Source organism: Ipomoea triloba, chromosome 5, assembly GCF_003576645.1.
Source record: "Ipomoea triloba cultivar NCNSP0323 chromosome 5, ASM357664v1".
Lineage (NCBI taxonomy): Eukaryota > Viridiplantae > Streptophyta > Magnoliopsida > Solanales > Convolvulaceae > Ipomoea > Ipomoea triloba.
The window spans coordinates 22,622,571-22,680,230 of record NC_044920.1 but is presented as its reverse complement, the minus strand read 5'-3'; the positions used below and the strand labels follow the sequence as shown (position 1 = coordinate 22,680,230).

Genomic DNA, 57,660 nt, shown 5'->3' with positions numbered 1-57,660 from the left:
AAAAAAAAAAAAAAAAAAAAAAAAAAACAATAGCTCACCCAAAATATTAGTGAAACAGGTTTATATTTTGTTAATGGATTCACCCAGAGGCTTCTAAAAAGTCAAATTTTTAGACAAAAACATTTAATTTGTTCTTCCTGATTTATTCGTTTATAGTTGAGCTCTATTAGTTTGTCCCAAAGTTTCTTAGCAGTTGTTGTGTGACCGTTCACCTTGCTAAAGATAACCTTGTTAAAGTTCTATATTTATCTCATTATTGGCGTCGTTGCCAAGCTTCGCTAAAATGTGATATTCTTTAGTCTACTCATTATATGGTTTTGGAAACCTAGTAGGTCTTGGAGGTAGAGGTGGTGTTTCTTCATCACTTTGTTGAGTTGTTCCTCATCTTCTCTTTCCTCATGTGACCTTTCACTCGATGGTTGGGCACGTGGTGCTAAAGGCGCTGTATTGGCCTTTTATATTTTGATTGGCTTGTTATCTACTATGTCCACATCGGTAGTGTATTGCTAAAAGATGAATCTGGAGTGTTGTTCTCCATTCTTCAAAGTCTTAGGAATAATTTGAAATAAGATCCATACTCTTATGCATTTTTTTTTTGAAAATAATACTCTTATGCATTTTGTAAGATCTTTAGCTACAAAGAAAATTTTTGAAAATTTTTTTATGGGATCTTGCTCAGAGTGACCAAATCAGTTGATTGATTTGAACAACTGCTCTAATACCACTTGTTGGTCCTGTGTAAGTTAAAAGATTTTGGTGGGGGGGGGGGTGTTTGAATACACTTTAAAACTTTTTTGAAAATAATTTTAGTGAGCTTGAATTTCGAAAGATAGAGTAACGAAATAAAATTTCCTTGCAACGGAAGTCTTGAACTTGCAAAGTAAATTGTAGAAGTGCAAGAGGGGGGGGGGGGGGAGAGAGAGAGAGAGAGATAGAGATTTTTATAGTGGTTTAAAAACTTTCATACTCCACTCTTCTCGTTAAACTCTTAAGAGGATTTCACTATGTATCAGATATACACAATACAAAGTGAAACAAAGCTCTTCGCATGCAATGCTACTGGCTTTTTTTGGTGGCAATCCAGATATACACAATACAAAGTGAAACAAAGCTCTTCGCATGCAANGGGGGGGGGGGGGGGGGGAGAGAGAGAGAGAGAGATAGAGATTTTTATAGTGGTTTAAAAACTTTCATACTCCACTCTTCTCGTTAAACTCTTAAGAGGATTTCACTATGTATCAGATATACACAATACAAAGTGAAACAAAGCTCTTCGCATGCAATGCTACTGGCTTTTTTTGGTGGCAATCCAGATATACACAATACAAAGTGAAACAAAGCTCTTCGCATGCAATGCTACTGGCTTTTTTTGGTGGCAATCCTTGAGATAGGTCACGAGCTGCTTGCCAACTTCTCCTTCAATAACTGATCAAGAACTAGCCAATGGTCAATCACCAAGTCGCCTTGCTAGGATGATCTTCCAACTTTTTATTTTTTTATTTTTTTTTTTTACATAAAGATGGTTGTTGTTGTTGAGTGATGGACTTATTATAAGAATCAGAATGCTTTTTCTTTAGCTTAGAAAACTTGATATAACACTTTTCAATTTCTCTCTCAATAACTTTCAGTAATGTGATCACAACACTTTTAGCATAATGAGTAACTTCTTCTAAGCAAGGGTCTTCCTTTTATAAGTGAGGAGGGGTGAGCAAAAAATTGAAATTTGAATTTGTTCGTTGTCACTCAGCAAGCGGTAGCCATCCAAAAGATACCACAATCCCTGAAAATCTGCTGCCAAATCCTTTACTTATGAACCATAAGGTAAAGACTGTTTCTCTATTAGGGTGTGTTTGGAAACCCGGAAAATGATTTTCGGAAATCATTTTCCGGGTTTTCTGTGTTTGGCAAGCAAAGGAAAATTTAAGTCAATGGAAAATGAGGCTTGGTGAAAGGAAAATGAGCCTATTTTGATGGAAAACAACTTCCCCCTTATTTTGGGGGAAGTCATTTTCCGCCTCCTTCAACAGCACAGGGACAAAGCCTTCAGCAGTCACGAACTTCTTCTCTCTTCATCTTCAGAACAAACATTCTTCGTCTTCAGAACAACATGCTCCGCCGTCCATCTGTTCGGAAACCAGATAGTTTCTAGCGCGAAAACGGAGACCAGACATCTGGTTTCCGCATAGAGACTAGACATGGTTTTCGCCGGAAACCAATGAATTTTCCTTCTTTTAAATTTTTTTTTTATAATATTGCTTAACCCTTCTTGCGTGCATAATTTGGTCAAATGAAAGACAAAAAGATTGTTAAAATTGTTTTATCATTAATATAAATATTGTTATATTATAAATAAAATAAACAAAATATTTAATTATACAATTCTGCTTATTTTCCAGAAAATGAACCAAACACATCAACACAGTTTTTCATAATGTAACCAAACACAGGAAAATAAAATGTTTTCCGGAAAATGACTCATTTTCCAGAAGTCATTTTCCTGCATTCCAAATGCACCCTTAGTGTATAAACACACTTTGATTCAAAGAGACTATGCTACTTATCACCAATTTATCTTGTGGATAGACTAGTAGGTGTTAGACAAGTTGCAATGTGTGTCTAACAACTTTTTCCATCCTTCCCCGTATAAACTCCTTCTGCGGATGATCTTCTTCCTTTCTATCATGGTTGTCTTGGATGTGTCCTCGTATAATGTGTGTCTAACTCCTTACTTTGATCTTTTATCTTATGCTTGTTAGGGATTACTTGTTTAATCTTGAATCTATCTCTAATTTATATTATGTGTGATTAGTTCTCCTTGAGGGAGATTATATTCATGGAGATGTGATTTTGAATTGGTTGATTATGAGTGGTAGACTTGACTTTGATGATGTTAATCAACCTTTGAAAGAAGGGATGTATTTGGATTAACTTTACTTCACCTTCGAGAAAAAGGGAGTTTGGGATATCAAGACCAATGTGTTTGATGAAATGCCTCTTAGGCACTCATGAATCATGAGAATGTCCGTGTGTGTTCTAAGAGTGTAGAATGACCTTGAGAAAGGCTTCTTCCCAGTTATATGTCATCCATCATCAAGTCAATTGAATCACACTCTTGATCTCGATTTTGTTAGACTTCCTAGACTTAATCCAAGTTCCTATTCCCCTATGCATTTCCTTTACTTGTTTTTCGCATTTCATTTGTTAGATTTCCATAAGAAGACATATTCCCTTGTGCTTGAGAACTCATAAGTTTGACTCTTATTGCCAATCCTTTAAGAACAATATTCAGTGTGAAGATACTCTCTCACACAAAACTCACCACACAAAAATACTCTTTGTTAGTGTTTTAAAGTCTAAACCCCAACTTGTAATTGGCTGACTTATTATGGCAAAATTAGATAGGTTTTAATTTTGTGTCTATCAGAGATTAAAGTGAAGACCTGCTTGAGCAGACACTATGCCAGAGTGTTCAAAATCTATCTGTTGGACTTCACTGACTTATTCGCACTGATCTGGTAGAGCAGTTACTACACAAGAGGTGACATTACAGGAAAACCTTTACTCTCTGGGACACCTCAAAGGGTAAGACAATAATCTCTTACATGGATATACAATTAAGATTACTGGTCTACCTATTCAATCAGAGTAGTATATATAAGGGAGTTGATTCAAGATTGAAGATAACACTGCTACGAAGAATTCTTGACTTGAATCACAGACATTCTATCCCATACTTTATAAAGATATACTCTGATATAATCTTCTTCTGAAGATATATGTTCTGATGCTTTACGAAGAAGAACTTGAGAAGAAAAATGCTAATGCTTAATTTGTGGACATGAAGACCATGCAGCTGTGGTGCAGTGTAGAGTGAGTCAGCGAATTGGAAAACAACAGAGCGGCTCTCCAAGACGGGACGTCTTGGACTTCTGGTTGCACAGATCTCCAACTTCGACAATCTGCTATAGCCTTTGTAGTCGGGTACTTACCGTGTGTGTTGGATGAGATTGTATCATCTCTTACCGTCTGTATAATTGGTGTTAGAAATAGTGGATTGGACGCACTGATGGTCGTCCCCTAGACGTAGATACAAGTTGTATTGAACTGGGTAACCAATATCTGTCCCATTTACTTTATACCAGCTATATTTCCGCACTTTACTATATTCTGTTGCATTATCTGATAGATCAATCGGTTAGGGTTCTTATGATATCAACATGTTAGCTAAGGTAGAATGTTTATCAGTCATTAGAGAGTATCAAAATACTTAAAATCACACTCTTCATCAATTGCTTTCTTATGAGATGTCTCCTTCTGGTTCTTTTCCTTTCGGCGAGACTTCTTCCAACATGGCTTCTTTCAGTAGAGATGTAAATTAAAAATGATTTATAATTAAGTTTGAGGGGTCTACATTGACTATATATTTTACTTAGCACCATCAAAATCTATAAACAATTATTCCTAACAACTATCCAATAGTCTGTTCGGTGGATTATGCTATATATATGCTAACTAGGAATAGAATTGGATTTTAAAATGATTTTCCCTTCTTACTCAAACCTGCCATACCTCAAACTAACAACTTTAAACCATCAAAATGGATCATTTATCCACTATAACCTATTTGCCACCTAAGGTCTTTTCGGTGGATTGCGCTATATACTTTAGCCAAGAATAGAATTCAATTAGAAAATGGCTTCCCCTTCAAACTCAAAACATACACAGCTAATCGAAACAACTTTAAACTGTCAAAAAAATAATTTATCTATGGTAATCCATTGTCCACCTATGGTCTTTCGAATCAGTTGTGATATATACGCTAGCTAGGTATGTAATTCAATTTGGAAATGGTTTCCCCTTCTTACTCAAATCTGCCACGCCTAAACCAAATCAATTGAACCCGCCCTTAAAAATCATCATTTATATACAATAACTATACTCCATCTAGTCTTTCCGGTGGATTGTGCTATACACGCTACACTGGTATAGAATTCAATTTGAAAATGTCTACGTTCTCATAGCTGTATTTCTTGTCAGTTTCCAAAATTTAGAATTGCTTTTCTGAGTTTTCTTTTGATTCCCTTTTTTTATGCCAGAAAGTTCGTTGCCATTTTTTGTCATGCTTAAACCTAGTAGCTATAAATAGGTGCAAAAGCAAATAGTGTGAGGCAAACAAAAAAAAAAACAATCACTAAGATCTGAGGAAGGAGGGAGGGAAGGAGGGAGAGAGAGAGAGAGAGAGAGAGAGAGAGAGAGAGAGAGAGAGAGAGAGAGAGAGAGAGAGAGAGAGAGAGAGAGAGAGAGAGAGAGAGAGAGAGAGAGAGAGAGAGAGAGAGAGAGAGAGAGAGAGAGAGAGAGAGAGAGAGAGAGAGAGAGAGAGAGAGAGAGAGAGAGAGAGAGAGAGAGAGAGAGAGAGAGAGAGAGAGAGAGAGAGAGAGAGAGAGAGAGAGAGAGAGAGAGAGAGAGAGAGAGAGAGAGAGAGAGAGAGAGAGAGAGAGAGAGAGAGAGAGAGAGAGAGAGAGAGAGAGAGAGAGAGAGAGAGAGAGAGAGAGAGAGAGAGAGAGAGAGAGAGAGAGAGAGAGAGAGAGAGAGAGAGAGAGAGAGAGAGAGAGAGAGAGAGAGAGAGAGAGAGAGAGAGAGAGAGAGAGAGAGAGAGAGAGAGAGAGAGAGAGAGAGAGAGAGAGAGAGAGAGAGAGAGAGAGAGAGAGAGAGAGAGAGAGAGAGAGAGAGAGAGAGAGAGAGAGAGAGAGAGAGAGAGAGAGAGAGAGAGAGAGAGAGAGAGAGAGAGAGAGAGAGAGAGAGAGAGAGAGAGAGAGAGAGAGAGAGAGAGAGAGAGAGAGAGAGAGAGAGAGAGAGAGAGAGAGAGAGAGAGAGAGAGAGAGAGAGAGAGAGAGAGAGAGAGAGAGAGAGAGAGAGAGAGAGAGAGAGAGAGAGAGAGAGAGAGAGAGAGAGAGAGAGAGAGAGAGAGAGAGAGAGAGAGAGAGAGAGAGAGAGAGAGAGAGAGAGAGAGAGAGAGAGAGAGAGAGAGAGAGAGAGAGAGAGAGAGAGAGAGAGAGAGAGAGAGAGAGAGAGAGAGAGAGAGAGAGAGAGAGAGAGAGAGAGAGAGAGAGAGAGAGAGAGAGAGAGAGAGAGAGAGAGAGAGAGAGAGAGAGAGAGAGAGAGAGAGAGAGAGAGAGAGAGAGAGAGAGAGAGAGAGAGAGAGAGAGAGAGAGAGAGAGAGAGAAGAAGTAAGAATAATAACTAAGATCCGAGGAGAGAGAGAGAGGGCGCAAAATGAGTAGAAACATCGCATACGATTTGAAGCATATACTCTCCGGTTTCCTGACGGCTTCCATGCTCCTCATGTTATGCAATATGATCAAGACAGATCATATCGACCCACTTTTGGTATTTTATTCTTTCACTCAATTTGTTTTACATTAGTTTTCATCTATACAATAGTGGTATAATATTTTGTTACCATATTAACTTTATTTTAATACAAACATACATATGTATTTCAATATACACATTTATCAACTTTGTGTAACTTATTGTTTTTGACTTATACCTGGCTAGTTGATTTGATCGCTCGAAAGTATTGTCTGTTAAATTTGTCCTTAAAAAGTGTCAATTTTGTACAATTTATTTTGGGCTCTTGTCATAATAGTTTTAATTAGTCTTCATCAATCGTTATTCCATAGACTCTGTGTGAACCATAAATAAAAAGTACATTTTTAATATAGTAAAAGTATATTATTTGAAAATACATAATTTTTTATATATTATCAAATAATGTACATTTAGTATACAAATAATGTACTTTTAATATATTAAAAATGTATATTGCATTTTATACTCCATCAACTATGTGGACCATGATCCACACAATAATTTGCCAGCCTTCATTCACTTATTCTTTTTCTGTTTGTGGTATAAACCAAAATGATAAATAGTATTTTAGAAAAAAAATATTCTAATAAATTTCTTTTTCCAAATTTGATTAATTAGTTAAAGTTTTTTGTAACTGTTCATGGTAATATTTTTCTTTTATAAAAATAACTTTTTCATAATACCTTTAATCTTAACCCCGTCCAAAATGACAAGAGATCTATATTTGTAACCACGAGATCACGAGTTCAAATCTTTGCCCCTTGGTTTGAGCTGGTCTGAGTAACCTAGGTTGATATATTTCCTTGTAGTGCTATTCTCTAATTAAAGAACATATAATGTAAAAATTGAAATATGACTAAAATAAGAAAAAAAAGAAAAAAGAAAAAGTTGAGCTACAATATCTTAAATGCTGTTCGAATTTTCTTGTTTCGTTATTTTCATTTCCATTTTTTAGTTAAAATACCTATAAATATTTGTTCTTCGTATATTTAATGACAGGGCAATTTCTCAGCAATACAACCCATCACTCCGAACAATGGGACAAAATCTGCTTCGCGAGTCCTTATCTCATCCGATCCTTGGGGACTAAACAAGACTAAAGAAGTATTAAATCCTTGTTGGAGAAAATCAACAAATTGTAAGTACTTGGAAATACTTGAGTATTTTAACTATATATTTAATTACTACTCTCAAAGCAAGTCGGTCCGCTCCACCGCAGGCTTAATTTCTGACGGTTTTTTCTTACCAGCCTGTGTGCTATAGTTCATGTAACTCTAGCCCGCCCACACAGGCTTTTGTTTTGTTTTGTTTTTTTTTTTTTCATTTTTTTTGGATATATATAGGGCATGGCCCGCAGCCCACACCGGTTGCAGGCCTTAGTGGGCCAGGCCCGTTAGGCGGGATGGTTGCGGGCCAACTTGTGAGCTTCGGCACACTTTGATCGCCTATATTTAATCCTCGATTAACTTTTACTTTAATTTTTTAATTATAATTGTATTTTATTTTCTTCATTTCTTTTCAGCAAAACCACAAGAATCAAGAGGTTTAATATGTGTCACATTGGCTCAAGACCCTGAGTACCATGTCTCACAGGTTTTGTCTTTTTATTTTTTTTCTTAAAACATATATATAATCAATTAGAGATTGAACATGAAACTTTTATTAAACTAGTAGACTAATTAACAAACTTTTTAATGCAAATATTTTATATTTAATTATGAGGTATGCACACTATAATTTATTGTTTAATTCCCCCATGGATTAGATTGCTACAGCCGTTGTTGTTGCTAAATACCTTGGAGCTACTCTAGTCATTCCAAACATAAGACAATCTGCATCCGGGCAAAAAAGGTTAGTCACATTTGTACAAATTTTGTTTTAAACTTAGTAATAATGAATTCATTTATATATTTTGGTGACAAATTTTCTTTATCATTCTAGTGCCTCTTTACCTGTTTCGGTTCAGATCAATCGTCTTTTTTACGATCTCCGAGGTTTTGCTACTTGAGTGTTTAATTCTCAATACCTAAAACCAATTTCAGGCCGTTTGGTGAAATCTATGATTTGGAGAAATTCAGGGCAACGCTAGACGAGAAAGTGCCTACATTACAAGCTATGGATGCACAATTTGCAGAGATATCTAATCAAAAGGTCACGACAGTGAGGGTGCCAAACATGGTCTCCAAAGAATTCGTGAAGTCCAAAATTGAGCCAATTTTCAAAACATCAAAAAACCTAAGGCTTTCCATTTTCTTCCCATCATCTATGAAGCACAAAAGAATGAACCCATATGGATGTTTGGCTACATTTGACAATTCCCTCATGTTGAAACCACAATTGCAAGCATCCATAGACTCAATGGTGGGAACACTGAGAAGCCTAAACCCCCGTTCACACGGACGATTCGTTGCGGTTCAAACCATGCCAGGAAGTGGATTTGATGCAAAAGAGATAGCTTCTTTTATGAAGAAGATTGGGTTTGTGAATGAAACCACTGTTTATCTGACTCTGAATGACTGGGACACAAGCATTATTGAGCATTTCAGGAACATATTCCCCAACACCTTCACAAAGGTATGCGAAATTCAATTCATGGTTTTCATTTTACTCCAAAAATAAACCCTAATTCGATTACGTTGTTTTGTTGCAATAGGATGTGATTATTCCAGCTGATGAGAAGTCAAAGTTTCTGGATCCTGGAAGGCCAGAATTGAAGCAAATTATAGACTTTTATATCTCTTCTGCTGCTGATGTTTACATACCAACATCGTCGAATTTGTTTTCTGATAATGTGATTGCAAGCAGAATCGGCACTACAAAACAGCAAGTAGCTCTTGTGCCCATCAACAGATCGTCGCTTTCTGCAGAAGACTATATTCCTCCTTACATTTCGCAGAAGGGACATTGGGCTTACTCTTGCTTTTGTCTTGGGGGAATGAATTGAATAAATCAAGATTGGTTGAAAGTTTCGCATACCTATGCTATCGTGCCTTGTAGGCCAATAAAAAGTGTAAGAGTCTAAGTGTATTGCTTGGTGAAGTGTTTATACCAAAGTTTGCTTCTTCTTCTTTTTTGAATGGATGTGTTATTCAGAATAAATATGTAATGTAATAAACTTTTATATTGAGTAATGATTTGAAAGTATAATTTACTTGTCGTGCATACTTACATTATCAAACTTGTAAAGTTTAAAATACTCTGTACTAAAAAGAATAGTTATTACTCAAAAAAAAAAAAAAAAGAGGATAGTTATCAAACGGGGTTTGAACATATATGAAACTTGGCCCAAGCCCATATCCCATTATAAATGTTTTAAAATCATTAGTTTTTGTTAGCGCGAAAGTGCAAATTAGATTAAGATAGATGGTGCAAAGTTAAAGATCTGTTCATTTTGGCGTGAATTAGCTAGGGGTATAAATATCTCTAGGCAGATATTTTCTGATCACTATTCATTATTCCTTCTCTCTCTCAAGGATTTCCTTGGGGAGAAACTTCTTAAACATTAGTGCTCCTTGTAATTGCTCTAGATCGATTTGAAGATTTACAGTGATTTCCAGCTTGTAACTCCGTATTACTTTCCTTTCAATTTTGTATTCTCAATTCACGAGTGATCAAAGCTAAGTTCTTTTTTACTTACTCTTCATTTACTTCAATTCAATTGTGCTTGTGATGCCTTCAATTTCGTTTTGTTTTTGCTTTTCAATTCACAACACGATTAGGTAAACCTCATTAAGAATTTGGATTGAGTTATCTCTTGTATGTTATGAATGATTGAGTGAATTCAATTGAAAAAGGGATGATGTAATGAATTAGTTAGAGTTCTTGTTGTGATCAGTAAGTGTTTTGTATGGACTCTTGTATAATTACTACTTGATTATACAAGAAGATCATGGATGTGTGTTGTTGCTTATGAGAGTAAGACAACACTATAGCCACACTATTCACATTTCCAATCTTGCTTTGAGAAAAAGATGTGGGAAGAAGATGTGAACATTATGTGTTTGATAAATTATCCCAATTAGATTGAATTGCAATGAGAATGAGATTCAATGCTAATTGGTAGTTCAAAATAGTCATGAGAATGACATTGACACTTAGTACCATCTTCCTTGATCCTTGATTAAATCCTTACATGATCCCTATCATAGGCAACTCTATGGCATCTAGGCAAATCATTTCAGCTTGTTATTGTTTTGCTTATTACTTTGTATTTCATTGAATTGATCTGGTATGACTCACAAACCTACTACTCGAGCTAGATTCCAAGCACTGACACTTTTGTGATTAACCACCCACTATTCAACACTCTTGATCCACTCCTCGAGATAATATCCGTTGTGATGATACCCTCACACATACCAAACCTACATACCACTAAAACCAACTTATCGCTACTATTTGGGGATATCTAGTAGTTTACCAAGAACATCAAATATTAAAATCAAAACATTTCCAAAATAATTAATCTTCTAAAGTATGAATCAAAACACATAAGATTAGTTCTTCTCAATAAACTACCAAATAATAACAAACATTCTTCATAAAAGATAACAACAATAACAATAATAACAAAAATCCTGCGAAGTATATATTCCAAAATATTATTTATGCTTGCAGTAGGCATGTCTAAGCATATAAATAAATCATTTGCTACATAATTATTTCAACAATATTTCCGGTGGATTGGCTGCTAGCTAGGAATAGAATTTCATTTTAAAATGGCTTTCCCTTCTTACTCACAGCTACCACACCTAAACCTAACAACTTTAAACCATCAAAATGGATCATTTATCCAAGATAACCAATCTGCCACCAAACGCCTTTCGATGGCTTGTGCTATATACGCTAGCTAGGTATTGAATTCAATTTCAAAATGATTTTCTCTTCTAACTCTAAACCGTAAAAAGAAAATTCATTTATATATTAACCCATTTGCCACCTATGGTCTTTCCGATGGATTGTGTTATATACACTACTACAAGGTATAGATTTCAATTTGGAAATGGTTTCCCCTTCTTACTCAAAACTACCACACCTAAACCATACTAATTAAAGCCATCAAAACAAATCATCATTGATGAATGATAACCCATACTCCATCTATTCTTTCTGGTGGGTTGTGCTGTATACGCTAAGCAGGTATAGAATTTGATTTGAAAATGTCTAACTACTCAAAGCTGTATTATTTTGTAACATTCTAAAATTTAGAATTGCTTGTTGTCTTTGCTAGCCCTTTTTATGCCAGAAAGTTCATTGTCATTTTTTGTCATGTTTGAACCTAGTAATGATAAATAGTTGCAAGAATAACAAGATAACAACAACAACAACAACAACAACAACAAAATTCCCGCGAAGTATATATTCCAAAATATTATTTATGCTTGATGTAGGCATGTCTAAGCATATAAATTCAATCATTTGCTACATAATTATTTCAACAGTATTTCCAGTGGATTGGCTGCTAGCTAGGAATAGAATTTCATTTTAAAATGGCTTTACCTTCTTACTCACAGCTACCACACCTAAACCTAACAACTTTAAACCATCAAAATGGATCATTTATCTAAGATAACCAATCTGCCACCAAACGCCTTTCGGTGGATTGTACGCTAGCTAGGTATTGAATTCCATTGCAAAATGATTTTCTCTTCTAACTAAAAACTGGCACACCTAATCCAAAAAAACTTTAAACCTTAAAAAGAAAAATCATTTATATATTAATCCATTTGCCACCTATGGTCTTTCCAATGGATTGTGTTATATACACTAGCAAGGTATAGATTTCAATTTGGAAATGGTTTCCCCTTCTTACTCAAAACTACCACACCTAAACTATATTAATTGAAGCCATCAAAACAAATCATCATTGATGTGTGATAACACATACTCCATCTATTCTTTCTGGTGGGTTGTGCTTTATACGCTAGGTAGGTATATAATTTGATTTGAAAATGTCTAAATACTCAAAGCTCGTTGTATTATTTTGTAACTTTCTAAAAATTTAGAATTGCTTTTCTGAGTTGTCTTTGCTTCGCCTTTTTATGCCAGAAAGTTCATTGCCATTTTTTGTCATGCCTGAACCTAGTAATGGTAAATAGCTGCAAGAATAACAAGATAACAACAACAACAACAACAACAAAATTCCTGCAAAGTATATATTCCAAAATATTATTTATGCTTGCAGTAGGCATGTCTAAGCATATAAATTCAATCATTTGCTACATAATTATTTGAACAGTATTTCAATTCCGGTGGATTGGCCGCTAGCTAGGAATAGAATTTCATTTTAAAATGGTTTTCCCTTCTTACTCACGGCTACCACACCTAAACCTAACAACTTTAAACCATCAAAATGGATCATTTATCTAAGATAACCAATCTGCCACCAAACATCTTTCGGTGGATTGTACGCTAGCTAGGTATTGAATTCCATTTCAAAATGATTTCCTCTTCTAACTCAAAATTGGCACACCTAATCCAAAAAACTTTAAACCGTAAAAAGAAAAATAATTTATCTATTAACACATTTGCCACCTATGGTCTTTCCAATGGATTGTGTTATATACACTTGCAAGGTATAGATTTCAATTTGGAAATGGTTTCCCCTTCTTACTCAAAACTACCACACCTAAACCGCACTAATTGAAGCTAAGCCATCAAAACAAATCATCATTAATGTATGATAACCCATACTCCATCTATTCTTGCTGGTGGGTTGTGTTGTATACGCTAGGTAGGTATAGAATTTGATTTGAAAATGTCTAACTACTCAAAGCTGTATTATTTTGTAACTTTCTAAAATTTAGAATTGCTTTTCTGAGTTGTCTTTGCTTCCCCTTTTTATGCCAGAAAGTTCATTGCCATTTTTTGTCATGCCTGAACCTAGTAATGATAAATAGCTGCAAGAATAAATGATGTGAGATAAACAAAAAGAAAGAATAATCACTAAGATCTGAGAAGAGAGAAGGAGAAAGTCTGAGTAGAAATATGGCATTTGATTTGAGACACATACTCTCCGGTTGTCTAACAGCTTCAATGCTTCTTATGTTATGTAATATGATCAAGAAAGATCATATTGATCCACTTTTGGTATTTTAATTTTTCACTCAATTTATTATTCATTAATATTCTTCTATACAATAGTTGTATAATGTATATATCAAGTTTTTTTTTTACCATATCATTTTTATTTTATTACATTCATACATATGCATTTCGATATCCACATTTATCAACATTGTGCAACATTTTGTTTTTGACTTATACATGGCTAGTTGATTTGATCTCTCAAAAGTAATGTCTATTAAAATGGTCCTTAGAGCTGTAAATTTTGTACAATTTATTATGGACTCTTATCATAATTATAGGAAAATATATTCTAATTAATAAGTTTTCAAAAAAAATATTCTAATTAATAAAAGGAATTTTTTTCATCTTTCAATTTTTTATTAATTAGTTGAATTTTTCAATAACTGGTCGCCGGTTACAAATGTGTGCATAACTAAGCAACTAAAAGGTATTATTTTTACCCTTCCCTTTATACGGGAGGTGGTGGGTTCGAGCCTCAGTGGAGGCAATACTAACTCTTGTGCTTCAATAAGTTGAGAAAGTAGTTATGAACAGATACTGCAGTCTAATAGAGTTAGTAGTATTAAAAAAAAAAGGTATTATTTTTCTTTTATAAAAAAAATCGTTTTTTTCATATAATTTAGAAATTGAAATGTGACTAAAATAAGAAATTTTTTTGAGATACAATATATTAAACGCTGTTTGAATTTTCTTGTTTCATTATTAATTTTTCATTTCCATTTTTGTGGTTAAAATACCTACATTTTTTCTTTATTTATATATATATATATATATATAGAATACAACTGACTCTATTAAATTGTAGTATCTGTTCGTCTATACTTTTTCAACCTGATCAACCATGTATATTTATTGGTAGGGTGATTTATCAATACAACCCATTATCACTCCAAACAATGGGACAAAATCTTCTTCTGATAATGGACGACACCTGACCTCATCCGACCCTTGGGGAGTAAACAATACTCGTAATAAAGAAGTATTAAACCCTTGCTGGAGAAAATTAACAAATTGTAAGTACTTGGAAATAATTATATATTTAATCCTCGATAGATCAACTTATAAGAAAATCAAAAATTAATAATTGTATTTTGATTTTCTTATTTATTTTCTTCATTTCTTTTCAGCAAAACCACAAGAATCAGAAGGTTTTGTATTTGTCACATTGGCTCAGGACCCTGAGTATCACATCTCACAGGTTTGTCTTTTTTTATTTTTAAAAATATATTTAATGATATAGGAATTGAATGTGAAACTTTTATTTAAGTAGTAGATCAGACTAAGAAACTTCAATATGATTTATTGCTTAATTTCTCCATGTATTAGATTGCTACTGCCATTGTTGTTGCTAAATACCTTGGAGCTGCTCTAGTCATTCCAAACCTAAGACAATCTGATCAATCTGGGCAAAAAAGGTTAGTCACATTATACAATTTGAGTAAAGTATTATGATTTAATTTGTTCATGTTGTGTTATATATATCAATTCATTAATAATACTTTAAACCCAATTTCAGGACGTTTGGAGAAATCTATGATTTGGAAAAATTCACTGAAAGCCTAGATGAGAAAGTGATGGCACAGGCTATGGATTCACAAATTGCAAAAATATATAATCAAAGGGTTACTACAGTGAAGGTGCCAAACATGGTTTCCCTAGAGTTCATCAAGTCAAACATTGAGCCAATATTCAAAAGCACAAGAAATCTAAGGCTCTCTATTTACTTCCCATCAACTAAGGAGCAAACGAGAATGAGTCCATATGGATGTTTGGGTACTTTTGACACCCTAATGTTGAGACCAGAGTTGCAAAAATCCATAGACTCCATGATTAGAACACTAAGAAGTCTCAACCCCAATAATTCAGAAGGGCGATTTGTTGCGGTGGACTATAAGGTTGTTGAAACCATGCCACAAAGTAGCGATTCATCATGTCCTCTTGACAACACAACTGGAATCAAACATTGCTTTGATGCAAAGGAGATAGCCCATTTTCTGAAGAAGATTGGTTTTGAAAATGGAACAACTATTTACTTGACTATAAATGGCTGGCATACAAGTATTGAGCATCTTAGAAAGGTTTTTCCTAACACCTTTACCAAGGTACGCACGTAAATTTTATATATGTTGTTTATTTTACTCCAAAAATGATCCTTCATTCATTCGATTATATTATTGGACGGAGGCCAGTGAATGGTCAAATATCAAACACCAGGTGACTAGATCCCATACCAGGTAGCTAGATATATGATTATTGGGCGGAGGCCTAAAGGGTTAAGTCCAACACTCTGCCTCTCGAAAATGTGGCAATATATAAGGAAATAATGTTGAACCTTCAATTCGCTGCTAGTTATAACTTTAAAAAGTAAAAATTGTACAGTTTGGGCAAAAACCTGAAAGGCTAAGTCCAGCACCCTACCTCTTGGAAATGTGGCAGAAATATAATAGTTGTGCCTTCGCTACAAGCTATATATATATATATATATATATATATAGGCTGATAGGTGCTGGGGGAATTTTCACTAGGTGGCTAGCTAAGGGGATTATTGGCGTAGTTGTAAGTGTTTGATCCTAACAAATATATTATTTTGTTGCAATAGGATGCAATCATTCCAGCAGACGAGAACTCCAAGTTCCTGGATCCTGAAAGGCCTGAACTCAGACAGATTGTAGATTTCTATGTATCTTCTGCAGCAGATGTTTATGTGCCAACATCTTCAAGTTTGTTTTCTGACAATGTTGTTGCAAGGAGAATGGCTACTGGAAAAGGACAAGTTCTTGTGCCGGCCAACAGATCTTCACTTTCAGCAGAGGACTATGTTCCTCCCTACGACATATCAGAGAAGGAACATTGGGCATACTCATGCTTTTGTTGAGAAATCACAAATCAAATAATGGATGGCAGATCAGAATGGATAAATCCAGATTGATTCGAAGTTTCAGAAACTATCACACTTGTAAACCAACAAAAATTCTAAGATTATAAGTGTACTGTTTTATTTGGGGAATTGTTTATACCAAAGTTTAAATTTTGTGATTAGACATGTTATTCAGAATAAATATATAATAAATAAACATTTATATTCACTAATAAATTAAAATTTTAATTTTAATTTACTTGTAATGCATATTTAACATTATCAAACTTGTAAAGCTTGAAATGCTGTATACTAAAAAAAGATAGTCATTAGGTTGGATTTGAACATGCTCAAAACTAGAGATGTCAACCTTAGTCCTAAATCAACGGGCTGACCTAATAAGCCCCGAAAATTATAAGGTTATAATAAATATATAAAAAAAAAACTCCAATAAAAAATCGAGCTAATTGAGCTAGTCCTATAAGGTTATCAAGTTGAGTCGGGCTAACTTGACGGACTGTTAAGCCAAACCATTATTGAATTATGTGTGTGTGTACACACACACACTATACATACTATATATAATACGTACTATATGTAGATACTCTATATATATATATATATATATATATCTACACTTATAATAAGAGACAATAATGTTAGACCCGTAACTAGAACTAAAAAAATGTTGGTGTAATAGTTTGCTATAACATATTGTACTTTGTGTTCTTCTTATTGTGCAACCTCCAATTAAATTCCCAAATTCTTTTCGTTAAATATAACAGAAGTTTAACATCAAATTCTTTAGGCAATTTGTTTCTTTATTGCAGTTTTCAAACAAATTGGCAATATTCTATAATATAATTCTATGTAGATTCCTAACTTAAAATTAGAATATTGAAGTCGATTCTATAATACAATTTTGTATAGATTTCTAACTAAACCATTATTCTATCCAAAACAACGCTATATAAATCCCTCCCCTTCTCACTCGTATTCACCCAAAACTAAACCTAACATATTCTGCAACACATCATCTACTTGACATTCTATAGGTATATGTATGATTGTCAAAATATTATCATGCTAATTCTATTATTTGTATTTGTACTCATAATGATTACATTTTAAAACTAAACCTAACATATTCTGCAACACACCATCTACTTGACATTCTATAGGTATGATTGTCAAAATATTATCATGCTAATTCTATTATTTGTATTTGTACTCATAATGATTACAGTTTTTTTTTTTTTAAATCAATGATGGTATACTCATTAATTAGTATAACTTCAGTATCGTTATGTAAATATATCTATTGTATAATCTGTTCATCTATACTTGTATCCTTGTATGTAATGTTGTGGTACGGTTCTCATTATATATTCATCTATAATCTACACATTTTAATTACTCCTAACTCCCTAATCTATTGTTTCTCTCTCATTAGTCATTATTATATGACTACTATAACCAATTAAGGACACTAATTCAAAAATACGCATTGGACATTGGTTTAATCGCGCAACGCGCGTGTGATAACTAGTATATATATATACACGCACACACTATACATTGTATATAATACGTACTATATGTAGATACTCTATATATAGTATATAAATACTCTTTCTCTCTCTCTCTCTCTCTCTATATATATATATATATATATATATATATATATATATATATAACATATTTTTATCTATATTATATCATTCTAACTCATTTTTAAAATTCATCCCGCTCCATCGAATGTGGATACCCACTCTTATTTTTTATTTTTTGTTTAGTGGTTCAGCCCGTTGAATCAACATAACAGCCCGTAGTTTAGAGTTAGAGACAACCCAATCCAAAAACAAAAAAAAGAAACAAAAAAAAAAAAAAAGATTATTTAGTCCAAGCCGATAAGCTCAACAGCCCTACAAATTAGTCCCAAATATAGCAGGCTGGTCCAATTGACATCCTTACTCAAACTTAGGTATAGTCTGGGCGAAGGCTCAACCATGTCCGACCTTCTGTAAACGTATTATCAAATTGTCCATAATAGCAAAGGATCAAGGACAATAAAGGATGAGAAGTGAATGATGTTGACAAATAATGACAGTAAGATAAGTTTGAAAGGCAGTCAGTGCCGGATTTTAGGGCGTGCAAGATGTGCGACCGCACAGGGCCCCAAAAATTTTGGGGGCCCCTAGTCCAGCACTGGCCTAATATTTAGTATATGTATTTGTGATTATATTGGCCAAAAATTAGGTTTTTTACATTTTTCTCTTTGCAATTTTTTTTCAATTCACAATTTATTTATAATTTGATAGGACCTCACTTAGTTATCAGCACAGGGCCCCGCATATCAAAAAATCGGCCTGGGAGCAGTAAAACATCCTTACAGCAAGACTTTCTCATAAAGTAGTAAAACATCTTCACAGTAATGCATACATAAAATGATTGACATTATTAGTATATGTTCTTAATTTCTGATGGATTTATGTGTATATATTTATTTGAGTTTATGTGGCCTTCTTTTTTTTTCTTAACTAATGTCGTCCATCCTTATAGATGGAAAACATTATTTTATGAGTTTATCTAGACATCCTCCAATCTCAACGAAGGAACATGATGTGGAAGCTCAAGGTACTAAATTAAATACTCAGCAGCTTATGCATCCTCTTCCAATTTTCTTGCAAAGAAAATGAAAGAAGTTGAGTCTCGATCTAAAGTTTGAGATCACTTTACAAATATCCTAAATGTTAAGAGTGGAGTTATTATTAAAGAGAAGTGTCTGTATTGTGCAAAACTCTTTACATGTGAGAGTAAAAAATATGATACTTCTTCTTTGAGAAATCATATGTTAGGCTACCTTAAAATTCCTCATTCTAAGGATATAAGGCAGTCACTAACAATGGTGGGGGAGAGGGGATGAGCAAGGTGAGGATTAGTAAGCTTTAATTGTCCATTTCAAAGATAAAATGTTTGATTCCACGTCTAAAACTTTAATCCAACTAGGAAAACTTTGTTTAATGTTTGGCTTCATTGTCGGATTCAATATATTACGGAACCTTAGATTATACATACATAAATGAGGATTATAATTGTGTGTTGGTTTGGATTTAATTTTAACTTTCTGTGCATAAACTGTGCAATCTTTAGACAATTTACAACCAACATTCTACTATAATTTTCAATCCTAAATCATGCATTAATTATAACTTCCTAAGCTTTAATTGTCTTAAAAATCATAAATACTGATCAAATAGTTCCACTACAATCACAAAAACAACTAGCTAGATACATACATACATACATACAATTTAAAGCCCCTAATGCAAGTTAATATATACTTACATATAATTAGGAATTACTACAGGAAAAGAAATTCAGGCATTTCCCCTGAAACCATAAGATCTTCGACGGCTGGCGGTCTGATGGAGGAGTGAGATGAAGAGGACCATTGCCTTTAACCTCATTCCTTGCAGCTGAGGAAGATGGGTCACACTTGTGTGAGACCGTCTCACGGACCTTTATTCGTGAGACGAGTCGGGTCGGGTCGACAAGTGCCCCATACTTATAAGGAAAATATAATACTTTTTAGGAAAAATGCAATACTTTTAAGTCGAAATGTAAAAGTATTGTATTTTACATTAAAAGTATTACATTTACCCGTAACAAAAATTTTATTCCTGATTGGTATTACATTTGAGCATATAAGTATGACATTTATGCATATAAGTATTACATTTGCATCTTGACCCGACCCGACCGACTCGTCTGACAGTGAGACGGTCTTACAGTGAGACGGTCTCACACAAGTTTTTGCCGAGGAAGATGGCCCTGGTCGGGTTTTCATCACTAGACATCATCAAATTATCTGGTGCGTCATTATTCTTCCCCTCAACACCAATCTGTTCAAGAAATGTAAATCAAGAATGCGTTAGTTAGTCATGAATACAAGAAAGTAAACCAAAAAAAAATTAGTTTTTGTTCATTAAAATAGTTTAATAGTGAATTGGTTGCATTGTTATCGACCGGCATCGATCTGCTCTTAGGAAATAACTTCTTGAAGACGATGGTGTTGGGCACCGAGGCCTGTTGCTCCTGATCCAAACACTGGGTGCGGTACGATGGATCTTGGTACCACAAATTCAATATATAGATTTATTAATTTATTTCAAAATAAATAAATTCCATGTTGTGTTTAGAGGTAGAAATAAGGGTTTCTTCCTGACCTGAAAGTGGTTCCTAACTTGATTTAATGTTAGGTCCTTTTCATTCATCAGTTCCAGAATGGCTTTTGGAGTTGCACCTGCAATGATGAATCAAAAAAGAAAACAGTTAAGATCTAATATAATTTACAGAGTTAATTTCACTTTTGGTTTATTATTGGGTCATGTTAATTTCAATTCATGACTTTCAAAACTGTCAATTTAGTACCTTAATTATTCAATTTTTATCAATTTTGGTCACTCTGGTCAAACTGCCAACCAAAACTCACCGAAAAATGTTAATCGGTAAAATAATGATCATATTTTAGTCTCTGAAGAAGGTGATGGTAAATCTAAAAATCTTACCTCATTATTTTATATATTAATATTTTTTGGTGAGTTTTGAACCAATTGAAGCACAAGAGCCACTACATGCCATTTGAGCAAAAGGCTAATGACACTAATAATTTTTTAAAATAAAATAACATAGCAAGATGTTGGAATATTTATCATAAAAACATTGAAAGGATTATCCTATTTATATGACAACAACATAGGAAACTAGCTTACCAAATAAAAATATATGTATTTATTTGTATCTAGAAAACATATACTCCGTAATTACTAATAACAGTAATAATTGTGTTAACATTAATATTCAAAGATTCATAAAATCAATAATTATTTTACTCGGTTCATTGCAACCATTCATCTTAATATGAAATGGTTCCTTCAATTAGTTAACTAGTATATATATATATATATATATATATATATATATATATATATATATATAGGCACACACCAAACACACATACATCTTCAAAAATTATTTTAATATTTACTATTCTCACTGTCCATTTTATCTGCCACACTTACTATTCATTGGTCAAACCAACTCTTTATTCTTTTGTTTATTTTCTTTATTATTTTTCATTTATTTTTAAATTTAATTTTTTGTGTTTAATAGTACTATTAGTGTAGTTTCTATATATATATATATATAGTAAATTAATACTAAACTTAATATTATATAAAAATTTGAATTAAAAATAACATCCAGTCAAGTCTCGTTAACCGAATCAGACACATAAAATGGGACAGATGGAATATTTTTTAAAAATTTGAATTAAAAATAACATCCAGTCAAGTCTCGTTAACCGAATCAGACACATAAAATGGGACAGATGGAATATTTTTTAAGAGCATCCTATCTATTTTAATTACTTGTCACCCTAATAAATGTCTTTAATTCTTTCCGTTATTGGTTTGACTGATTATATATATATATATATATATATATATATATATATATATATATATATAAAGGAACTCAGTCAATTGAAAAAAAAATTCATGTAGAGGTGATAATAACAAAAACTAGTATACATTCTCCTCCTCAATTTATCATTAAACTTTGTTACGTTGTTTCCTTAAAATCAAGAATCCAATCTATGAAACAATTGAAGATCGATAAATAAATTTATACGCATGAAATTTAGTACCTTTCTTTCCTCCAAGTCTTTCAACTACATTGAGGAAGCGGTGATGAAAACAGACACTCCACTCGGATTGAGGTTGTTTCCATTTATCACAAAGCGTAACACCATAAGCTTGATTTTCATCTAACAACATCACAAAGATGAGTTCAATGGATGAAGATTGATTTGATTGATTATAATGTCAAATAGAAACTAAGCCCATTGAAAAAACTTTCCCTCTAAACTAAGGGTGATATTAGCAAACGATCGATATGTTACATTCTCCTAAATTTATGAAGCAATTGAAGATCGATAAATAAATTTATGTGCATGAAATTAGTTACCTTTTTGCCCTCCAAGTCTTTCAACTACATTGGAGAAGCGATGATGAAGACAGGCACTCCACTCAGACAAAGGGTCTTTTGATTTCTCACAAAGCTTAAAACCATAAGCTTGATTTTCATCTAAGAACATCACAAAGATGAGTTCAATGGATTAAGATTGATTTGATTGATTATAATGTCAAATAGAAACTAAGTCAGTGAAAAAAACATTCCCTCTAAGCTAAGGGTGACATTAGCAAAAGATATGTTACATTCTCCTAAATTTATGAAACAACTGAATCTGAGAGATAAATTTATGTGCATGAAATTGATTAACTTTGTTTCCTCCAAATCTTTCAACTACATTGAAGAAGCGGTGATGAAGACTGTCACTCCATTTAGAGTGATAGTGTTTCGATTTCTCACAAAGTCCATTCTCATAAGATCTATTATGGTGTTCATCTAAGGATGTCACAAAGATGAGTTCAATGGATGATGATTGGTCATCCACCATGGAATGTCTATACTGGATGCATTCCATGAAGACTTAAAAACATTAGACGTATTGAAGTAAAAGACAAGAGAAGAGGTTTTTTGTCAAGATGTTAACTCATTGAAGTGGAGATGGCTAACTAAACTACTGATGGAGTTGAGAAGGGAGAGGTTTAAGACTTGAAGACCTTTGTGGCCAATTCACAACAAGTGAAGAGTTTAAATAGGACAACATAGATGTAGAATGAGTGAGGAATGCATGTAAGCATGTTGGTCTGCATACAATGCATTTGCCGTAAACGTCAAATAAGTTCTACCAATTGCTGTAATAAGGTCTTCAACGTGTCCTTAATTATTACATTATTATAACAATATTAATCATTACAATGCAAATTCACGTTCATTTCAAATTGAAACGGCATGCCCCACTTGTTATTATCATAATTACAATACTAATCACACTAAATTCAAGCACATTTCAAATTTACGCAAAAGAAACGTGTTTCCGTTATCCATGTTGTGATGGTGTGGGAACACAATAAGAGGGAGTAATATTATATAATAAAATGACCAATTTGACTATTATTATGTTCTCGAATTTAACGTTTTCAAAATTTTGGAAAGAATGAAAATCTTTCTAAAAAAATGATAAAAATTAATTTTGAATATAATTTTTGAAAATTTAAAATTAATTTTAAAAAATGTCACATCTTTTGATATCGAACAAAGACATGTAATATTGTAATGTAAACATCACCATGATTATGTAATATAACATGAATCATGTATGCAGTGTCTAAGTATTTTGATCTGATTATGTAATAATGTAATATAACATGAACCATGTCTAATAATTAATAACATTCATTTCATAATGTATCACATTAAAAATAAATTTATTGGGAAAATAAATTTTATTACTTTCTGACAAAGGCAACTTATCGTATTTTTATTATTACTTCTTATTTTGCCTACTTCTATGGTCATAATGTGGCTTGCCCGACTTATTATTATCATAATTACATAACTAATTACAATACTAATCACACAAAATTCAAGCCCATTTGAAATTGATGCAAGAGAAATGTATTCCCATATATATATATATATATATATAAACAGAAGTGTTAACTTTCCCGCTCATTTTAGTCTAAAAATTTTGAAATCGGTCAACATAATATTATATAATAATTCCTTATCAGAAATTCTAGTTTTCCTTATCATTCCTTATTTATTGCTAAAATTGACAAAATATTAAAAATATGATTCCATTCCGTATTATACACGAAAATTAATGAAATATTTTATTAAATTCCATTCCTGTATGAATTCCTTATTTATGTACATATATTAACAAAATAGTAATAATTATTAAGCAAAATTATAGTTATTATACCATGCAATTCAATTATGGTTCAAAATATTTTAATCTTGCGTATTTTTAATATATATATATATATATATATATATATATATATATATATATATATTACTATATGATGTATATTATAGTATTAAAAAATATTACTATATTATGTTGTACGTAATTAAATTCCCCTCATGATGATATACCATGCAATTCAATTATGGTCCAAAATATTTTAATTTTACGTATTTTTTATATTTTATATTCGTAACAATCAAATTATTATATGATGTATATTATATTATTCAAAAAAATTACTATATTATGTTAATGTACATAATTAAACTCCTCTCATGATAATATTAAAAAAAAATCAACAATCAAATTACTATATGATGTATATTATAGTATTCAAAAAAAATATTACTATATTATGTTAATGTACATAATTAAATTCCTCTCATGATAATATTCAAAAAAAATATAAATTCCAACAATCAAATTACTATATGATGTATATTATAGTATTTAAAAAAATATTACTATATTATGTTAATGTACGTAATTAAATTTCTCTCATGATAATATTCAAAAAAAATATAAATTCCAACAATCAAATTACTATATGATGTATATTATAGTATTAAAAAAATATTACTATATTATGTTAATGTACGTAATTAAATTCATCTCATGATAATATACCATGCAATTCAATTATGGTTCAAAATATTTAAATCTTGCGTATTTTTTTATTTTATATTCGTAAACAATCAAATTACTATAATTATGTATATTATAGTATTCAAAAATACGTGCAAGCAAACCAAAAACAACTAAGGTGTGATATGTATAAAGGATTATCCGATGTTTTGGTTCGTGGTGAAACAAATCCGAGTTCTCAAGGAAAACGTGTCATATTGCCTTCAACGTTCACTAGAGGAGCTAGATACATGATCCAAAATTATCAAGATGCAATGGCTATATGCAGATGGACAGACTATCCTAATTTGTTTATAGCATTCACAAGTAATCCAAAATGGCCTGAGATTATGAGATTTGTTGGGAAAAGGAATCTGAAACCAGAAGATCGTCCAGATATTGTGTGTTGAGTATTTAAAATGAAGTTGGATGCATTGGTTAATGATCTAAGGCGTAATGGAGTATTTGGGACCGTAAGAGCAAGTAAGTTATGTAGTAAGAAGTCGTCTCATTGTTTTTTGTTAAATTGTTATAATACATTACGAAATTTCAGAATTATCATTTACTTTACTAATATTTTTCAACACTTCTGCAGTTGTATACACTATAGAATTTCAAAAGCGTGAATTGTCGCATGCTCATATTTTGCTCTTTTTGTACTCAAAGGACAAAAATTTCGCCGGTGATGACATTAATAATATCATCTCTGCTGAAATACCAAATCAACAAACAGATCCTAAATACTATGATGCAGTATCTGACTTTATGAATCATGGACCATGTGGTATTGTGGGACCTAACTCTCTGTGCATGTCTAACGGACATTTCTCTAAGAGTTTTCCAAAGAAGTTTGTAGATGGTACATATGTTGGTGAAGATGGGTATCCGATATATAGGCGTAGAGACAACGGTAGGACAGTCACGAAGGCTGGTGTTGAACTTGACAACAGATATGTGGTTCCACACAACCGTTACCTCTTGCTTAAGTACGGTGCTCATATAAATGTTGAGTGGTGTAACCAATCTCGATCTATCAAATATCTATTCAAGCACGTAAAGAAAGGCAACGATCGAGTTATAACTTCTTTTTATCAAAGTGCTACAGATAAGCAATCTGGGACAATTATTGATGAGGTCAAAATGTATTACGATTGTTGATATGTATCGCCTTGCGAAGCTGCTTGGAGGATATTAAGTTTTGAAATACAATACAGATATCCTTCTATAGAGGGCTTGAATTTTCATCTGTCAAATGAACAAAGCATTTATTTTGATGAGGATGCTCCAATCGATGTCATTGTAGCACGACATACGGTAAAACATAGCATGTTTCTGGCTTGGCTAGAGGCAAACAAAAAATACTCAGAGGCAAAGCAACTAACTTATGCGGAGATGCCAACAAAGTTCGTTTGGAAACAAGCAACAAGGGAATTTGTTCCAAGACAACGAGGATTCTCAATTGGTCGAGTTTTTTTTTTGTTTCTCCTGGAAGTGGTGAGATGTACTATTTGAGATGTCTTTTGAATGTAATCTGAGGGCCTACGTGTTATGAAGACTTAAGAACAATAAATGGGGTGTTGTATGACAATTACCGTGATGCATGTTATGCACTTGGGCTATTGGAAGACGACAAAGAATATATTGATGGAATTGTTTAAGCAAGTCAGTGGGCAACTGCAGGAGAGTTAAGAAATTTATTCACAACATTGTTATTCTCAAATTGTTTAAGCTGTCCGGAAGTGGTTTGGGACAAATGTTGGACATATATGTCCGATGATATTATGTACAAACAACGTAACATATTGAACTTCCAAGGTATGTATTTATCTCTTTGCTTTAATATTTTATTTAATGTCTAATATTATTAGTTCCAAGATGGTGATACTTTTCTAACATATATTGTTTAATATTTTTTAGATTTAATCCTCAGTGTGGATGAAATAAAAAATCAAGCATTAGTTGAGATTGATAAATTGTTGAAAAGATGTGGGAAGAGCCTACATGATTACCAACAAATGTCAATTCCAGATCTTTGACCGTTCGGCCAATTTGATGAATAGGTTGGTGTATGATGAGATATGTTATGACAAAGTAGAACTTAAAGAAGAGCACAAAGAGTTGGTATCAAATCTAACACCTGAGCAACATGATATCTACAACACAATAATGAATGATGTAAATTCAAATCAAGGAGGAGTTTTTTTTTTTTGTCTACGGTTATGGAGGAACTGGAAAGCCATTTGTTTGGAGAACTCTTTCGACAGCATTGAGATCAAAGGGAGAAATAGTTCTTAATGTTGCTTCAAGTGGTATAGCTTCTCTATTATTACCCGGCGGAAGGACTACGCATTCAACTGATTCAAGGTTTGCAATTCTCCTAACCCCAAATGAGGATTCAACATATAATATCAAAGAGTCATTTTCATTTTTGGTCCTACTGTTATTGGGGCATTGCCAATTTTAGTCCACTTCATTAATTTTTGCCACATTGCGGCCAGTCTTATTTAGTCCTTGCCACTTTTAGTCCACCGTTAAAATTTTTGTCAAATAACCGTCCAAAACAAGGGTATTTTTGTCTTTTCATGCTTTGATAACCTCTTCTACCCTTTGTAGTGGTTTTCCTTACACATTTTCATTCAATGAAGAGGTCCGGCGAAAGCCATGGGTTTGTAATGTGGCTCACATGGCTTTCGTCGGACCTCTTCATTGGATGAAAATGTGTAAGGAAAACCACTGCAAAGGGTCAAAGAGATTACCAAAGCATGAAAAGACCAAAGATACCCCTGTTTTGGATGGCTATTTGACGAAAATTTTAATGGTGGACTAAAAGTGGCAAGAACTAAATAAGATTGGCCACACTGTGGAAAAAATTAATGAAGTGGACTAAATTTGGCAATGCCCCAATAACAGTAGGACCAAAAATGAAAATGACTCAATATCAAACAAGGTAGCCATCTTACATAACTCATTATTAAGTGCAAACTTATAATTTGGGATGAAGCACAAATGATGCATAAGCATTGCTTTGAAGCACTTGATAGAAGTATGGGTGATGTATTGAGTTTTTGCAATCCAAAAAGTTTAGAGATGTCTTTTGGAGAAAAAACTATTGTATTTTGGGGAGACTTTCGACAAGTTTTGCCAGTTATACCAAAAAGAAGTAGACATGATATTGTTAATGCGACAATAAATGCATCTTACTTGTGGTCATACTGTAAAGTGTTACGTCTGACAAAAAATATGCGACTTCAAAGCCCATCCTCAAATAGTGACTATGAAAAGCTAAAACAATTCTCAGAATGGATTGCGAACATAGGAGATGGAGAAATTCAAGGGCAAACAATTGGATGTGAAAACATTACTATTCTAGAAGAGAATTTGTTGAAATGTTCTTGAGATCCCATTGCAACTATTGTGGAAAGTACATATCCATCATACTCCAATATTTTTTATGATCCAACATACTTGGAAAAGAAGGCAATATTGGCTCCAACACTTGATGTGGTTGACTCTATCAATGAATATATGACTTCTTTAAACACATATAAAGGAAATACATATTTCAGCTTTGACAGTGCTTGCAAATCAGATTCAAATGTTGATCTATTAGTTGATGTGCACACGCCTGGATTTTTGAACGGGATCAAGTGTTCTAGTGTGCCTAATCATGAACTCAGGCTGAAAGTAGGTACTCCAGTTATGCTCTTGAAAAATATTGACTACTCAATTGGTTTGTGTAATGGGACAATGATGGTTATTACTAAACTTGGAAATCATGTTTTAGAAGCAAAGGTATTATCTAGAAGTAGTGCAGGTTATAAAATCTTGATTCCAAGAATGCCATTAACTCCTTCAGATTTGAGACTGCCTTTTAAATTTCAAAGGAGACAATTCCCTTTAATCGTCTCTTATGTAATGACGATTAACAAGAATCAAGGTCAATCACTTTCTCACGTAGGCATCTTTTTGAAAAGACCAGTATTTAGTCATGGACAATTATATGTTGTTGCTTAAGAGTCACCAACCCAAATGGATTGAAGATTTTGATTTGTGATAAGGAGAACACCCAAAGTAATTCCACAAGAAACATTGTATACAAGAGGTTTTCCAAAATTTGTAAAATGTTATTATAATATTTCATCATAGTTTCATTTATACAATTCTACAATGATTTTCCATTTTGTAAATTTCTTCCTTAGTTCATCATATCATAATTGTTTTCGTGCATCGCACGGGTAAAACACTAGTATTATATAATAAAGTGACCAGTTTGACTATTATGTTTTCGAATTTAACATTTTCAAAATTTGGAAAGAATGAAATTTTTTTAAAAATGATAAAAATTAATTTTAAGACAATTTTTGAAAATTTAAAATTAATTTTAAAAAAAATGTCACATGCATCTTTTGAAATCGAACAAAGACATGTAATATTGTGATGTAAATACCATAATTATGTAATACGGAGTAATAATAACATGCATGAATCATATATGCAGTATCTAATTATTAACATTCATTTCGTAATGTGTCACATTATAAAAAAAAAAAAATTATGGTCAAAATTTATTTTATTATTTTCCTACAAAGACAACTAATAAAATATCATATATTATTATTACTTCTAATGTTCATCACTTATGAAAATCGAACCCAAGTTGTCTTGAAATTCTTCTCCACAAAGAGAACTCACTTGCCACTTGATCTACCCCATTGGGTTAAGAGGAATCAGAGTAATATTATAATATAATAAAGTGACCAATTTGACTGCTGTATATTTTTTTTTTGAAGGTAAACGTAGTTATTCCATTACTTCATAACATAAAACGTTTACATCAACGATCAATGAAATGGTAAACCCCTTACAGTCAGACATAGAAACAACTTTTCTAACTATGTTATAGAAAACTTGAATCGCAGACTGTTTCATAACTAGGAAGCTATGTTCCTTCAAGGAGCTTAAACCTTCATCAAAGATCTGGGTCTTCGTCATTATTCTTTTTTGCTCGCCCAGGATAAGATCAACACTTTCCGAAACCAAACTAAACGATTTATGCTAATGATAATGAAAAGCTCGTGAAAGTAACGAGAGGAAAAAAGCCCGTGAAAGTAACGAGAGGAAAACACAATAATAGAGAAAATAAAAAGTGGTAAAGCCAAAGTAGGGTTGGGAGTTCAAGACTACCAACACAAACCCCAATACCTACCTACTATTAATTTATTCAAGGGGAAAGAAAACGGAAGAAGAAGATGTGTGCGCGGCGGTGGACGGAGGCGGACGGAGCTGCGACGGTGGTCGAGGCGAAAGAAGAACGAGAGCAAACGTAGAAGGTGACCAAAACCGCCGGCTCAAAGCTCCATTAGAGCTCCGGCCGGAGGCCGGCGGTGGAAGCCGAAGTTGAGCAGTAGAGAAAGGCTTTTTGTTTTAGAGAGAAAAGGGAGGCAGCATTAGGGTTTCCTAATTTGACTGCTGTATATGTTCTCGAATTTAACATTTTCAAAATTTTGGAAAGAATGAAATCTTTCTAAAAAAAAATGATAAAAATTAAGTTTGAAGACAATTTTTGAAAATTTAAAATTAATTTTAAAAAATGTCACATCTTTTGAAATCGAACAAAGACACATGTAGTATTGTAATGTAACCATTACCATTATAATGTAATATAATATGAATCGTGCAGTATCTGAATATTATGATGTGATTATGTGATATAACATGAACCATGTCTAATAATTAACATTCATTTCATAATGTGTCACATTAGAAAAAAAAATTATAGTCAAAACTAATTTTATTACTTTCCGACAAAGACAACTAATAAAGTATCGTATTGTTATTATTACTTTTAATTTTGCCTAGTTTTCAAAATAATTAATTAATGATTTAGTATCTTTATAATTTGCATTTTATATTAAATAAAATAATTAATGCATTCTTGGAACTAAAAATTGAGTCTACCCGTTAAAACATGTCAATAAGCGAACCCACTAATAATTGAAAAAATAGAATGAAGTTAAATAGTACAATGGGTCGTGGTGGGTTAGGGGTGTCTACATCCACGTCTCAATCCACCCTTACACTTTCTCCCCCACCCCACCCCTGATCCATAGTGGGTGAATTTCTTCAAAAATCACCCCCGCCCACTGGTTGTAGATACGATACTCGTCACTAATTATCTTACTAAAAAATTCAAGAAATAATAATAATATTTAAATTATTTACACATTAAAATTTATTGGTTATATTAAAACATAAAATAATAAAAATATTCAAATATAATAACTAGTTTGTTAATTTTTTTCAAATAAACTTATTATTTTGTAATTAAAATTAGTAAAAAGTTAAAGTTATACAAACTTTTATAATTATATGAGTATATATATATAGTCCTTAATCAGGTGAGAACCATGTCCCAAATGAGAACGTGCGAATAAATCTAAACCATTAATCTAGTAGATCTAACGGTTGAAAATAAACAAAACTTTGTAATATTTATAAAAATGACTCCGCTCATTTTTTACTTGATTTTCTCATCCATCAAATTTTGCAAATCAATGATTTGGATTTGTCCACAAGTTCTCACCTAGGGAGTGATTCTTATATGATTAGGATTCTATATATATATATATATTGACGGTAAAAATGGTTACCGGATAATATTGATAAGTACAATAATTGAGTAAAATAGTGTTTGTGTGTAAGAAAACCAGAGACCCCCCCCCCCCCCACCACTCTCCATTACAAGGTTCATTCTTTATATTGAAGGAGCAACGGCCCTTCTTCTGGTGAGTGTAACGGACTCGGGTAATAAGGGTGGGAAGAGTAATGATGGGGAGCCGCTGAATAATTCTCCTCTTCAATGTGTTAGAGTAATGCACTGTTATGTGGTTGTTTGACTTCCTCTTGATAGCCTACTTTGCCTCTAGCGGTTACGGGTCGTATACTTGCGCAATTATCCTGTCACCAGCCCCCTTACTCCAAGTTGAGAGCGTAGCAGAGTCAACTAGGAAGTAATAATAATGCAAATTTGTCATTTATCGAGTATCATATACTCCAAACATGGCCGAGGCGGTGCCTCGGCCGCTGACCATGAAAAATCAAGTCATTTTCCGGAGCAGTCACCAAAATATTGGAAAATGACCAACACTCTCATTTCTGGCAGACTGGTTTCCAGTGGAGACCAGGAGACCAGTACATACTGGTCTCCACCGAAACCAGAGCAGATATGGACTGCTCTGCTAGTTTCTTTCTCTCTTTTTTTTCTTTTTTAATAAATAACATTATTTGTAATATTATTATAAATATTTTTATATTTTAAATAAAATAATTAAAATATTTAACTATACAATTCTACACATTTTCCAGAAAATGAACTAAACACATCAAGACAGTTTTCTAGAATGCAACCAAACACTAAAAAATAAAATGTTTTCTGAAAAATGACTCATTTTCCAGTTAACATTTTCTAAAAGTCATTTTCTTGGTTTCCAAACTGAGCCTTAGTGGAAAGTTGATTCTTGAATTCCTGCCAACTCAAAAGATGATGAATATTGGTTGGTGTAAAAGATTAGGTCATAAATGTAGTATGAAAATATGTTCAACCGTGTAATATTTGTGATCTAGTGGGGTTAAATTTCACTTTTGAGTGACCCCGCAGACATAGGGCAAGTTCTCCGAACTTGGTAAACATATCCTGGTTTATTTATTTTTCTGCATTTATTTTATTTTTTATTCAGTATCTAACACATACTTAACACAAATAATTAATTTGATTAAAATCTAGTATGAACCAGTTAGAATTTTTCTTGCATTAAAGACTCACAAATTAACAAGAATAATTAACAATAGATCATTGCTTTGAGATTTACAAGATGCACATCACTCAAAATACTTCACACTCTAAAAACTCCCCCTATAAGTGATTGAAAATTGTTTGGAAATCAGTCTTCACAATTTATAGTTCAAGCTAACTTTAAGTTAGCTGATCATCATCAGTAGTGGATTGTAGACTTTCACCAAGCTTTAGCAAACCTTAAAAAATTAATTCACTAATTATCACCAAGCTTGTATGTATCAAATTAAATTACTAATGTCATCAACAGACTTAAAACCAGTACTTGAAACCAACAGTAAATGGCAGTAGAAGTGTTAAACGGACAAACTTGAGTTCGACTCGTCATTGGACCATTTAGTTTTTGGATCGGACCAGACCAATTAAATTTCATATTGGACTTAGTCTAATATGGAAATAAAAATTAATGTTTGGTCCGGTCTAGAGCCCCAAAAAAATTAGAAAAATGATCTTGCTAATAATTAACTTAAGTGATTTGCTTTAATACCAATTATAAGATTTTTATTTAACCTAATTTATTAGATAAGAAAAATGGGCTTTGGCCACAGTAAACTTTAGGGTGTTCTTGTTCCAACACTCGAAAGAAACGAATAGAGTACCAAGAAATCAAATCGTAGAAAATAAAAGCATAGTAAATGAACATCACATTTTAATGCAATTCATAAACTTCTACTTTGCGAGCAAACACTCTGAGGTTATATAGCCCAATTCATTATAACAAGTTTAAGATATAAGATCTAAAATTACTAGTTTACACAATTGTAAAAATCCACCTTACCTTTCTTTATTCGTTATCGAAAACTTTTGTTTTTCAAAACATCCACATGAAGCATTGCTACTTTTACCGGGAGTTGACAACAATTCAAATTCGTATTTTGATAAATTTTTTGTCAAAATATATAATTAGTTCAATAATACCAACACTACATAAACTTTCAATTTTGTTTCCATTATTGAGATGTTGATGTCGCATTGATGAAAGTCATTGATCACATTTTGGATAATACAAATAATTGTTTTTCCGCAACTGAAGAGGGTGTACCAGAAATTGAACAGAAGGTACCTCCGATCCATGTGGTTGTACAGTGTGCAAAGCATATGCAATGGTCATATACACTGTATGTATATGTGTTGTTTAGCGTGTGGACCTATCATCTTTCTTATGGCCTTATCACCAAACTCTTATTAGCAATACTATTAACAAATTTTGAAAAAGAATAAAAAACAATTTTGCAAATGATATGGTATATATATATTATTTGATGGTGAGCTGGAGAACTTTGATTGTTCTTATATTTTATTCAAACCATGTATGGAGTGAGATTAGAAACTATGCCATTATTTCAATTTATTTTTTATTTTTCAATTTTCATTCTCTATATTTTTTTGTTTTCAGTTTAAAAACACATTTAATTTGTTATTGTTTTTATTTTTCTGTTGACTATTTATATTGGCAAACTAGTTTTCATGTTTATTAGAATTGGAATTCCTATCAAAGTCTTGAAAGATCTTTTAACGAACTTACAATGATAGGGAGTTTGCAAGAGAAGCTTTGAAAGAAAATAAAAAATAATAAATAAAGTCAAGGATTCTTTAGGTTACAATGTAATAATTAAATTATATATATTGTGGGCAAAGAACCCGCTTGTATAAAGGATCTTGGTTCAAAATGGCGTCATTTTATATTAAGTCACTAACAAAGGCAAATTATACCATGAACAAAGGTATATCTTGCATTGTAGACTGTTGTACAAAAATAACCTTCAAATTATGTATCTGTAATTGATACATTTTGTACCTGTAGTTGATACTTTCTGTACTTGTAACTATCATATTATGTATCAGCAATTATCATGTTAATTGTTTACATGTAAAGAAATTGTTAACGGTAAGTACAGAATGTGTTAACTGAAGGTACAAAATTTTTGTATCATGATCCACACAATGCAATATAAACCGTGCTCCATGATATAACAATTGGCTAATAACGTCAACAAATGAATTATTTTTAATAACATTCATTATTTATTATATTTATAATATTTGTCTTATATGTTCATAAATTTAAACATTAATGTACATAAATACTAAATTGCAAGTACATCTTATACATTTTCATTCACTTTGTAGTAGGTTCATAATGTTCCTTCTATCTACATCTACAAATTTAAATCTAATAAGAGTCAATACAGTTAGGCCCCTAACGGACTAAAAATGTTGGTGTAATTGTTTGTTGAAATGAATGGTTCATATTATCTTGATTTTAGTTTTTTTTTTCCTATTTTATCCTCTATTATAACAATTATTTTTCTTAAATACTCATGCATTCCGTCAGTGTAAACTTTAATAGTAACGGAATATTCCGTTAACTATTTATTATTATTAATTTACTCATTGATTTTCATAAAGAAGGTCTTAGGTTTGAACCCATCACAATCAAAATTGACATAATTATTAAACGAAGGTGTGATCGACATGTTGAATATTGACACTAAAATAATAGTTGTGGATGAAAATTGGTAGGAATTAAACATGTGGATCAAAACTGTCATTTTGCTAATACTCATGGACCAAAATTAGTATTTGCTCTATTTAATTTTTTTTTTTTTTGAGAATGCTCTATTTAAAATTATTAAAATATAATTTTGAGTGAGTTTACCTTGGATTTAAGTCGAGCCAAAATAAATTCAATCTTTTCTTAAATGAGAGCTTTAATTTAATAAAATGAAAAAAGAATACAATTTAATTTTTTAAGTTTTTATAAAAATACAATATATATATAGATTGTGAATTACCGTTAGTGAAATTTAACCACCGTCACAACTGAAGATAATAAGAACCTTCCGGCATCATTTTGGGGTGTAGTTTTTCTTTTTTAAACTTCAATAATTCTTCACAGGAGAATGTACAGACTACAGATAATTAATTCCAGGATTTCATTATGAAATTTTAACATTAAACCTGGACGTACAGCCATTAAAAGAATAAAAATTATAAACAATTGATATGAACAAGACAGCCAATTACAAGAAGGCAGAATCCTTAATCCAAACCCAGCTAGCTCTGTAACCTGTAAGCTGCACGCATGAAGCAAGCAAGCAGCAAAAACTCCTTCCCAGAAGTAGGCAACAGAGCAATCAATGCCAAAAAACCCAAAAATAAAAAAATAAAGTCCACCATATGTCGATTCTCAATCCTGTCAGACCGAAATGTGAGGCCTCGGATGAGGAATTTCGCCTTTTTATGGACTAATAAAAGGCACGGATCCCAAAAACAGACGTCCAAGCAATCACTATTAACAGAAGATTTGGCAGACCAGATAAGACCCCCAGATCAAGAAAAAAATTGAATGAATATATAATTAAGCCGGCTTTGCCATATAGGGCTTGAATATTCATCTCATTCAGCAATAGTCTCCAACAAAGGCTTCTTCGATCTGCACATTGAAAGCCTGCGCTTGAAATCCGGGGCCGAGAAATCCTCAATGTCATCCAATTCCAACTTCGGCAAGCTCCCCACTAAACCCTCATCCGCGCAATCAGCCGGCAAAACCTTGGCGCTCGCCCTGCCCGCCCTTTTATTTTTAGCCGTAGCCGCCAGAAACAGCGCGCCCATATCGGCCGCGGTCACCGAGGAACCGACCCGTTTCATCGCGAACGCGGCGTACACGTTGCCCATCTCGAGTTCCTCGTCCGCCCCCAGCGCGGAAAACCTCTGCCCCACGTGCAGGGACTTGGTGTTTACGAGAAAATGGTTGGGGCAGTGGTTCAGCATCATCTCTGCTGCGTTGACCGCTTCGTAAAAGTGTCGAGTCTCGCCCGTCGGGAGAATCACCGTGGCGCATCTACCTCGCCCGCGGATCGGCCCTAACATGGTGCAAGAAATGTGATTGCCCATTTCTAGAAAAGCTATGTATGGATTGAATTCTTAGAAGATTAGTGATGAATGGTGATGATTTTCTGGATTTAGTGTGTGTGTATATATAATACGGAGTAACATATATAGAATGAAGAAGCACTGCACATTCCATCGGGAATGTATGGGAAAAAAAACAAAGCCAGTTGTCAATGTGATGTGAGTTGACACTTGAGTCCTACTTTGTAACTAACTTTAGTCCTATGGTTATTAGTGAAATAAATATTCTCTACAGATAAAAGATAGTGTATACTAGCTCCAGCCACGTTAGTCGTAATATTGACATGTTAATTACAATGTTACAAGTTTTTTTTTTATGTTACAAGTTTGACTCTCAACTAGAGTGGTTTATTGACCTTCTTGGTTTGAGTTGGTTAGCTATGAACAGCTTAGACTAGTTTATCTCCTTGTGTTCAGTGGTTTATTGATCTTTTTGGTTTGAGTTGGTCAGCTATAAGCAGCCTAGACTAGTTTATCTCCTTGTGGTCGTTTGCCGACTAGGATCACAAGACGAGGTTTAATTAGTGTACACCTTCAGGTAGTGACTGCAGATTTTTCTCTGTCACTCAAAAAAAAATAGTGTATATGTAGTTATGTTAAATGAAATTTCATTTTTACTTTCTATTTTTGATGTCTTGATGTTTAATCAATAAAAGTCTGGATAAACCATTCTCAAAAAAAAAAAAAAAAGTCCGGATAAACCCAATGGGGTAGCCCTAATGGCAAGTGAATTCTCTTTATGGGGAAGAATTTTGGGAGAACTCGAATTTGATTCTCACAAGTGGTGGTTCCCCTTATGGGCCAATTCCCGTGCCTCCCGGAGCGAATGCAGGTGGACCCAAATGAGAGATAAAAGTGTGGATATATATTATTTCAGTCAGGGCCGATTTTTTTATTTGCGTAGCCCTGTGCTGGTAAATAAGTGAGGCTCTATCAAAGTATAAATAAACTGCGAATTGAAGAAAAATTACAAAGAGAAAAATGCAAAAAAATTTAATTTTGGGTCAATATAATCACAAATACATATACTAATTAGGCCAGGCTGAACTTGAGGCCCCCAAAATTTTGGGGTCCTGTGCGGTTGCACATCTTGCACGCCCTAAAATCCGGCCCTGATTTCAGTAGTTGATATAGTACTTCAGTGACTAAACTAAATCTGTTAATATTACTACTTAGTACTTACACTTCACTTCGAGGAAAAAATGGGAAGTTGAGAAAGTACAAAAATTACTCTAGACCTAGAACTTTGAGAAGTAAACATTTATATATTTAATAGACTTTGTTATTGAGGGACTATAATATATGTTAGTGAAATTAAAATTGAGAAACTATGTGTAGCGATCTCAATAATTAAAAAAGTAAGTCAACTATTTATTTATAACTAAGTACCTAAAACATAATTGTTCTTATATACTGTAATATTTTTAATGGTACAAACAATATATATTTTTCTTCACCCTATGAAGGTGTACCAGAAATTGAACAAAAGGTACCTTCAGCTAGTGGGACGAATGGACAGTTTGCAAAGCATAGTCATATTCATATACATTGAATTCTGTTAAGCGTGTGGACCCATCATCAAACTCTTATCAGCAATTCAGGATTTCTATTAAAAAAAAAACAAAATTCTTTTTTGAAAGTATATATTATATGGTATATTTAATTTGATGGTGAGCTGGAGATTTTGATTGTTTATATATTTTGATTCGTGATTTTGGTTTAATTATTAGTGATATTAAAGAATTAGCATCGTCCATTATTGATGTTGAATTTCGTTTTGTTAAGCGATCTGCGAACCGTGCCGCTCACATTGTTGCTAGAGAGGCCGTTTCTATGTCAGGTTGCGATGAGTGGTTGGATACCCCTCCTCTTTTTCTCGGAGATTGTATTGCTGATGATTTAATGAATTAAGTTTTTATTCTATATATATATATATATATATATTTTTTTTTTTTTTGATTCGAAGAATATATGGAGTCGATTTAGAAACTAGTGTTTTGCATAAAAAGTAGTAACCTACTTGGTGTGCTTACCCTAGGAATTTTTAAAATATTATTTATATAAATTTATTAATTTTATTTTATGTTTATTTATTGGCCAATTATTGTGTTACATATTATTTATTAAAAGTTTGTGTCATAAATAAATTTAGTAGTGTTTTTTTGAATTAATTCTATTTTTTGTCTTAAATTTATATGTATCTATCATTTTACTTTTAGACTCTGTTTGATAGGATTTTAATTTTTTATTTAAGATTTATATTTTATTTTAAGTTATAAATAAGTTATATAACTCTATTTGGTAAAACCTGAAAAGTTTAAAATAATAGCTTATTTTGAAACGTTTATCCAAATAGTGTTTTAAAATAAACTATAGGTTTTAACATTTTTGTTTCTTTTTCTCTTTATTAATTTACAAAAATGACACTATTTACTCTTCTTTAATAAAAACCCTAATATCTAATTTTTCATAATATCTTTTTTTTTTTTCTAAAAATCATATCCTCTAAGTTCTTTACCGTGTATTTTTCCTAAACATTCTTTTCTTGGCAGTTCTTTACCGTACATGTTCATCAATGTGAGAGACAAACAACATTCGTCACCCTTGTATAGTTGTATTGTAACCATCCAAGGTAATCAATCTCTCTTATTTTATTATTTAATCAGAGTAATATATATGTTTGTGGATGGTGTTGAACAATTAGAGTATATGAATACATATATGTTACATTAAATGATACAGAGTATATGAATACATATATGTGCATTGAATGATCACATTATATGAATACATATATGTCTAAACTGAATTTATAAATTTATAAAAAAAATTCTTTTATATCTTTTTACACTTATTCTCTTATTCAACAACTAATTTTACCTAAGACTTTAATTTCAATCATTTAGTTTATTAGCCAAACAAAGCCTTACTCTCTCTTTTTTTTTTTTTTTTTTTTTTTTTTTTTTTTTTNCCAAACATTGGTTCAAATATTTTTGTAGCATTACCATTTTTTGTCTTCCATAAACAAACATGTTTAAATGACGTTAATTAAATACGATGACATTTTGGAGTGTTAAATGACAAAAATAATAGTTTGAGACTAAGGCCCTGTTTGGTATATGACTGTTAGCTGATTGGGTTAGAGGATATAACTAGTTGATGAAATTAGCTGATTGTAGAAAAATGTTTGTTAAATTAGTTGTTAGTTGATAGTTGTTTGGTATAATTTCTTTTCTCAGAAAGCAAATTGAAAAAAGTTATTTTGAGCAACTTTTTGAACTTTAGCATTTTGGAATTAAAAAAGTTGATTAACCAAACACTTATATTAATTTTTTTATCAAATCAAATACCAAATAGTGGTCAAATAAGTCAAAATTAGCTGATAGGCTAACTATTTTACCAATAAAGGCCTAAATTTGAAATTTCCACCAAAGACAAGGGGCATTCACTAGAATTAACTCTTTTTTTTTTTTTTTTTGTCAAAACATCCCCATCCTGTTGATTTTATAATTATTGTGGCATGACTATTTTAGTTCCTCTATCAACAAATCTATTTCAATGACATTAAAAATGACGTTAAAGCATCTTCTTTTATAAATCGCACTCAAAATCTTTTTTTTTTTTCTTCTTTGTAATAGAAACTCTTTTTCTTCTACATCTTCAAACCATATAAACTGATCATACATGCATTTATTGTGGATATGCAAAAATTTCATTTAATTGAAGAAGATAGAGGATTCTAATTAACTCATGAATTAGATTTTTTTTAAAAAAATATATAAATATAAATATAAAGTGTGAGTACAGAGTATCATTATTGCAAAATACATTACAATTTATGAAATATACACACGCACACAACACAACACATTAAAACCAATGGGCTTTCTATGAAGTCTTCTATTAAACATGCACTTTCAACCATATAATTAACCCAACAATTTTCTTCTTCTTCTAAGAATCATCAATTCTTCTTCTTTTTCTTTCTTCCATTTTCTACCACCTTCTCTTCTATTATATTAGAGCATCATTCTTAGCATTGATTGTAAAAATATATTTTGATATGTACTTTTCGTTTACTTAGTAGACCTACAAGTGGCCAAGGTAAAAAGTGGAAGACCTCAATTCTGAAAACCCTACAAAACAAGAGCGCAGCTTTCAAGAAGCTAATTAAGATTCTAGCTTTGAAAGAGCTAATGGGAAAAGAAAACAATAGAGCTCACAATAAAGACCTCATAATCTCATAAAATTAAAGGCTTGTTCTAGAAGAACTCATATCAGTAGAATTGAAAGAACAAGTAGAAAATTCTTTATTAGAGCTTAAAGAACCAGTAAAATTAAAATCAGGTTTGGACTAATACCAAATAAAGCCAAAGTCCCCACAAGCTAGCCACCAGCAAAATATTGTAGTGAGGAATCTTACCCTATTAGGATTTATTTGGTGTACACCTCATTCTTGATTGAGAGGAGAGGGATGGAATCATATTTAGCCTCTGACTTTCATTTTTGACAATAAATAGTCTTCCGTTAAGATTTCTGTTAAATAGGTGTTAAATCTAGGGGTAATATCGTCAAATTGATTAATATTATTATGATTACTTCTTTTTGAGAATTATATGACACCATAATAAATTTCAAACATTAAGTTAATAAATATAATAACAAAATGGACGTGACAAATCACATAAATGAACAAATTAAAAAAAAATTCCATGATTAATGTTCGCAATTTGTACTTGATTAATTATATTAATTCAACGGTGGCGATCTTCAGTTATGTCCCAAACAAAATGTTTGATCGATTAATGACGAGTGAAAACTATTAATCATCCATGTATGAACAACCATGAAAATTATGGAAACAAGGTTTAAAAAAAATTCATCCATTTTAATATGTTGGTTAAATTAAAAACAGATAGCTCGAATATTAAATTTTCATTTTGTACGCATAATTGCAAGAATAATGTGTATTGTCTTTTTATTTAGGAGTATTTATATTTGTTAATTTTTTCAATTATGTTTGTTGGTGAAAAATTGTATACATTTTTTTTATGACAATTATATATATCAATTTGACGATAATACCCCTAGATTTAACACTATTTAACAGAATTTTTAATGGAGGACTATTTGTGGTCAAAAATGAAAGTCAGGGGACCATTTGTGGTCGAATTGAAAGTCGAGGACTAAAAGGAGTACTAGCCCAATAGTCAGAGGACCATTTGTGGTATTAACTCTTAGCATTAGTATACTCCAGGCTGTAGAATGGTAGTGGATGTCCCCATGACCCTCGGTACAAGGTTCAAGTGCATGCTACAACTTCGTTACGTACATTCTCGTATAAAACCCCAACACTCTTCACTCTTCAGTACGCATTGAACTCCGCAATGGAGTGCAACGGCGCCGTGGTTTTCATTTGCATGCAGCCGTCACGATTATATATAATTGATGATTTTGCTGTTTTCTTTGAGGAAAGAAATTGATAATTCCATTCATATTCTAAACCTGCCGGGATACAAACCAGACCTTCAAGAGATATAGTAGTTGCGCTTGCAATTAGCATGTGTGCGGTTTGCAGGTGGAGATCTTTAAGAGAGGACATGCATGAGAGATTAAGGTTGAATACATGCAAATTGATCCCAGGGTCAAACATCATCTTCTTTTGCTGCTTAATTAATCAGGTTCATCTCAATTTCCCCTCTTTTAAGGGGTGTTTTGTTGGGTGTAATGGAATTGTAATTTAATGAATTATCCAATTACGCCGTTTGGTTGGAGGGAATTGCGATAATTGCAATTCATGGTGGCATTGGCATTATTGACTTAATTTCCTCACTTTATTGTTTAGCATTGTTTAGCCTAAAACCTTAGAATATTATACAAGTATTTGTGCATTGCTATTTGATTTAAATCCTCCTCTTTATCATTATATTGTTTATTACTCAAATCAATTACTTATTTTGTCATTGTCTCATGCAATCAAATACATCATTTTGGTTAGCTTTCAAACACTTGATGAACTCGTGTTTAATCTCTTGCTACTCGAATCCTTCCTAGCCATTTCTAAAGGACAATACTCACTAATTCAACCACTAAAAATACAACTTTCAAATGGCGCCACCATTAATTGCTGTAATTCGGTGGAGGAGAGCGGCAAAATTGTTAGTGTAAAGACAATTTTGCCCCTCCAATAATACTCTGTCTGTTTTTTATCATCATTACTACTACTACTACATAAGTGCATTTCAATCATACGTACTATTACTACTACTACTACTACTACATAAGGGCATTTCAATCATTGTATCATTTATTCCCTTTCAATTCCCTGTAATATTATTCATTCATACCAAACACTGTAATTTGAATTCATACTTTATTCTCAACTTATTCTTTTCCCACCGAATTACAATTCATTTCCCTCCTAATTCCTTCATTCCAACCAAACGTCCTATAAATATTGAAATAATTGCTATGATTTGGTGATATTTTCAATTCTTGCATGCTTAAATATTTAAGCGTTATAGGGATTTTACGTGCACTAAATCCAAATATTTTCTTCAAAATTTGAGGTATAATCTGGATATTTGATATTCCAAGAAAGATTAGACTATATATAACAATGTGTTTTCCACTTTTTCACGATGAGATAGTGATCAAGGACCATCCGTGGACCTCCATATTTTGCAAACTCATAGTCCTCAAGTGAAGCAAACTTGACAAGAAAGTACTTGCCCTCAATGGTGACTAGTTCCATTCGCGCCTTTGGGTGTCATAGTGTTGTCAACCATTTCAATAAATATGCATACCCTACGCTTCTGCCCAGAACTTTCACAATGAGAGTTTGCTTCCACTAACTTCTCAGCTGATATTTTTCCTATTTGGTGAGTCGGATGACTGGGCAGCCACCGTCGACCTGATCATCAAGGTCTTCCACTTCATCATCGAAAATTAGATCCAACTCGGTTTGGCTCATGGTCTCGCTAGTAGATTCATTCGCAACGATTTGCTTGAAGGGCAGAGCTCCAGGCTTAACCCCCCGACGTTACATCCTCCTTGCTCAGAGACGCCTCGCCCATCGGGGATTCCGTCGATGTTTTCATTTTCTTTGTGCTATGCTTGAGGAGATCCTGTTCTTCGCTATTTTGTTGAGAGAGATTTTCTTCCGCCATTCTTTGTCTTTTTTCCCATGAATATAATCAATGTTATAAATATATATAGTACAAAAATATTAATTAAATTTTATATTCTATTTAATAAATATACGAATCTCATTTGTTGTAAATTTGGTTTTTCCTTGAAAATGATCAATTAATCAGCAAAATAGATAAATATATAAATAAATTATATATATATATATATATATATATATATATATATATTGTAATTATTTAAGCTATAGACCAAAAGTCCAAAATCCAAAACAATAGCCTAACAGATACTTATACAATCATTATTGCATGGACCATGATCCACACAGTTGTGTGGAGCATAAATAAAAAGTACATTTTTAATATATTAAAAGTACATTATTTTTTATATAAAGTACATTATTTTAGAATAAATCATTTAAATACTGAAAGTACATTATATTATATATACTATCAAATAATGTACTTTCAGTACAAAAATAATGTACCTTCAGTATAATAAAAATGTGCTACATACTTTTTATTTTGGTCCACGTAATAATTTGCCATACTTATATATGCAATTTATAAAAATTGGGTCCAAATCAGAATTTCCTTCTACAACCATCCATGGCCCAAATATAAAAACAAAAACTAAACCTAGCTTCAGATTTTTTTTTTTTTATTTTTTTTTTGAGGAAAACCTAGCTTCAGACACCATTCTCATATTTCCTTCTGTCGGAAAGTTCATTCTAAAGTGCGTCCTCTCATCGTTAATCCGTGAGTTTCTGAATTGATCTAGCTTAGTTGTAGCGAATCTGCTCCGCAAAAAATTTGACGAAAAATCCAACATCAACAGCTACAGATCTCTTCCGCAACAAATCTGAGAAAAAAATCCCAACATCAAATAGCTACTGATATGTTAAGGTAAGCATCAATAATTTTTTTTTTAGTGTTTGAATTCTTCATTTGTTTCCTGCGTATATACTTCGTGTGTGTACGCCTGCGTATATACTCTCCCATTTCTTTGGTCCTTCCCCCTGTTTATGCCTTGTCATTGCTTTGAAAATTCCAATTGTTGACTTTTAGTGCTTTTGTTTTGTTAAGCTTGCCAAAATTTTAGGATGAGACTGAAGAATGCATTTCTTCCCAAGTCAAGGAGAAACCAGGTTTGCCCTGGTCATTCTTAATCTTCTTTACCTGCAATTTAAGATTAGAATTGTATCTGCACTATGTTTTAATAAAAAAAAAAGTATATAAACTAAACTTATAATACTTAACAGAATATTAAAACAGTTTATATATGCAAAGGTTCACTACAAAGCAAGAGATTTGTAAGACAAAACAACTTTTAGTGACCTTACAATTTGAAGCACAACTTCACTATATACAACACATCCTTCTTGTATATTATTGTAAATATATTCCTTTAATTACATATTAATAGTAAGATCTATTAATATAATTAACATGTTTTGTAAGTGGAGCTTGCCTTAAGGTAAGAAGTTTGTAAAAAATAACTGAGTTAAATACAACTCACACAAGTAAGATATGTGTCCAAATTTATTTATAGCTACAATTCTAGATAAGTTTGAAATCCTAACCTTTATCTGCCAATTTCTGCTTCTTCTTGAAGCCAATGATTATTGACCCCTTTAACTTCTTCATAGTTGTTTGATGTGCTTTATATTTTATATTGAAATGGATAGTCTGTGCTTTTAAATGAAGGGGTTGTACCTGTGTGAGACATTAGTATTTATAAAAATGTAGGACATTTAATTGTTTTGACTTTTGACAATGATTAGGAAATGAAAATTGATTACGGAGTACTTTTTATTAGAAAAGTAAATGTCGTACCTCTCTATTTTGCACTGGAAATTGCATTTTTCAGGAAACTTATAAGTTTACATCAAGTTTTCAATTTTAAATTTTTAGTTCTTTTTAACTAATTTATTGACTTGCAAATGGTGACAATACAGTCTGATGCGTTTTTATGAACAACTATCTATAGCTTGAATCCTAAAGACTTAAAACTTATATTTTAAATTTTTTTCATCTTACGAATAGACTTTACAGGAAATGTAAAATTGCATAAAATCCAATCTTAGTAGTTGGCACATACTTTATATTGTTTTAATTGTAACAGATTTTGGCCTCCAAATGCACATCATAAGCATATGGGAGGATGTGCTTGTTTAGTTTTCTGAATGACTGAGTGTGTGTGGCTACAACCCTCCAAACATTGCATAACAGATCTGAAGAGTATTTATGATGTGCATTTTTAATTGTACAGCTTTTGAGCTAAAATTTTCTATTGTGTGGACAATGTGCTGCTTGGTTCTCTTTAAGTTTGTTTTTGTATGTGTTTTTTTGCTTAATTGATAGTGTCTGAATACTTTGAATTGAAAGAGAGATCGAGATGGCTTGTGTTGCTTTGACTTCTCTAATGGCAACAATTAAGCTAGAGTTTCTGCAACCAAATCCAAGGGTTCCTCTTGATGATGAAGTGGGGTTTATATCAATGGAATCTTTCTTTGAAAAGCTTTCATCTTTGCAAGGTTTTGTGCAGGAGAAATCAGGGGCAGGAGATGTCACTGCAATCAGAGATTTGGAGATACAGATCAGAGACTTTGCACTGGATGCCGAAGACCACATCGAAATACAACTAAGCAACTTTCTTCTGGCCAAGGGCACACAGGATCAAAAAAAAGCTTATCAGCAGCAACTCCATCAAACCTTGGGAGAAGCAGCAGAAAACGCAGCAAAGTTGTTGGAAAAAAGCAAGGAAACTGGTTTTAAAGAAGTGGTGAATATAAGTGAAGGACCACTGATTCCTTGGTTAAAACATGATTTGGCTTCAGAGTCCAGCAATGTTATGGTCGGTCTGATAATGGACAAACTCATCAGGGGCTTTGTGGAACTACAAGTGCTCTCAATTGTTGGGATGGGCGGCATAGGGAAAACAACTTTAATTAGTAGTGTCTATAATTATCAATCAGTTTCAAAAAATTAGGAGTCGAGTTGTAGAGATATGCGAAGGATTGACATACTCAATTGTTGTAGTTGCAAAACGTCTATCTAAGTGTGACAACATAAAACAAGAATGGAAGAAGGTTGAAAAGGAAATAGAGTTGCTTGGAGTTCTAGATAGAAGGGTACTCACCCTCACTTACAATCAATTGCCACAACATTTAAAAGTTTGTTTTTTATATTTTGGAGTCTTTCCAAAACGTAGTGCAATCAAAGTGAAACTACTTATTAGGTTATGGATTGTTGAAGGATTAATTAATCCATTGGAGGGCAAGGAGTTGGAAAGTCAAGCTTATGAGTATTTACAAGAGTTTATTGATAGAAGTCTTATTCTAATTGACAATTGGAATTCTTCTAGAAAAAGTAAGAATTGTAGGATGCATAGTGCCTTGCATAGCTTTTGCATAAGATAAGCTCAAAAGGAGGGCATTTTTTGTGCTTTAAATACACACCAACTTCCACGATGGTCATTTTGCATGTTTGCAAATTCATGCCGTTGGTTAAGTTTATACACACAGATTTGACTATTATGTGTTGTTCGAAACAAACAACCCTCTCTCCATTTTCTTCTTCAATGAAGATGATGACATATCGGTATCTTTCAAGTTGCTAAGAGTTTTGGCTTTTGTTCCATCTTCATTTCTTCAAAGAGTGCCAACACGCTTACAGGTTTTAGTTTTTTTGAGATACCTATCTGTTACAGAATGGTTTGAGGGTCTTGATTATGTAGTGTCAACCAATCAATACTTGCAGACTCTTGTTGTTTCTAGTAAAGAATCCCAACTTAGAACACCTACTATTCGTTTGCCTTCAACAATTTGGAACTCACCACGGTTACAACATCTTGAACTTGGCAAATCTTATGTGATTGATCCTCCAAGCATGGATAAAGATAATATGCAAACATTGTCTTGGGTGTGCCCAACTCATTGTAGAACGGGAGTATATTGCAGGTTTCCAAACATTGAAAAATTGAATGTCTTTGTATTTTGCATCAATACTATTATTTTGGACAATCTTGAATATTTGGAACATCTTGAGAGACTATCAATTTCAGTTTCGTTTGGTTGCGTTGTAACCCTTCCAAAGCCATCTATGTTTCCTTCACAACTAAAGAAGTTGAGGTTGAACGGTACTAACCTTTCAGAGAGGGATTTAAAGGTAATTGAAATGTTGCCTCAGCTTGAGGTTCTCAAATTGGAAAATGCCTTTGATGGAAAAGTATGGAAAGTAGAAGAAGGATTGTTTCAATTAAAATTCTTGCTTCTCGAAAATAAAAAGCTCAAGCAATGGAGAGTTGATGAAGATTCGTTTCAATGTCTTAAGCACTTAGTCCTAAGATTTTGTTATTGTTTGGAAGAAATCCCTATGATTATGAAAGATATTGTTACCTTGGAGTCAATTGAGTTGCAGCAGTGTTGTCCTTCCATCATCACTTCTGCCGAGTGTACTCTAGAATCTCAACACGACGCTGGAAACAATACTTTGGAGGTTAGAAGCTACTATACGTACTACATGATTCATTCTTACTTTTCCATTTATTTTCCTATTGAATGCTTACTTTCTTTACCAAATTGATCATGTGATACTGTTTCTCCTTCTGATCCCATTTCATTGTTTTGCATTCTTGCATTCGTAGATCAAAATAATGGGACCTGAATATGATGAATCACAAGAGTCTGTACCTTGAAGCAGTTTGGGTTAACAGTTGAGTGATCATATCATATGCTAAGTCACAAGGTATGTTGCTTCAGAATATGAAGAAGAAAGCAGGGACTACTAATAGCAGTGAAGCCTCAAAGCCCAAAGAGAGACACATTGTTTCTTGGTCTCAGGAGGTTTGTTGTTTTACTGCTACATTTCCTTGGGTTTACTGTTCTGGTTTGCTGTTTTTGGTTGGTTTTAAAAATATTGGTGTGTTGCAGGAGGATGATATACTGAGAGAGCATATTAGAGTCCATGGATCTGACAAGTGAGAGTCTTTAGATGTTTGATTACTGTTTTGGATTATCAGAATCTTTTGTAATGGATAATGATGGGATGATGAAAATAAGGTTTTGTTTAATACTGTTTTTATGTAGTTGGACTATCATTGCATCAAGCTAAATATGTTACTTGGGAATGTTTGTCCACAAAAATGGGAGTACCTAATATATTGTTGTGCAGGCAACCTGCTTTATCGGAAGAATCTGCAGGCAGCTCGGAGTATAGCACTGGATCAACTTTAATAGCCCACGGGGTTGGTGATAATAGGGAAAAGAGTGAAGCCAAGCTATGTGCATTGCATCAGGATATTGAATCGGGATTACAATCAACCCACATTGATGATGAATTTGCAAAAGGAATTTCTGGCAATGCCTCGACTTCTCAAGGTTTGAAAGACTTACTTATTGGAGTGGAAAATCTGGCATCCAATAATGTTCCCATAAGGCTTTTTACGGTATTTATATGCCAATTGTACAGAATGTATACAATGTAGTTACAGATTGGCACATCGTCAATAATTACTCCCTGATATAGAACATATCAAAAAGAAGAAGAATACATTGATACGAGAGAGGAGGATCAACATCAACCAGTTGAACTGACTCCTCCCTAGCGTTTTTGCTTCGTGTGCAGAGTTTAGATAATAAGTTTTGTGGTGTTCTTCTGTTTCTCTCATCTTTATGTAACATTTAACTCATACTTATTGCAGTGGAAAATCCTATATTGCCTTTTGGACTAAAGATGTGTTAGGATCTAGGGTTTTATTGGCACATTTTCGTGAGGTAGAATGTTGAACTTTGCTCTTCAGGCTTCCGCCCAACACTCCCCTAGCTTAGCCACGTAGTGCTGGACTTGGTCCTTTACCGGCTTCTGCCTAACTAGATGCTCATATGCATGCCCAGAAACCACGAAAGAATTATGAAACAACATGTTCTTGGATACATAGAATAGGAGAGAGTTGAGATAGAGTTTCTTACACTGTTTTGTAGCTTTTCTGTGGCCATGAATTCAGAAGCTTCCTTGACAGCACCACTGCTGTGTTTGCTTTACTGGAGATCTGCAATGGGGTAAGTGTTGTGGGGAAGAAGCTAAGGGGTCTGAGAAGCTCTGTTATTTAAGTTGGTCAGAGGGCAAAGTGTGATCAATGGCAGAATGCAGAAAGTAGAATGCAGAAGCTTAGGGGTTGCAGGCTAAACAAATTAGTGAAGTTACCAAAAAAATCAATGTTGCAAAAATCTCGTTTAGGTGCCGATTAATCCCCGCATACTCGCTAGGCGCCGGTTGACCGCCTAGCGTGTCACTTTAAATGGTGGTCTAGGCGGTTGGCCGGCTAGGCAATCGCCTAGGTTGCCTAAGCTCAGCCTAGGCCACCTAAGCATTGCCTAGGCCTTTTAGGCGCTGACCACCAGGCCTCCTAGGCATCGACTAGGCCGCCTAGTGGGCTGATTTTTCTTTAATGGATTATTTCATTCAAAACAACATCGTTTTGAACAAAATAACGTAGGGTGCGTGCCAGAACAGCATGTAGGGACCGAACACCGAGCTTTCCAGAAGAGATGAAGAACTTTCAGACTAGGCGTCGAGAGGATCAAACTTAACTGCCAGGGTTCGTGTTACGGTAAAATACGGGAGTACGGTGAAAGTACTGTTGTATAAATACCAAATCGGGTACAAGTAGAAATACCCTATGGGAAACCGGTCTACGTGACAGTGGGTCAGAGGTTCCCGGTCTCTTTGACTATTCTAGTGAGTAAACAGCCAAAAGTCCTCTACGTCGCAATAAATGCGCCTTTTATAGGCGACCTCGGGGTGAGTTCCGGCCTGTCGGCATGTGATACGCGTGTCGAGCATGCACCGGTCCGTTCAGCGGCCCAATCCCTCAATGGTTAGGCACTAACTTTAGGTGGGCTAAGGTTCGAACCCCCAAAGGGTACGGTAAAAGGTCGGGATGTGACCCTGACCGGTCACCGCGGACCGGGAAAAAGAGGGTTCTGGAGGACTCAAGATGCAACTCTCGACGTGGAGAATAGACCAGGAGGTCGGTAGCTGTAGACCGGGATTTCATCCTTATCAGTTCAAGTCCTGTTTATTTTTAGGGGGAACCCGGAAGGGGCCAGCTAAGTGGTCTCCCTAACTCTACAGATTCGCGTAGCATGCACAAGATCATAAGCGTAGATATCCTCAAACTCCGGTGGGCAGGCTGTAAACACCTTCCAACCCACCGTTTGGGCGGTACCTAGCTGGCACGCTAGGGTTCGAGTCCTGTTAGAAATATGTTTAGTTCTATTTTATTTATTAGTTCCCTAACTAGTTTATTTATTTATTATTCGAGGCGTCATTTTGGGCCCTATATTCAATTCATTGGGCTATAATATTTATTATTTATGTATACGGCTATATTATTTACTATTTATGTATTCTTTGGGCCACTATTTTGGACCAATATCTCGTGTTTTCTACATACTATTTTGGGCTTTGCGCTCGGATAATAATACTACTATTTCTTTACCCTATTCTGTACCTCTATACCCGATTTATGGTGGACTCAATCCCAATAAATTCATCACATTCTAAGCAAATAATGCACGTAATTTTACCATTCATGAAATTATATTGAAATTGAATTTTAATTCGTGACAATCAAAACTCCCATTTATTATTATTCGAGCATACCAATTAAAATAGCTCGAGCCGTCGCAGTCCATGCAGAAATCCTTGTCAGAATTTCCTAGTTCTTGAAAGAGAAAAGAGTCCGCATCCTTGACTTTTTTACTTCCAAAAGCTTCTCTCTTGCAAATCGCTTTTCTCATGAAAGTGAAAGTGATTTGTTGTGTATTGATTCAATGAACAACAGATTACAAGTAATACAATAGACATAGGAGTCTAAACTTACCCCAACATAATAGGGAGTATCTCAGTCAAAGAAATACCAGCATTACACTATCCTAAAGACTCTAACACACCCCCTCAAGCACAAGGTTGAGAGGGCACAACATTGAGCTTGTCCCGCAGCGCCTGAAACTGGGGTCCAGATAGTGGTTTTGTAAAAATATCGGCCAGCTGGTCCTTCATTGACACAAAATTAACGATGAAGTCCCCAGATGCAACCTTATCACGAACAAAATGGTAGTCGATCTCGACGTGTTTAGTGCGTGCGTGGAAAACGGATTAGCACACAGATAGGTTGCCCCGATGTTGTCACACCATAGAGTAGCTGGTTGACCCGAGTGCAGACCTAACTCCCGTAGTAGAGACACGACCCACGTGACTTCAGCTGAAACGTCAGCTAAGCCCTTGTATCCTCGTAGGAATCGCACGAGTTGGGTTCTCCAGAACAAGTAGTTACGGGAGGTTAGTTTCAAAGAGACAAAATGATGGGCTGAGGTTAAGGGATTTGGTGATGTCGCCGGAGCTTGGACGGTGGCTGCCGTCACAGTACGCTCGGATGATGCGTCGACATGGGTGTAGGGGAGAGGAAAACGGATACCTATCGCTATCTGATACCAAGTGAAAGTGATTTGTTGTGTATTGATTCAATGAACGACAGATTACAAGTAATACAATAGACATAGGAGTCTGAACTTATCCCAACATAATAGGGAGTAGCTCAGTCAAAGAAATACCAGCCATACACTATCCTAAAGACTCTAACAATGAAAACTCCTTATCATTGCATGTTTGCTAAAGATCTATCTATCAAGACTTGGGTACGAATTCTAATTCTAATTCTAATAAATGATGTAAAATGCATTTAAAAAAATTGTTTTGCAAAGAAAGAGCTTACCCAAAAATCAAAAGCAAAATTCCTCATGAGTTGATTTCACGGATCCTAATTTATGAGACGTGTTCAGTTTTTCATAAATATAACACTTCATCTCATAAGGATTATATTTTTTTCATGAGTAACTTTTCAACCTCTAATATTATAATTTTTTTTACCCATAAGCATTAGGTCATCCTCAATAGTGTGAGGTTTTTGAGAAGATTTTGCAGGTATAATTAGAAAAGAGAAAATGAGAGTGGAGGAAAAAAACAATATCAAATTTTGAAAAAAAAATAGATTTACGAGAGTTGCGCCTCATGCAAGGTGAAGCACATCTCTCTTCCTCATTTGTGGGCCCCATAATTCTGAAAAAATTCTAAATTTGCAAAAGACTTTGCACCTTATCTCTCTTCACTCTCTCTCTTTCGTGGTGGCATTTTTCTATAAAAAATTGTGCAAAATCCACAATTATAGAAGGCCTTAGGGGTCATTTACTTCATTTTTCTGTTTTTTCCATTTCCAATTTTCCATTCCTCCAGTTTTTCATTTTCCCTCTCCATTCCTTCCGTTTTCCCTTTCTCGAGTTTTTCAATTTTTCTTCTCCATTTCTCTAATTTTTTCATTTCTTTAGTTTTAGTACATAGTTTGATTACAAAACAAAATACTAAAAACTTCATTAAATACAATCATCTCATATAACATTTGTATATTTATACAACAAAGATAATAATAATAATAATAATAATAATAATAACAACAACAACAACAACAACATCGACAACGATGATAATAATAATAATAATAATAATAATAATAATAATAATAATAATAATAATAAATAAATAAAAAGGAATTAGCTGTGATTTTACCGAACGTGAGACCTCCGTGTAGGCATAGCACTGTTCACCCGTGCATTCTCCATTTGGAAAAATGGAGAAGTCAATTCTAGCTCTCTCCAAATTTCTATAGAAATGGAAGAATGGAGATGGAAAGTTATTTTAGAGGATTGGTTTTAGTAAACAAGTTTTCCATTTTTCATTCTTCTACTTCTCCAATTCTCCATTTTTTTTAGAAAATTCTCCATTTTTTCCAAGTTACTAAGCGACCTCTTACACTTTCTCTCATAAGTAACAATCAATTAATTTATACATAATTACTATTACATCTTTTCCGATTAGAGAGGGATGAGAGAGAAGGGCCTTGGGTCTTCCACTAGAGGGATTTTTGGGGTCCACCAGGAAAGAAAAAAGGGAAGGGAAAGGTGTCAACGCGTGCGTGGAGCACCCAGCGTGCACGCGTCCGCGTTAAGGTCACTGTTTTTTATTGGCTTCAAATCTATCTTTTTTATTTTTTTTCTCTCTTTTTCTCTCCTAGTTGGAACTTCAAAAACTATTCTAAAAACCTCACTATTGAACTTGACCTAAGTAACTATTCAACCCTTAAACATTTAATTTTAATTGGAATATTACTTTATTTAACTCAAAATATTACCCTTCTTTTATAATGAAAAAAAAAAAGAATAACAGGATAAAAATTAAAAAAATAGAAAACAGATAATGAAAAATTGAAGGTCGTGCCCTAGTTTCTTATCTGACTCCATACATTGTTCAAATAAAATATAAGAACAATCAAAGTTCTGATCTGATCTCCAGCTCACCATCAGATATATATACCATATCATATGTACAATTGTATTTTCTTTATCAATTTTTTTAATAGGAATCCTTTCTTCCTAGCAAGAGTTTGGTGATAAAGCCATAGAAAGATGATGGGTCCACGCGCTTAACAAAATACATACAATGTATACAATCATGCTTTGCAAACTGTCCATTTGTACAACCACATGAAGCTACCTTCTGCTCAGTTTCTGGTACACCCTCTTCGGATGCGGGAATAATTTGTATTATTGTCTAATCCATCTTAGGATACACTAATTTTAAGTTTTCAAAGCCCTAGTCCAACAACAGCTGACGAGGTAAATAATTAGTCGCTCTGTTAATCTTTAGGTTTTCACTCGTTATTTAAGGAGGTAAATAGCGAGTTGCTTCGTCAGTCTCTAGCATGTTCCTATTCCTTACCTGTACACTCTCTCCCACACTGTAGCTGGAGCAAGATTTTAAGTTGATTGGTCGAACTAACTGAGCTAGTCTTGCGTGACATATTTTCTTTTTTAAGACTATATTTTGAATCTCATTAATATGTTCGGGCCATAAATTGACCCAACCTAACTTTTAGATTTAACATGAAACTGTACATTTCTGAGTACAAAGATAAGAATTCAATCTAAACCATAATCCTCATTGTGTCACGGGAAACAAGTTTTAAATTATGCATCCCATCCACTAGACTGAGAAGGGAAAATATATATACATATTTGACAATCTTATCAATTAATTGAAAATATAGAGCAAACGTCAACATCTCAACATCTCAATTATGGTATATATTTTACTAATATTCAGTGAAATTAGTTACAAAATAAGAACTGGAGAATCAAATCATACCATATTGACAACTGGCTTTGTCTTTTCTCCCATACATTCCCTGAGTGTATGTTTCATCATCCTTTCTATGTATATATATACACATCCACTCCAATTCCCGAGAAGCATCACCATTCACCATTCACCAATCACCACTCACCAGTTATCATCTTTTTTTAATTTTTCTTGAAATGGGCAACTACATTTCCTGCACCTCGTTAGGGCCAATGGGCAGGCAAGCTAGATGCGCCACGGTGATTCTCCCGACGGGCGAGATCCGACGCTTTCACGAGGCGGTCAACGCAGCAGAGGTGATGCTGGAGCACTGCCCCGGCCATTTTCTCGTCAACGCCAAGTCCCTGCGCGTCGGGGGGAGGTTTTGCGCGTTGGGCGCGGTGGAGGAGCTGGAGGTGGGGAACGCGTACGCTGCGTTCGCGATGAAACGGGTGAGTTCCGTGGTGAGCGCGGCGGATATGGGCGCGTTGTTCGTGGCGGCTGCGGCCAAGAACAAAAGGGCGGGCCGGGCGAGCGCCAAGGTTTTGCCTGCTGATTACACGGAAGGGTTGGATGAGGTGGAGGGTGAGGTGGGTAGCTTACCGAAGCTGGAATTGGATGACATTGAGGATTTCTCGGCGCCGGATTTTAAGCGCAGGCTGTCAATGTGCAGATCAAAGAAGCCTTTGTTAGAGACCATTGCCGAGTAATGAATATTATGGCCTGGCAAAGTCGGTTTATATATTCATTCAATTTTTTTCCCTCGATTTGGGGGTTTGGTCTCGCAAATCTTCTGTTGTTTGCTGCTGTTAATATTGACTGCTAGCTTGGAGGTCTGGTTTTATTTTTCTGGATCTTTTCTTTTTGGGCATTGATTGCTCTGTTGCCTACTTCTGGAAAGGAGTTTTTTGCTGCGTGCAGCGCACAGGTTACTGAGCTGGGTTTGGGTTAAGGTTAAGGTTTCGGTTTGCAGTCTTGCTAATACCGGGAAGGATTTTTGAGGGCAAAATTAAAGCCCTCTATTGTTTGCTGTTTTCTCCCTCTCCTTTTGAAGGGGAGGTTTTGGTGGTCTTGGTGGGCGGAAAGCGGAGTTATGGTGGTGTGAGAGATCCGGCGGTCTTGTCAACATAAAATTGGTGGCCGGAGGTTGGATTAGATGGCGGCAGGCGGTGGTGCTAGTGCGGGTCGGCAGGGGTGATGAAGGCGGCGGGGGCGGAAGTGGGGATGACGGCGATGGCGATGGCGATGGCGATGGTGGGGCGAAAGAGGTGATGCGGCGATTGAATGAAGTGAAAATGTGATGAAATGAGTTTGGGGTTGATTTGTATTGGACATTATTATGTACTTGCTTGGGCTTGATTTTATTCTAAATTGTGAGTTTATTGTATTCTTGTAATTGGAATAATCGTATTTTGAATTTCTTGCTTGTTGTATTTTCTTTATTGAAATAATTGTATCTTGCAACTATTGTTTGAGTAATAAAATTTTATTGTTTCAATCAAAAAATCATTTATAATTTTTATTTTTTACTAGTTGTGCTATTTTAAATTAAAATTTCATTATGAGATCTTGTAATTATTTGCGAAGAATTGGGGATTAAAAACTAGTTACATCAAACAACACCTAAAGTTAATTTTATCTTTTGGCTCAAATAAGATAAAATTGGTACATAAGTACCAAAAATGGTGATAAAATTGTATGTTGAATTATTATGCATGTCTATTTAGTATTTACTATGTCTTGTGTATTGTACATGTTGTTTCTCTTTGAAAAATTCTAGATTCATTAGGATAGTCATAGTTACCTAGAGCACCTTTTCTATTATTTGCTCTTTGTTGTGTGATTATAAGTAGGGCTGTCAAAGTGGGTCGGAGCCCGCGGGCTGGCTCGCACTCACCCCGCAGTGGGGCGGATTAGAACCATAAAATATATGGCCCGCGAAATAACGGGCCTAACGGGCTTGGCCCGCGAAGGCCCGCAGCCCGCGCGGGTTGCGGGCCAAGCCCTATTAAAAAAAAATTATGAATTTATACGTTGCACAGCAAGGCAGCGTTCTGCCTTGCTGTGCAACATATAAATATATATATATAACATATGTTATATATATATATTTATATGTTGCACAGCAAGGCAGAACGCTGCATTGCTGTGCAACATTTTATATATATTAATATTTTATTTTATTTTTTACTTTTTTTTTTAAAACAATTTTTTTTTACTTTAGTTTATGAACATTGAATTATGTATATATTTAAAAAAAAAAAAAAAAAAGAGAGGGAAGCCCGCGAGGCCCACCAACCCGCGTGGGGCGGGCTAGGGTTGATGTAATCCTAGCCCGCGGGCCTAGCGGGCCGGCCCGCAAAAGCCCGCTAAAAAATAGGCCCGCGGTGGGGCGGGTCTAATGGGGAGGGCCGGCCCGCTTTGACAGTACTAATTATAAGCAGCTAGCCTTTCCTTTTTTTGGGAGGGGATCAGACTGATTACTTTGAACCAGGTAAGGATATTTGACAAGGTGACTCTATGTTCCCGTATATCTTATTTCTATGCATGGAGAGGCTCAGCCAGCTTATAAGTATGCCTGTTCAGGTTGGGAGCTGGAAAGGGGTCAGATTTTCAGGAGGGG

At 33.8% G+C, this 57,660-nt stretch overlaps 5 protein-coding genes and 1 pseudogene across 5 annotated transcripts; 4 read left to right on the top strand and 2 right to left on the bottom strand.

Moving 5' to 3' along the window:
• The first annotated feature begins 6,182 nt into the window (after positions 1-6,182).
• Positions 6,183-9,523, top strand: LOC116021279 (protein MANNAN SYNTHESIS-RELATED 1-like). The gene is made up of 6 exons (XM_031261904.1): positions 6,183-6,387; positions 7,372-7,510; positions 7,895-7,965; positions 8,138-8,223; positions 8,415-8,946; positions 9,026-9,523. Exons 1-6 carry the CDS (start codon positions 6,274-6,276, stop codon positions 9,314-9,316), a joined length of 1,233 nt encoding a protein of 410 aa, XP_031117764.1. The 5' UTR covers positions 6,183-6,273; the 3' UTR covers positions 9,317-9,523.
• Positions 9,524-13,328: 3,805 nt separating this feature from the next.
• LOC116021224 (protein MANNAN SYNTHESIS-RELATED 1-like) lies at positions 13,329-16,500 on the top strand. Its single transcript, XM_031261837.1, has 6 exons — positions 13,329-13,461; positions 14,321-14,474; positions 14,589-14,659; positions 14,788-14,876; positions 14,978-15,563; positions 16,061-16,500. Exons 1-6 carry the CDS (start codon positions 13,360-13,362, stop codon positions 16,334-16,336), a joined length of 1,278 nt encoding a protein of 425 aa, XP_031117697.1. The 5' UTR covers positions 13,329-13,359; the 3' UTR covers positions 16,337-16,500.
• A 3,606-nt stretch (positions 16,501-20,106) lies between these two features.
• Positions 20,107-22,868, bottom strand: LOC116020410 (myb family transcription factor PHL8-like). Its single transcript, XM_031260888.1, has 5 exons — positions 22,754-22,868; positions 22,349-22,468; positions 22,029-22,148; positions 20,548-20,624; positions 20,107-20,223 (listed from the first exon to the last, which is right to left on the bottom strand). The coding sequence occupies exons 1-5, from the start codon at positions 22,866-22,868 to the stop codon at positions 20,107-20,109; spliced, it is 549 nt and encodes a 182-aa protein (XP_031116748.1).
• A 13,270-nt stretch (positions 22,869-36,138) lies between these two features.
• Positions 36,139-36,636, bottom strand: LOC116020409. The gene has a single exon (XM_031260887.1). It carries the CDS (start codon positions 36,634-36,636, stop codon positions 36,139-36,141), a length of 498 nt encoding a protein of 165 aa, XP_031116747.1.
• Positions 36,637-44,959: 8,323 nt separating this feature from the next.
• Positions 44,960-49,537, top strand: LOC116019991 (annotated as a pseudogene).
• A 5,433-nt stretch (positions 49,538-54,970) lies between these two features.
• On the top strand, positions 54,971-56,543 carry LOC116018973. The gene has a single exon (XM_031259026.1). The coding sequence runs from the start codon at positions 55,235-55,237 to the stop codon at positions 55,745-55,747; it is 513 nt and encodes a 170-aa protein (XP_031114886.1). The 5' UTR covers positions 54,971-55,234; the 3' UTR covers positions 55,748-56,543.
• The last annotated feature ends 1,117 nt before the right edge of the window (positions 56,544-57,660 follow it).

Bases quoted from the DNA above. Each gene is read 5' to 3' on its own strand.
- LOC116021279 (XM_031261904.1), top strand. From the start codon at position 6,274: ATGAGTAGAAACATCGCATACGATTTGAAGCATATACTCTCCGGTTTC. The intron at 7,511-7,894 runs GTAAGTACTTGG...ATTTCTTTTCAG, and splicing joins TTGGAGAAAATCAACAAATT to CAAAACCACAAGAATCAAGA. The intron at 8,947-9,025 runs GTATGCGAAATT...TTGTTGCAATAG, and splicing joins TCCCCAACACCTTCACAAAG to GATGTGATTATTCCAGCTGA.
- LOC116021224 (XM_031261837.1), top strand. From the start codon at position 13,360: ATGGCATTTGATTTGAGACACATACTCTCCGGTTGTCTAACAGCTTCA. The intron at 13,462-14,320 runs GTATTTTAATTT...ATTTATTGGTAG, and splicing joins ATCATATTGATCCACTTTTG to GGTGATTTATCAATACAACC. The intron at 15,564-16,060 runs GTACGCACGTAA...TTGTTGCAATAG, and splicing joins TTCCTAACACCTTTACCAAG to GATGCAATCATTCCAGCAGA.
- LOC116020410 (XM_031260888.1), bottom strand. From the start codon at position 22,868: ATGGAATGCATCCAGTATAGACATTCCATGGTGGATGACCAATCATCA. The intron at 22,469-22,753 runs GTGAGAAATCGA...TGATGTTCTTAG, and splicing joins ATCTTATGAGAATGGACTTT to ATGAAAATCAAGCTTATGGT. The intron at 20,224-20,547 runs GTCAGGAAGAAA...TTTCTTGAACAG, and splicing joins AAGTTAGGAACCACTTTCAG to ATTGGTGTTGAGGGGAAGAA.
- LOC116020409 (XM_031260887.1), bottom strand. From the start codon at position 36,636: ATGGGCAATCACATTTCTTGCACCATGTTAGGGCCGATCCGCGGGCGA.
- LOC116018973 (XM_031259026.1), top strand. From the start codon at position 55,235: ATGGGCAACTACATTTCCTGCACCTCGTTAGGGCCAATGGGCAGGCAA.